The sequence below is a fragment of the Stegodyphus dumicola genome, chromosome 6 (assembly GCF_044657685.1).
Source record: "Stegodyphus dumicola isolate Sdum_Otavi_A_Nest chromosome 6, ASM4465768v1".
Taxonomy (NCBI): domain Eukaryota; kingdom Metazoa; phylum Arthropoda; class Arachnida; order Araneae; family Eresidae; genus Stegodyphus; species Stegodyphus dumicola.
In genome coordinates, this window is record NC_140773.1 from 127372652 (window position 1) to 127444740 (window position 72089).

At 33.7% G+C, this 72089-nt stretch overlaps 1 protein-coding gene across 1 annotated transcript; it reads left to right on the forward strand.

The window, feature by feature from the left end:
* Nucleotides 1-5369: 5369 nt before the first annotated feature.
* LOC118200498 (uncharacterized) lies at nucleotides 5370-36455 on the forward strand. The gene is made up of 5 exons (XM_085817910.1): nucleotides 5370-5607; nucleotides 26792-27308; nucleotides 27802-28037; nucleotides 34009-34168; nucleotides 36081-36455. Exons 2-5 carry the CDS (start codon nucleotides 27143-27145, stop codon nucleotides 36200-36202), a joined length of 684 nt encoding a protein of 227 aa, XP_085674036.1. The 5' UTR covers nucleotides 5370-5607; nucleotides 26792-27142; the 3' UTR covers nucleotides 36203-36455.
* Nucleotides 36456-72089: the final 35634 nt, after the last annotated feature.

Sequence of the window (72089 nt, forward strand, 5' to 3'; positions counted from 1 at the left end):
GTAACTCGTTTGATTTTTGCAGTACTGCTTTCCAGTTGCAAAATCTCACAATTCCAATGTGAATATGATTTGAATGTTTTTGCTTTGTTTTTAATATATATGTTACTGTGAAACACCAAAATCTGGAGAAGGTCGACTTTCACCGGTGAATATCAACATTCACATAGTCGCTTGGTGTATGTCCGAAATATTTTCCAAATACTCTTATTTCTGACTTACACCGTTAAATGTCGATATTCACCGTGTACGAATGGTGAATGTTTGAACATATAAGAATATTATATTTTCTTTTCCTTAATTCAGTCACGAAAAAAATGCACTTGAAACTTAAAATAAGAACATAAAACACACAGTACATTCAAAATGAAAAAGTAAAATAATAGAAATTAAAAACTTACTTAATTATACAGTACGTTCTAAATGAGAAAACAAAATAATAGTAATAAAACACTTACTAAATTATGTGATTCAAATCTTATTTATTGCAACAACTTAAACTATTATGACACTTTAAATTGAACAAGAGGCTCTTGCATTTACAACTGCATTTACAAGGTGTGTTCGAAAAGTTCGGTGAATTTTACCATAAAAAAAGGAAACAAGAGAAACAAGCAAACTAGCTTTACTGGCCTTCAACGTATTCGCCGTTAGCAAAAATACACTTTTGACATCGGGGGTACAATTGTTGGAAACTGTCTGCAAACGCTTCTTTCGGTGTGGCTCGAAGCACCGTTGTCACACGTTGTTGGATCTCAGTAGTGTCGGAAAAGTGTTGGCCTTTCAGAACTCCTTTGAGGCGGGGAAACAGGAAGAAGTCCACGGGAAACTTTATGTTTATGTGTTGCTCCATGTCACACTGACTATCTCTCTCACACTGAGTGTGTTGAACTGCTCATAGCGTGCGCTTCCTCTTATCTGTCGTAAAATAGCCGTTAGATGGCTCTAGATGACATTTCTCTCATTGCGTCTGCGTGAGTGCAAGATCCTAACCGGCGCGGTTTTTTAATTATGAGACCAATCACCGAACATTTCGAACACACCTTGTATTTGTGGAACACTTCCTTTTGCAATAACAGCGTGTATATAGCCTTGCCCACCGCTTCTCGAATTAGCCGCAGCTGCTTCTCTCAGCGACATTTCTTGAAAATAAATCTCATCTATGGAAAGCAACTTTTCTTTACAAATTACGAACTGATTACGTGTGTAAAGCTGTTTGAGGGTACAATTTTCGTTTGCAAGTTTATAGAAGTCGGAGTCTTCTATTCCAACAACAACCGCTAACACATTTTAGTTATCTGTACGACCACGGTCGACATTAGGGACTTGTATTCGTACAGTACCACCAATCTGAGCAGGAGGAAATTGTTTTTGTGAGGTTCGTAACATTTTTGTTGCTTGCAATTAAAGATTCTCTTTCGCAACCGCTCTTTTTATAGAAATTAATTCGTGTTTTTTCAGTCAGAACGTGATGTGAAGCTGTAATAGATTGCATGTCCTCTTCAATATTTTTCTTTGGAATATGAACTTCGGTATGACCACCGCTCAAATTTTTTTCAGAAGTATTACCAGTTTCTTCAAGCTGTTCTTCGGTTTCAAGAGTATTGGCAATTTCTTCGAGTTGTTCTTCTGTTTCGATATTAGAGATTTGTTCGCTAGGCAAAAAAGACGATACTATGCCACTTTTTGCTTTAACACCGAACATGGCTTCATAAGGATTTTGGCGTATTCCTTCGTGGTATGTAGTGTTCTTGGCAATTTTAACAAATGGGAAACCTTCTGTTCATTTATTCGTATCGTTATCGTTCATCCATGCAGTTAGCATATTTTATATATCCTGATTGGCCCTTTCAGCTGAGCCTTTTGTTTGACTGAGACGAGGCTTTCCATAAACTATCTTAACATCTTTCCACATAGCGTATATTTCGGATATGACTTGATTACTGAATTCTCTACTATTATATGATTTCAATATTTCTGGAGCACCAAATGTTAAAAATATTGCAAGAACGTGATACGCTACTTCTTCAGCTCTCTTAGTTTTCAAAGATCGTAGCTGGACAAAATTAGTTAAATGATCATCATGCGCCATTATGAACTTATATTCGCCATCTCTGTTTGACTGCAGATCTATCAGATCAACTTGACATCTTGAGTCAATATTTGAACGTCATGAACTGATGTCTCAGAACTGATCATTGGTTTCACAACAGTACCTTTCTTAGGTGCACTGTGTTTCATTTGACACTGTTTGCATAAATTTAAATACAACATTACAACTTCATATGTGATATATTTTTGTATTTAATTTGCAAGTCTTTAAGCATACGTGTTTTTCCTTACATTGCCTATTCTAGTGTGAGTTTGATATAGTATACTGAACAATTCCTAATTGGTAACATAATACTGTATATTCGTTTTTCCTGGTTTTAATGGTACAACTAACTTCTCTTTATCATTAATTTTTTTTTTTTTTACGTCAAAACGTTTTTTAATGTCAAAACGTTTTAATCGTCTGTAATCCCAAGGTGTGTTGCACTTAGTTTTAGCCGAAACCACTTCAAAAAGTATTTTAGAGTACTTTTCTTGAGAAAAATAAAACAATTGTCTTCTCGTTTACCCGCAATTAATGCATTTGACCTTTCAAGAAAAAGATCATGATTCACTGCAGTATTCATTCAGTATAAATTAGGGTATCGGAAAAAAAAATAAGAAAACGTTGCTTGCACCATCAAACCTTGCATAAGACTGACAAAGCTGACTGACTCCCACCAGAACGAACGATTTGGCGGGAAACAGCTTGTCGCCTCTTTGTCTACTCCTCTCTTTTTGACCTACACCAGAGCATATCTGCGATTGTCGACATATAACGGTGAGGGTCCGAATGTACAAGAATGTAATGCAATGCAATATTCGATCTTTCATGGACGTATTTGGTGAATGTTGATATTCTCCGGTGAAAGTCGACACTCTTCAGTTTCTGTCTTTCACGGTAACATATATACATACAAAGAGAGAGAGATGTATATAGAGACTAGATAGTTACACAGAAACATATAGACACAGATAAACAGATGTGCAACAAAATGCAAACAAGTGAACACATTTCTGCATAAACGTGAATAATTGGTAATAATAAATTATCACAAATATTTATATAAACGTCAATATTAATTTGCTTTTTTTAGTCGGTCGCTTAGTAAAAGAAAAAAAGTACTGACAAAAATTAGTTGAAGTTATTTCAGTGGAAAGAACGGAATAGACAACAATAGCAAAACTCAAGGCGGACAGAATATTTTATTTATCTATACATCTTTATTAAATCGGAAAATATTTTTTTTTCTTATTTTCATGATAAATCCAAGTAAAAGATCTTCCTTCTAAATTCAAAGGGGAAACATTTTAAAAATGACAACAATGATAAATGTTCGTAGGAAAATTTCACTTCACTAAATGACCAGATTGAGAGACATCGTGTTATACAAATAGCTAAGGAAGTGCAATAAAAGGGCAGATATCGTAGATGGTCTTTTCGAATATTCTATATTGCATTTTAATAAGCTTATATTAATACGCGTATCTCCTGAAATGACTATTGAAATTACCTTTAAAAAAGCAATTATTCTTTTCATTTGTCCAAAGAGTTTATCAGTTAATATAGAGATGTTAAAAGCGTAGTCTTAAATATATTTGCGTAAATTGTGATTATGAGTAATCCTCAGACATTCTTCAATGAAAATATATTCATAACATCCTCGGACCATTCTTTATCCCAAATTTAAGAAGGATTTTTGTTAAAAACGAGCGTTGGGAAAAGATATATTGACGAAAAGTAGTTATCTCTTGCATAAAAAAATATACTGTTACAAATTTTGTTTATATGCAAATTTTAGTATCTATGGTATAATGCCGAATTTTTGAAAACTGTGCGTCACGAACCTGATTGGGGTCACGAGACTTGCACTACGGGGTCGCCAAAAATTTGAGCAATTTTGAATTGCTTTAACACATTATAATTTTACAATTACCAAACATTTTTACATAATGCGTCTGAAAATAGATAAAGATAAGACAATGCAGACACAGAAAAAACGAAAGCGTTACGACGCACTTTTTTATAATAGAAACTTTACTTTAAAAAGTAATGATCTAAAACTGCAATAGCATATTGCAAGTGAAGAAACTGACATTTCACTCCTGCGTGTGTCGGATTTGCGCAATGCTTATGGAGTCCCACAATATTTTCGTAAATATTATGGGGTCCCCACACCAAAACACTTAAGGAACCCTGAGTATAATGTAAACAGGAAATGCTTCAGAGGGTGAAGCATCGTCGAAAAAACAGGATTACTGGGGTAAGTGCATAAGTGCATTTAACATTGAGGGCCTTCTCCTCAGAGTCCGATAATTTTCAAACTAGTTTTTTTTTTTTTTTTTTTTTTTTTTTTTTTTTTAAATTTGGCGAGGAATTGCGAAACGTGGCTAAGTTTGGTAACCATTTGGCGGTATTTTGGTTTATTTATGAGTAACTGTAACAGATCGGATCCCTATGTAACTATGTATGCCTTCCAGCAGTATTACATGACATACTCCAGGGTGGCAGAGGATAAATTCTTTCGTTAAGAATTAATCAACTAGTTTTGCTTAAAGCAGTGGCTTCCAAACTTACATTATCTCCCGATCCTTTCTTACAGTAAAAACCTGACCATGACCCCCCCCCCAGCGAAATAACTCTATATAAGTGCATAATAGAAAAATTAGAACTTTGCCTTTGATGTCTTGAATCGTAAATGGTGATTTAAAAATAAAATATAAATAAAACGTTTTGACATTTAATGTAGTATTTATTGAAACTGTAGCTTTTGTTTTAAAATTCAAAATAAAATTAATTTTTCTTCTATGATCGTGAACCTGATGTGACTATGACTGATGAACTGAAATCGTATACTGTATTCGGCTGTATGTTTGTCAGTAACTTTCGTATGTCTCTACGAGCACTAACAGTCGGTTTCTGTTAGTCATGAATCTTATAACTGCACTAAATCCACGTTCTACTAAATATGAAGTTACCGGAAAGCAATCAGGAATTCTTTTACAGTGACCCATAATGCAGAATATAAAACTGTTATATATTTTTGCAACTAGAATTTGTGGAACCCTCGTTCAAGCATTAGCTTCAGCTCTTTATTTATAAGTAATTGTTTAAAATTTTTGTATTTGTGCTGCTATGCGCCAGCACATCATCTGTGAGAATCGTCTGCGAGACTGTCTGGGCAGTTGCAAAGCGTTACCATGGTTACCAGTTTTTTCTTTAAAATTGTTATTGTTAAAAATAAATGAAAATAGTTCTTCTAAAGATTTGAAGTTGTGTCTTAATTGCTTATTCGGACAAAAATTTTTAAATAATAATTATATAAATTTCTCCTGTTACAGTTTGGATTCATATGAGAATGTGATCTGTTTGTGAAAGGGCACAGTAGCCAATCGGGAATAATCAAGTGAAGAACGTCTTCAAATCTTTGGCTGAGGGCAGAATGAAAAGCCGGCTAAGTGTAAAAAATAAGCAAGCAAATCTTCATCTCGTTGCTGCAATTTTGAAAGATTTGGAAGGTGAGAACATTATCCTTTTCCCTATAATTTGTTTTTATAGAAAATGTTTTGCAGTAAACGTATATATATATTGTACATTTAGATTTGATTAAATGTAATGATCACCTTATACCTCAGCAAATTGCTTTCGCTGAATTTGGAAAATACGTCAGTTATTTAAACTGTGTCATTTTCTAAACTGATTAAACTAAGCAGAAAATCAATGTATTTTATTTCCAGGAATAGCAACTTGAATTAAAGATTTCAAAAAACTCGATCCACTCATGCACATTTAGGTAACCAACAAATTTCCGTGCTGAGTAGTAAACTAATCTTCGTTTTCCCAAACAAAAAGTTAAATAATCTATCATTTTAGGTATTACTTCTTTAAACGCATGCACTATTGAGCCATTCAGGCTTTCTCTAAGAGTTTTCGCAATTAAATGTTAGCTATGAATGTACAAAAAAATGCATTCGTCATGGCTTGTGTTATGTATGCCAGAAAGCCTCGATATCATCCCTACCATTGCTGGAGCTCCAATCAAGGAGTAAATTGATAGAATATTACTCAAGGGTATAGCATTTACATCGATGATCTTTATAATTTAATTTTTCTTTCACCTTTTGTATTAGGTTCCAAACACTTGATAAATAAAAAATTCTTGGGATTATTTTTCTTTCACAAATCACGCTTAAGCTGAAAGCAAAGCTTCACTTCCTAGTAAATTTGACTTGTCAATCTGTACAGAAGCATCAGTTGTTTTCAAGTACTCAAACATAAAGAATTTTCTTCTCTCTGAATATAACTTAAAAGAGAAGGGCTATTTCATACAGGTATCCTGAAACAGAAAGTCAGAAGTGATGACGAAGTCATGTTGACACTGACTGCAAAACGCAATTCTCAGTAAAGAAAAAAAAAGTTTTAAATTTTAAAAAAATAGCCTTAAAACGTTGTGTGTGAAAAAATAGGTTTAATTTAGAAGACGCCATTACTCTAAGTATTTGTAATGTTTAAAAAGTTAATAATACGTATTTATTAATTAAAAATAATAGATAAAATACGCTGCGTTTTCTTAAAAGTTTTGGGTTTGTCTCCTTGTGCGTTTATTATTAAATCATGAAGAAAAAATATGATGTGTACATCACATGACTTCCTAGTACGGAATATTAAATTATACGCATTTTTTCTTGCATTTCATTTAAACTTATTGGATTGAATTAAAAATCTACATTGCCGACAGAGCATACACCACAATAGAATAAGTGCATTCTTTAAAATTCACTCTATTTGTTTACCATAGCGATATTCTGGCGCTACATTCACTTAACAGTATTATTTTTCGTTCATATTATAACACAGAATGCACAAAATTTATATCATTTAAAGAATTATCTAATCAAAAAAGAAATAGTTTTTCACAGACGATTGGGTGTTTCTCATTCAATTAATTCAGTTATCACTTCGCGACAAGGCAAAAATACATAAAAACTCAAAATATCTATATTAAAAATTACGAAGTAAATCTTAAACACTTATTTCCTCGAAAAAATTCCAGAAAGGATTAAGCATGATTTAATTCACAATAATAAATGAAGGCGTTATTTTTGTTGTTGCGAAGCTACGTTTCTCTAGATTGGCAACAAACCCACTACTTTGCTGTTTTAAATGTAAACAAGCAATGGCCGCCATCAAAAAGATTATTAGGCTTAGCGGCAGTTAAACAACTTTAAAATTGTTGATAATTCTAAAAGTATTGCATACACCCCCATAACACAAGACATCCTCAGGATATCCTATTTAAGTCGCAATGTCCCGGGAAACAGTTAGGATATCCTGAGGATGTTGATTCTCAGATATCCTGAGGACTTCTTAAGTGAACATCCTGAGGATGTCCTGTTCAAGTCGCAATCTCCCGGGATATGTGGAGATCTCCTGAGGATGTTGATTTTCAGATATCCTGAGGACTTCGTAAATCAACATCTTAGGGATGTCCTGTTCAGGTCGCAATGTCCCGGGATATATGAAGATCTCCTGGGGATGCTGTTTCTCAGATATCTTCAGGACTTTGTCGTTTATCATCCTGAGGATGCACATACTACTCCTGAATACTTCTGTCGTCAAACATACTAAGGATATTTATTCTCAGCCCAATATGAGATGAGAATTCAAAGCTTGAATGTGCTAATAAGAAAGCATACGCAACCTCTTTATTTTTCTTTTTAAGAATTGCTTTTTGAACTACATTTAGAAAATATATATATTTATATAGTATCGGGTTAAACTTTTTTTTTTGTTAATTTTAATCAGTCTATTCCTGACACTTGCAAATTTATGGCTGTAGGCAATCTGAAAGAAGCATTCAATGAATTAGCTATTCCTAAAATATTTCCTACATTTATAAATAAAATACGCGCAAACATTCGTATCCACATAATATACATTATTTATATAATTGCTTTCATATGCTATAAATTATTAAAATCATAGAACTAAATTGCTGATCAAACTTTAATCGATTATGTGTCCACATAAGAATTGAAGTATATATAAAAAAGTGAATGTTTTACAAATAATTCGTATGTTTAATTTCTTCGTAAGTTACTTTTTTTTCCTTAAAATCAAGTGCCCAATTTTTAAAATTTCAAAAGTATTTTAAAGCCATCTGTTTCTTCAATTACTTGTTAAAGGGCTAGTCAAGCACGCTAATGGTATCCTCCCTAGTGACTAGACCAAGTTGAAAGACAGACGGAGGGGTTATTCCTTAAATTCATTGAAAATACTGTACTTTTTATGGAAGCTGTGTAGTAAAAGTATAACCTTGTACAAACATGCAAATGAAATTATAAGAATCAAAATCTTACTCTATGGATGTTCTGCATATAGAAATTTAATTGTTATGCTTACACTTATTTTTGTTTTGTATATGTTGGCTGTAAGTAAAACTCAAAATATTTTCAAATTTTTGCTGTTGTTTCACAGTGCCTAACAAACAAATTATATGCACGTGTTTTCAGCCGTTTTTGAGTTTCATATTGAAAGTGTGTTTAAGAATAAATTCTAATTACTGCGTGATATGTTTTGTAAACATTATTTTAGATAGTTTGCTAATATCTTTGAACCCAAATAACATTATTTACGTTACAGGTTCGCTCAGAAACTCTTTCACGAAGACATTTATCATATAAATAACAGTTGGGCATGATGTTCTCTACATGCTTTAAGTAAATAATCCTTCAGGCCGCAGAGAATTAAGCCGCTAAACTATTGTAGTTCGAGAAGATTCAGATCGTGGGGAATGAACTGGCTGCATGAGATTTTTCATGTTTTTTTCCCTACGTATAGCGTATAAACAAGTCAATCTCTCTTAAAAAGGGAAAGTATTTAATGAAGACATTCCTTTCCTTTGTTAGACTGCCCTCGAGAGCTTTGCTACAGATCCTTAAGTCAGGCTAATCAATATGTATTCTTATTTTTAAATTTCTAATGGCTGGCATTAGGCTTTAGATGCAATACTAAGACCGGAAGTGGTGAGCACTTTATTATGGGGATAATAGATAGGCCAACGTTTCCTCCTATGAGGGAACAGACAATTTACATCCATGCCTTCTCCTGTATTCGAACCTGGGCCCTTCGGTACGGCAATTAGTCACTAACCAATTTCTCGTCTCTGCGGTCACTAATCAAAATTAATGTAGCATTTAGCTGCTCGGGAATATGCATTGCTGAACCATGCACTTAGCAAAACTTATTACTGAAAGGATTTAGATCCAAAAATCGTTCTATTAGCTAATTCTTGACATAGAAATAACTATACTTTGAAAGTGCAGACGGAAAAAAAATACTTTTTGATATCTTACACTACTATATTAGTGTAATGAATGATGTTTAGTGCTATGCAGTAATAAGTAACAAGATTTTTTTTTTAATCCACGAAATTTGAGTTTACAGACACAGTTAAGAACTAGTCTATACACGAGCTTTAACTTGCTTTAATTTGAATTTATAAATAGAAGAATGATTTTATTGGGTTAAAAAATTCATACAGTTTCTTCGTTCATTTTCATCTCTGGTAAGCTCTTTAATAAAGAGACTTAGTCTCTCAAAATGACTGAGGTAAGAAGTAACTTCCTTTTTACCTTTTTCTAATAGGAAAATGAAGTTTAAGAAAAGAAAGAAGTAACATTATGATCTTACTGTCTTGAAACCTCACTTTGCTATCTCTAGCTCTTTAGTCATACAAATATCCGGTCTTTGGTAAACAAAGGGCGAAAAATTATATCCAATGCTCTCCAATCTTGTACGTTATGCCGACAAGGTTGTAGGAAAAAATGTCACCCGGAAAAAAGGGAAACGGAAAGAATGTCCCCGGAAAATAAGGAACGGAAAAAATGTCCCCCTTCGTTTGCAATGGGAAATATAAGGCATGTTTAGAAAGATCGCCAAGCTGGGTGATAAAAGTTTTATCTCAACAACCGTAACTTCGGATGACCGGAAACATGTGCGAGTAGAAGCAAGAAGTGTTGGCTGCTTGTTTCTTCCATGGAGCCTACCTCCATGGTTTCTTCGTTCAGGTTAAAAATAGAGGGTTGTTTAAGAGCGGAAAGCTTTCGCGATGGAAGCCAGGGGGAAAGGCGGGTTGTCCAGCGTCGGTCATTGTCAGGTCTTTAGTAATTACTCTCCTGGCACCGCATGTAGTTATAGCCTTAAGCTGCGGTTTAGTGAAACATTTATTGACGCACAACAGAAAACGAATTCATCCTGAGCTTTGGTATAAGAAACAATTGTAGATGCAATTTCAAGTTTGCGATAAGAATAGTACTAAATTTTTTAGCTAATTAATTTTCGCATGATTTTTTTTCTCATTTGATTTTAATTAAAAGTAACGTATCTGCACAGGAAACAATTGTTTAATTTTGCACTTAAGTTTTAAAACAAGAATGCCACAGTTATTAAAATTAAGAGGTTTATTTCAAAATTATTAGTCCCTGAGGGACTATTGTTTTCATTTTGCGATTTTGCGTCGAATCACTTTGAATGTCCGTTTCACTTTTCAAACTGTTGCAACTAAATATTGTGATAAAACAACGGTACCTAGAACCATCGAGTTTCGAATGACGTAATCCTACTGTGAATATGGGCAACTGTTTTATTATCGATTTCATATTTTGTAAAACGTTAACGAATTTTTGATTAACAAACTCAAGAATTTCAAAGCGAGCCATAGCAACGTTATACAGAAAAAACATTTTTATCTCCAGCGCGTGAGACTGAATCGGAAATTCTAAAAATGTGCTCAATTTAAAATTATTTTGCGATACTGCTCTTGAAATGAATTTTATGGTTTGCGAAGAATATGATATTTAATAAATAAAGGTAACACACAAAATGTTAAAAAAAAGGCCCCTTTGGACGTAATTCAAAATCTGAAAACTTTCAGATTTTTTATTTTACTAAAATTTTAAAATCTAATTAAAATGGATCCTATAACCACGCGATATATGGAAACTTTTCTTATTAGAAATAATTACGAGTTATTAATTGCATTAATATAATATTGTGTGTGATTCTGTTGAAGTTATAAAAAGTAAAGGAATTTTAATAACGAATATAGTGTTTTAATAAACAAACCCGAAAATTTTCGCGATTACACTTTCTACAACGGCCCATTAGCGGCTGAGCGGTAAAGTCACTGAACACTGGTAGTTCCGTTCAGGGCTTTAAATTGAATATATGTTCCTTGGAGATGGTATATGGAAAATTTTTTATTATAAATAATTATGAATTATTAATTGCATTAATATATATATTGATACAATTTTGTGTGTGATTATATTGAAGTTTACAAAAAATATAGGAATTTTAATAACGAATCTACTGTTTGAATAATAAATGCGAAAATTTTCGCGATTGCACTTTATACAACGGCACATTAGCGGCTGAGCGGTAAAGTCACGGAACACTGGTAGTTCGGTCAAACTTTCGATTCCCGGCGAACGGTCTGGCTGTATGGGTGTTTTCGTTATTTTCTGTCTGTGTAACGCGTATGCAGTATCTTCTGCGTGCATACGTGAATAAAGCGGGCGCTAAACCGCTGAACACTGGTAGTTCGGTCCAACTTTCGAATCCCGGCGAGCGGGCTGGCTGCATGAGTGTTTCCGTGATTTTCCACATATGCATAATGTATGCAGTATCTTCTGGATGCATACCTGAATATAGCGGGCGCAGTCCGCGCAAAACCGTTGAACACTGGTAGTTGGGTCAAACTTTCGAAGCCCCTGCGAGCGGGCTGAATGCATGGGTGTTTTCGTGATTTTCTGCATGTGTATCGTGTATGCAGTGACTTCTGGATGCATATGTGAATAAAGCGGTCGCAGCCCGCGCAAAACCGATGAACACTGGTAGTTCGGTTCAACTTTCGATCCCGGCGAACGGGCTGACTCCATGGGTGTTTTCTTCATTTTACGCATGTGTATCGTTTATGCACTATCTTCTGCATGCATACCTGAATAAAGCGGGCACAGCACGCGCAAAACCGCTGAAAAATGGTAGTTCGGTCCAGCTTTCGAATCCCGGACGGCGGGCTGGCTGGAGGGGTGTATTCTTGATTTTACGCATGTGTAACGTGTATGCAGTATCTTATGCCTTCATACCAAAATAAAGCGGGATCAGTTCAGGTAAAATCGATGTAAACCGGTAGTTCGGTCCAACTTTCAAATCCCGGTGAACGGCCTTTCTGCATGGATGTTTTGGGGATATTCCGCATGTGTATAGTTCATGCAGTATTTTCTGGATTCCTAGGTGAATAAAGAGGGCGCAGCCCGCTGAACATTGGTAGTTAGGTCTAACTTTCGTATACCCGCGAATGGGCTGGCTGTATGGGTGGTTTCGTAATTTTAGGCATATGTATCGCATATGCAGTATATTCTGGTCGCATACGTGAATAAAGCGGGCGCAGCCCACCCAAATCCGCAGAACACTGGTAATTCGGTCCAACTTTCGAATCCCGGTGAGCGGGATGATTGCATGGGTGTTTTCGTGATTTTCCGCATGTGTATCGTGTATGCAGCGTCTTCAGGATGCATATGTGAATAAAGCGGGCGCAGCGTGCGCAAAACCTCAGAACACTGGTAGTTCGATCCCGGCGATCTATCTACTCTTGGAATAATAAACCAGAAAATATTCGTGATTATATTTCGTACAATGGCCCATTAGCGGCTGAGTCGCTGAACACTGGTAGTTCGGTCCAACTTTCGAATCCAGGCCCATGGACTGCCTGCATGGATGTTTTCGTGCTTTTCCACACGTATATCGTGTATGCAGGATATTGGGGACGCATACTTTAATAAAGCGGGCGCAGCCAGCGCAAAAGCACCGAACACTGGTAGTTTGGACCAACTTTCGAATCCCGGCGAGCGGGCTGGCAGCATGGGTGTTTTCGTGATTTTACGCAAGTGTATCGTGTATGGAGTATCTTCTGGATGAATATGTGAATATAGCGGGCGCAGCCCGCGCAAAATGCTGAAAACTGGTAGTTCGGTCCAACTTTCGAATAACGGCGAACGGGCTGACTACATGTGTGTTTTCGAGATTTTCTGCATTTCTAACGTTTATGAAGTATCCTGTGGATGCATACGTGAATAAGCCGGCGCAGAACACTGGTAGTTCCATCCAAATTTCGAAAACTGTCAAATAGGCTGGCTGCATGGGTGTTTTCGTGATTTTACACATGTGTATCGAGTACGCAGTATCTTCTCCGTGCATATGTGAATAAAGCGGGCGCAGCTCAAATCCGCTGAACACTGGTAGTTCGGTCCAACTTTCTAATTCCGTCGAACGGGCTGGCTACATGGGTGTTTTCTTGCTTTTACGCATGTGTATCGTTTATGCAGTATCTTCTCCATGCATATACGAAGAAAGCGGGCTCAGCCCGCGCAAAACCGCTGAATACTGGTAGTTCGGTCCAACTTTTGAATACCGGCGAAATTACAATGGGAACTCATGAACATTGAACAATGAAAAGCGGGCTTGCCCGGTAGTAGAAATTAACACTTGTACCGAGCATTATCTCTTTAAGATGACCACTTCCACCAAAGACCAAAAGAATTAGAAACGGGGATGATCGTATTAGAGAGGATTTAATGCATTTTACAATACACCAATGCGTAACCTACCCAGAGCCGGACCATCTAGTAGCCCATAAACGATTGGCGACCATCTCCTTAAGACGATCACTTTCAAAAGTGACAGGCATTTCTATAGGTATAAACAAACACTTGCACTGAATATCATCTTTCTAGGGTGGTGATCTTCACAGAATACCAAAAATCAACTAGAAACATGAATGGATTAGGATTATTCAATTATGGCAAAGCGCACGAGGGCTATCTAGCTAAAGGGAGGGATGCCTTCGTGGAGAACTTTCTAAGGGAAACTGGCTCGTATACATATTACACATGGGGGAAACCACGAAAGTACCCATGCAGCCAGCCCGTTCGCGGGATTGGAATCTCGGACCGAACTACCAGTGTTCAGCGTCTTTACCGCTCGGCCGCTGATAGGCTGAAATCTGATGGATGGCTGATGGATATCTTAGAAAGGATTTTTACTTATAGTAGTTATATTAATTACAATTACGTGTAGAGCTCATGGAAACTTAAAAGCGGCCGAGCGGTTAAGTTGCTGAATACCCTGGTTGTTATATCTGGGTTCGATTCCTAGCAAAGCAGCGTTTCGTGGTTTTTTCCCTACATAACGTGGTTACGAACTAGTTTTCCTTAGGAAGCTCTCCACGAAGGCAACCATTCTCTTGGCAGATACCTTTCGTGCGCTTTGTTATAGTCAAGTAAACCAAACCAAATTAAAGAAGCTTATTCATTCTACTCTCCAAATTGAGCTCCAAATAAGTCATACGTGGGAGCTTTTCGTATTCATAACGTAAAACGTATCAAAACGGAAAATTAAATAACTTTATTTATTTAATTTGGTTATCTAGAATTCCAGTTTTTAATTTATCTCTTGTTTCCAAAAATCTGAGCATGAATAATTATGTAATAAAGCATAGACAGATAACTTTGAAATTCAGAGAATAACTTAAATGACCTTTGACCACTAGCAGCCGAGAGGTAAAAATTGTTGAATATTGGTAGTTCGACTGGCACTCAAACCATGGCGGATGTGCTGCTTACCAGGAAATTTTCGTGTTTTTCTCCATGTGTAACATAAGTACGAGTCAGTTTCTATCAGACGTATGAAATAATTTTTGTCACCTACTCTCTATAAACAGTCCTCCATGAAGGCATCCATATTCAATTCGGCAGATAATCTTATGGTACTTTGCCATAACCTAAATAATCTGTTTTGATGATCATGCTAATCTTTTCTCATACTGAAGCCTGTGATGCTTTAATTAATGTTTTATTTATCATAAACTGTGTTGACTGCTTTAAATTAACCAAATCAGGATTTTTTTCTGTTAGATTTCCTTTTTGAAATTTTTGACATAATTTTAGAAGCCTAAATATGTCAAATCGTTTTAGTAAGACATATTATTTGTAGCTGTTTTACATATAAGTACAGAGAATCTCATGACGGCGAACTCTAAAAGTGTTTCCTACAACATAAATAAACAGGCTTTTATACATTTGCCTCTCTAATGCAACCATCTATATAAGTGGCCTAAAAATCGCTTGAAGCCGCCGTTAGTGGTCGCATTAGAAAAGTCTCATTATATTTGCATTTTTGTGGCATTTAATAATTTCAGTTACATGTCTGCCTTATAAATTATAATATTGATTTTTCAAGGTCGTGTAACAACTTTCAATATAAATTAGAATAGTAATAATCTTTTACATTCCATTCGGATTATTGTATTTGTATGAAAGCTTTGAATCAATTGTTGATCATTATTTTGTACGTATGCTGTTACAAAAATTTAAAAATTCTTAATTATGATATTTTCCAATATTCGGGCTTTAAATGCCCAAGTTATTTAATTTTATGCCAAGATTTAAACTTTGTGCATTTACAATAAGAAGATCTTAATTCTGGAACTTTTTAACATCTGAGGCTGGTTAAAACTGGTTGAAATGTGTTGCAGTCGCAGTTCGTATGCAAAACCATTCTCGCACTGATTTGTTTTATGCTTAATTTATAGCAATTTCCCTAAGTAACCAAATTTTAGATTTATATCATTTTTTTAAAATTGTGAAAATAAACAAAAATAAAGGAGAAAATTTTTCTTTCTTACATTATAATTATTTTCAGTTCATCTTTTATGATAATTAGTGTATTTTTCAATTTTCCTCAACTGTCAAATCTTGTTGTATTTCTAAATATCTTTAGATTATTTACAGTCCCTGCAACCTGTCCTTAAACTCTAAAATAGTTATTAGAAGAATTATTAGAAGCATTTGATGTAATTAATGATCTACTTCGCCCATAGATTCGAAAATTTAGAATTTTCAATATTGTTGCAAGCACTTGAGCAGAAAATTCGCCTTTTCTAGCAAATTGCAAATTTTAAAATTCAAAAAATTCAACTCCATCAATCCAATTTTCAGACTCAATTAAAGGCACTGAAGTTATTTAACATTTAAGAACTCTCGGTGATTTAGAACTCCCCGGAATTTGTACTCAAGAAATGATTTCAAAAATGCTCTTCTACATCTATTAATAATTTTTCTATCCCTTGAATAGCTAGTACCTACTGCATTTTCTCCTCATTTCTTCTTTGGTGGTTATTTTAATCATGGCAAAGCACGGGAACTTTTGATTCATGGGTTCTCACTTAGTTTTAAATTATACCTTTAATCAAATATTTGCCTAATGAAACACTTTCGTATTTGTATTCAAATACAAAAGCGGGCAATGCTACGAAATCTGCTTATTAGGATTTATTTCATTCATAATTAATAACTGCCAAGAATACATTATAATTGAAAATATTCCACCATAAATGGCTAAAATTTTAAACCATGAAAATAGATAGGACTAGGATATTTTCAACTAAGTTTCGCATCATGAATCTTGTCTTACCAGTAGACGTTATTAATGATGCAACTTTACAAATATATGTTAACCTTTAAGCGTATAATTCAGTTGTTTCATAGAAAAACTTGATTTTTAATGAAATAACTAGCCAATCGGTTAAAGTATGTAATTGATAAATAATTTCACACTTTAATTAGTTATGCTATAACTAACAAATTATAGACCGGCAAAGTGAAAAATAAACAATTTGAGATTAAAAGAGGTTCGTTATTTGATAAATTAACTAATGGTAAGCGGAAAATTCTCTCCAAAAATATATTTCATTAAGACACAATAACACGCCGAATAAATACTAATTCAGAAGTCAAACAACAAAAATCAGCGTTATATTTACAAAATTTTTCACAGAACTAGTTTCGATGGTTTTACCGAACCACCATCCTCAGCTGCAAAACCGCGAATGAACAAGATAGGAAATAATGATTAGATAAGATAAGAAAGCCTGGACAAGAATAAGCAAGTGGCGCCATCTGTTGGTGAAACCAGAACTAAAACATAATTTCTTTAAAGGCCGAAAGCAAATTTGGATTGCAATTAGGATCGTTAACTAGAACAGAAAGATTTTTATGAATGTGAAATGCCTCTAGAAAATCCAGTTCTCCAATGGAAGATGTTTTTTGAATAATTTTGGCAGCAGAAAAATTGAAAGTGTGATTTTCGGACCAACAATGTTGAGCAACAGAAGACTTCTGTGTTTCCTTTTTTCTAACATATGCCTCATGTTCCTTGACGCGAAATTTTAAGGCTCTCTTAGTTTGGCCAATGTAAATTAAACCACACTGGCAAGGAATCCTATAAATACCCCAGGAATTCATCCGGAATGGGGTCCTTGAGTATCTAACTCGGAATTTTATTGATGGGAGAATAAACAACCCGAAAGTTAAATTTCTGCAAAATATGTGCAACTTTGTAGCTAATTGATGGAAAGAAGGGAATGACAACAGAATTTTTATAATTTCCTAAAACAAGAGTGTGCCTTTTAGTGTGTTGAGATGAGAATTTTTTAACTGCTTGATTAATAATGTTGGGTGAAAAGCCCCTGTCAATAGCTATTGCTTTTAAATAATTTAGTTCTTCATCAAGGGCTAATTTGGAGGAGCAAACTTGAAGAGCACGGAAAACATAGGAATAAAATTAAGCTAACTTTTGTTTAGTCGGATGACATGATTTAAAGTGTGGTGGAAGGCAAACCGATGAAGGTTTACGGTAAACCGTAGTACTGAAGTTGGATGTGTTACGTGTGACCAGAATGTCGAGAAACGGAAGGGAATTGCAAGTCTCAAGTTCAAAAGTGAACTGAATAGCAGGATCAATAGAATTCATTGTTGAAAGAACTTTATTTATATCATCTTTATTTAAATCCTTTAAAGAAATTATGTTTTAGTTCTGGTTTCACCAACAGATGGCGCCACTTGCTTATTCTTGTCCAGGCTTTCTTATCTTATCTAATCATTATTTCCTATCTTGTTCATTTGCGGTTTTGCAGGTGAGGATGGTGGTTCGGTAAAACCATCGAAACTAGTTCTGTGAAAAATTTTGTAAATATAACGCTGATTTTTGTTGTTTGACTTCTGAATTAATATATTTCATATTACGAATAGAATAATTTATAAATAATAAAGAAAAACAGAACATATAATATTATTGCTACATTAGTTAGCGGCTTTCCCGTGCCATCTTTATTAACAATTCGTCATTTACTAACGCTTTAACACCATCTTTACTTACGATTAGGCATTTACTAACAATTTTACGAAGGGTCTTTTCTAATCCTTTAACGATTAGGAAATCGTTATTCTATAAAATTACTAGTTAAAGTGTAGAATCCAATAACTTTATGTACTCTATATTACAACAGTTACTCTATATTTCTTTGAAATGCATACAATTTTACTACTAAACTCAGACCTTTCTCGTTTAAGTTTTCCCTGTTTTTAAAGTAGCATTTTTCTTACAAACTTCATCACACGCTGAGATTTAGAGCCAGTCAGGCTTACCATAAAAAATCCATAAAACTCTGTCTATTACAGAAAGAAATAAAATATAAGGCTTTTGAAATGCAAAGGAATTCACGTAGAAAAAATATAATGCAATGGAATTAGATTTCATTTAAGAAAGAAAGACACAATAAATTATTTAATTATATTAACAATGCAGTGCAGATGCAACAACAGACTACGAAAAAGCAATTAATTTCAGTACAGTAACATTATAATTAACTTAAGCTTTGATGGTAACAAAAGTTTAAATTAATTACAGTACAATGTGTAATAACAAAATAAGTTAACGTGTTCAATCAACGAGCACCAATTCTATTTAAGTGTACAAAATAATTCATGTATACTTTTAAAATTATCACTGCAGGAAAAGAACAAGTTTTATACTGTTTTAAGTTAAGCAATACTCGCTCTTAGCGGAATTATACAAATCGACTATTTTAGTAAGTTCTGATATACTAAGTTTCTAAGCTGATTTACTAAGACTTGGAATGATGCTCAAGGCCTGCGCTAGACGTTTTGCCGCACGGTGCCTGCTTTAGAACTTCAAAATTCTGCCGCCCAGCTCTTTCCAAAGTTCTAAAAATTTTGCGTTCTCTCAATTCTGCCGCCCGGTGCGGCCGCGCCGACTACATATGCTCTGGCACCGGCCCTGATGATACTAGGAATGACTAGGAAACGATAATTCAGATAATACTTATTATCTGAATTGCCATTTCCTCATAAACATGATGCTTATTAAAAATTGCAGATGTTTTAATTAATAACAACCTTAAAAACTGGTTAGTAGCTTTAATTTTGACTCCATACACTTCAACAATTAAAAAAGCCAAAAGATAAGAAGTTTCCTTGTCAGCTCTTTTTGAGTCCTTTTCTAATACTGCTAAAATTCTGCATGATATTTGTTTTAGAACTGCTAAGAAACTGCTAACAAAATTTTAAATACAAAAGTTATACTGCAATTTTAAGTCTGAAAAGTAACTAATTCAGACTTGAAAGCTCTTGAAACATAGAACTTGAGCTCAAAACAATAATAATAGAATTTTGCATTCATTTTTTTTATTATACGATTGTTGCTTCATTGATAACAATGTTATAAATAGTTCATTTAGAATTACACTACAATTGCTGCATTAGAATCCATATTTCTTACTAATTATTTAAACATGAAAAATGAGAACTATAATATTTATATGTACTTTTTAATCTCCAAAGTTATACTATTTTCTCATAAATAGGAAATTGACTGTTTTCAACAGTTTTCACCTCTTCGTCAAGAAACATTTCTTTTACGGTCCTAATTAAAAATTACAGAACAGCAGAACATAATCTATCTCACGAAATTTGCTAAAACAAATTCTTTCGCATTAATTTTGAATTTTATTTAACTCAAATTTATTCAATACTTCGAGTTCTGGATAATCAAATTAGCGGTATCATTCTAAAGCTGCAAAATGTAATTAAGAAGCTCAGCTTCGTTTTTTAATGATTCATTTTACCACGCCACTGGGGAAAAAAAAAATATCTGAGTTTTCAGATTTTCAATTACGTCCAAAGGGCGTGTTTTTAATGTTTTGTGTGTTACCTTTATTTATTAAATATCATGTTCTTTGCACTTAAACCATAAAATTTAATTAAATAGCAATGCCGCAGCATATCTTTAGAATTTCCGATACACAGTTCCGCGCGCTGGAGACAAAAAGGTTTTTCCCACCCGTAGAGTGTTGCCATTGCTCCCTTTTAAATCGCTGAGTTTGTTACTCAAAAATTCGTTAAAGTTTTGCAAAATATAAAATCGATAATAAATCAAATTCCAAATTTCAAATTTGGTCTTCCACATGCCCATATTCGTAGGAGGATTACGTCATTCAAAATTCGATGGCTCTATGTACCGTTGTTTTATCACAATGCGAGAAATATACATACATTTATGCAGATTTTTCATTATTTAAAGGAAAATCTGAAAGCTTTCATATATCATATTGCTCCCAAAATGATTTTTTTAACGTTTTGTGTGGTACCTTTACTTATTAAATATAATGTTCTTCGCACTTTACCATAAAATTCAATTCCACAGCAATATCACAAAATATTTAAAAAGCGCAAAATTTAAGAATTTCCGATACACAGTTTCGGGCGCTTTCTTTTTTCGTACACTGTTCCCGTTGCACGCTTTTAAATCGATGAGTTTGTTAATTAAAAAATTCGTTAAAGTTTTACAGAATTGGGAATAGCTAATAAAACAAATTCCAAATTCGGAATTTCAAGTGCTTATGTTTGGTTGGAGTACTACGTTATTCAAAATTGGATGGCTCTAGGTACTGTTGTTTTTTGAAAATGCGGAAACATTCATGCATTTATGCAGAATGTTCATTATTTAGTTTCTTTAAATATAATGCATGGCAATAATATTTTGTAGCAACAGTTTGAAAAATGAATCAACGCAGAAAGTGAAACCACGCAAAATCTCGTTTTGAGACTAATAGCCCTTTGGGACTAACGCCCCTTTGGGCTAAAAAAATAAATAAATAAATAAATGTTAAATTAGCAAGTTAAAAATCGGAAATAGCAACATTTAACCGATAGAACTCCTTACTACCTTGGTCGAAAAATGCAATTTTGAATAAAATGATAATTTTGCTTCTTTTATTAAATTATTCTTATAACAGGGCTTGCATGAATGGATTATATTCTACTACAAGAAATTTTTTCATACCAATAAATTGCCACAGTTAGAGACAGAAAGTACAGTAAACCCTTTCTCTAAGATGACCACAGGTTCATAAAATTTTGGGCTTTTGCGAATTAGAGAAATAGCTCTCAGCACCGATGTCCAAGTTCTCAGAAATACTGATCATCATAGGAAGATAATCACCAGAAGAAAGTTCACTGTTCACATTCTGAAGTGCCTTATTCTATAAATGAAAGTACATTAAGCCGATTCGATTGCGTGTATGCCCGTATTTATTTATATATAGGAAAAATTTTAATATAAAATAAATATAGTGTAAAATATATGTTACCGTTAAAGCGTATAATTAAGTTATTTCCTCAAATAAATAAGTATTTGGGCGGAGGGGGGAAACTAGCCAAGCCGGTTTAGCTAATTATTTTAAATTAACTATATTAATTAGTATAGAATATCATATTCTATAAACTAACTAATGATAAATGCCGCCCAGACGGTGTAGTGATTGGGGGAGCCAATTGCGATACCTTACGGCTTGGGTTCGAATCCAGGGGAATGCATAGTTCTAATTGTCCGTCCCTTCAGAGGAGGCGAAGGTGGCCCACCTATTAGGTGACTGCATAATAAAGTGACAACTGCTTCTGGTCAATTCGAAGTCGGCTGAGAGACCATCATTCATATTAAAAAAAAAAAAAAAAAAAATCTTAAAGGTTTCAGGTTTTAAACTACGTCCAAAGGGGGCTTTTTTTTTAACGTTTTGTGTGCTACCTTTATTTATTAAATATCATGTTCTTTGCACTTAAACCATAAAATTCATTTAAATAGCAATGTCGCAAAAGAATTTAAAAAAGAGCATATCTTTAGAAGAATTTCCGATACACAGTTCCGCGCGCTGGAGATATTTTTTTTTTTTTTTCGTATAGTGTTGCCATTCCTCGCTTTTAAATCGTTGAGTTTGTTAATCAAAAATTCGTTAAAGTTTTACAAAATATGAAATAGATAATAAAACAAATTTCAAATTTGGGCTTCCAGATGCCCATATTCGCAGGAGGATTACGTCATTCAAAATTCGATGGCTCTATGTACCGTTGTTTTATCACAATGCGAGAAATATGCATATATTTATGCAGATTTTTCATTATTTAATTTCTTCGAATATAATGCAGGACTCTAACATTTGTTGGCAACAGTTTGAAAAGTGATTCGCCGTTTATAGCGATTCAACGCAAAATCGCAAAACGAAAAGAATAGTCCTCCAGGATCAAAGTCTCTTTGGACTTTTAAAAAAAAAAAAAAAAAAAAAAAACCTAATGATAAACCGTTAAAGTGTAAAAAATGACACTATAAAATACCTGTCGTTTTATAAATTAACTGATGATAAACCGTTAATGTTTAGAAAATTATATTTCCTATTACGGATAGATTAAATAATAACGGAATGCATAATATAATATTATTGCTAGATTCGTTAAACCGTAATAAAAAATAACAGACTTTACTACGCCAATAGTTCTGTTTAAATTTTTACAGCTTATCAAATTATTAAGCTATTTAGTCCTGCAAACAAGCAGCTTTCGCGTGCCGTCTTTACTGACAATTCGTCATTTATCAACACTTTACTGTGAACAAACTGTTAGCTTCCAGTTAGGGATGGATGAAATTTAGTTTCAAGGACGGCAATTATTGGTATTTAACAGAAGAGAAACATTTGCTCCCCGTGAATTTTTGCCTTCCGGGTGACGTGGGTCGGTTTCCTAAAGGAAACGGATGAAGCAAGAAACGGGGGAGAACATACGATTTTCCCGCAGGCAAGTTGGATAAACCTGCCATCGACATGACCTTGCTCAGCTGCAGCCAGCTCAACGTCTTACTCTTAAATCCTCCCTCAAGAGAGCCTGCTATAACCCTGCCCGTTAAATTAGAATTTGGCAGGTTTTCCCAATTCCAATCGGCGACATTATTTGGCGAGATTTTAGAGTTCCTCTTTTTCCTTTCCTTATTTTCCTAGTGACATTTTTTCCGTTCCTTATTTTCCGGGGACATTCTTTCCGTTTCCTTTTTTTCCGGGTGACATTTTTTCCGCACACCTGCCGACAATGCTACATGATTTCTCATAATTTAACAATAATTGCTCTGCTTTATTAATTTATTTGTAACATCCAGAAAATGCAGTAAACACTTTTCATCAAGATAAAAGACACAAAGTTAAGTCTTATTATAAAAACTCAAAATTATATTTTGAATTAAATAGATGTTCAAACTTCAAATTTAAAAAAAAAAAAAAAAAAATTAACGCATTCTTTAAATTCAACAATTTTATTATTTTATTTTATGCTGTGAATAACAAATGAAGTTGAAAATCTCAAGTCTTTGTTTCCATTATTATCAATGTTCTTAACACTGCGGCACCCCTTTTGAGGAACTGAGCTCTGCTCAGATTGTATCACCTCTAAGCACTTTTTCTGTAGCCGATGCCCCAAGAAGATTTGTCTTTTGTTAACGTCCATTGATTTATGCAGTAGATTTCCCTTTCTTTGTACCCCTACAAGAAAAGCCTCCCTTCACGACAAAGAGCACAGGCATGCAACTCATCTGAAATCTGAAGCCATTTTCGACGGAGGATGCCCCCCAAGTGTTAATTGCTCTGTAATAGTATCCTTGTAGCATCGCACTAAGTGGAAAAAGTAAACGTATTTACTATACGATTTCTAGAATTCAGCTTTTCTGGTGGTGCTTAAATGTTAATTGTCGTCGTTCCAAAGCTGACTTCACAAGAAATCGTCACAGAACGAAGCGTCACAGAGTGCGAAGAGTAAGTTTCAAAGTTTTCCCTTTCTTCTATAAAAATGATCAGAACTAAAAAAAAATTATCTGATATATCTAAAAGACAGATTTATAGGAGAATAAATCAACGTGTATTATCGGATTCTTCAGAAGATGAAGTAGAATTTAATTATGTAAAAATGTCTGTGTCGAATTCTCGCGCAAGCAAATATTTTTTAATTTCCAGTTCAAACTGTGATTCAGAATATGAAACTCATACGCGTTGCACTTCAACCTATAAAGCTTCTTTTGAAGTTAGTAAGGCAGATACTGAATCTGTTTCATTCGAACAGAAAAGGGAAATGAAAGATATTTCATACGATGCTTCAAATCACGCTACTTGTGAGAACTCGTTTCAGGAATTGATGGAGTGGAGCTTAAAATTCCAAATCAAACAGAATGCTTTGAGTGCATTATTAAAAATTCTAAAAAATCATAAATGCTTTAACAGTTTACCAAGTGATGCGCGTACACTCTTGGGCACTCCTAGGAATTCCTCTATAAAAAGAATGGGGAATGGAGACTACGTATACTTCAGCTTAGAAAATCAAATTAAAAAAATGCATAACCTTCAAATTTTGCCTCAGTTATCTTGTATAGAAATAGCAATAAATATCGACGGCTTATCAATATTCAAATCAAATAATAATTCACTCTGGCCGATTTTGGTGAATATTATTTCTACAAGAAACGTATTTATCGTGGGTGCATATTATGGTAGCTCAAAACCAAAAGCTAACGAATTTTTAAAAGAATTTACGGACGAAACTGTGAAATTATCTACAGAAGGTATTAATTTCGGAAATCAAAATAAAATAAAATTATCTGTTAAATATATTGTATGTGACGCTCCAGCAAAATCATATATTTTGTGTACTAAAGGCCATACTGGATATTCAAGTTGTTCGAAGTGCAAAATTGTTGGCAAGTATGTTAATAACAGGATATGTTTTCCAGGAACAGTTGGTGAACTACGTCAAAATTCCGATTTTTTTATGTCTCAAGAAGAAATTATTGATGACGATTATCACAACGATTATCCTATTTTAAGGAATATCCCAAATATAGGACTAATATCAAATATTCCGTTAGACTTTATGCATCTTGTATGCTTAGGAGTAGTACGAAAAATTATTACTATTTGGATAGGCGGAGGCAGCTTACAAGCACGATTACCGCATAAAAACGTTGAATTAATTTCAAAAAATTTGACCAATGAATGTTCCAATTGAATTTGCAAGAAAACCGAGGACCTTAAAAGAATTGAAACATTGGAAAGCTATAGAATATCGTCAGTTTTTACTGTACACCGGCCCTGTTGTTTTAAAAGAAATTTTAAACAAAAAGCTATATGATCATTTTTTATTACTTCATATTTCGATCAGACTTTTATGCGAAATACAAAATCAAACGGCAATTCATGAATACGCACAGTGTATATTAAATCACTTCGTAGTAAATTTTGGGCTTTATTATGGAAAACAATATATTTCTCATAATGTTCACGGCCTACTGCATATTTGCGAAGATGTAAAAATGTTTGGACCGTTAGATAATTACAGTGCCTTTAAATTTGAAAGCTATATGTCTTCTATAAAAAAATTAATCAGAAAATCTTCTGCTCCATTACAGCAAATAGCAAGACGAACACATGAACTGTTCAATCATACAACAGCTATCAATAATGATTCAATCAATCAAACCGAATTAATTTCAGAATTTCAAAATTTACACACATCTGGTCCACTACTTGGAGAATGTGATTTCAATAGACAGTACAAAATTATGCAGCATGAAAATGTTGTACTTAAGATTTCTACGAAGGCTGATTGTTATTGCATGTTGAAAGACAGTCAAAAAACTATTATTTGTGTTTATAATTTCTCATATAGTAAGACAGAAAACTGCATGATGATAGTTGGAAAAGAGTTTAAGCAGAAAAAAGAATTTTTCGAAACACCTTGTCTTTCATCTTTGTTAAACATATTTTATGTAAGAAACCAATCTTCTTTAAAAGTATGGCCTGCCAAGTTATTCTGGAAAAAGCTAGTATTATTACCATACAAAGATGGATATGTTACGTTTCCCTTAATTCATAATTAAATCTAGAAGGAATAGTTAATATATGCCATAATAATTGTAAAACTATATTGGCTGACATGTTTTTAATATTACATTTACGTATTACATATTTTACATAATATTAAAAGTAGGATTTATTAATAATGCTAACATTTATATTTCATAAATACTAGAAGGAAGTATATATACTATATTGCACTGTATTTCTGAATTAATTATTCTGCTTTCATCTCAGTATTACCAAAATATTCTCTTTTATTAATCTTTTGTGTACAGCACCATGGTAAAATGCATTATTTGCATTAGAAGTATTTCATTAATATTAAAAAAATATTATAACCTGACAAGTATTGCGCATTTTAAGCCTTTGTATTTTATATTAATAATGAAATCACAAGTGATATTACATCACCTGTGATTTCATTATTAATATAGGTTATGTTTCATTATAAATAACGTTTTAAGCATTTTATATTATAATAATGAAAATTACATAAAATTAGGTTTTTATATTAACATTTCACAATTAATATACTTTGCAACTTCAGCTTATTTGGTTTATAGTATTTTTGAAGGTGTGTGTTAAGATGCCAAGTTTTTTTATCGTGGAGTTCAGAGATGGTCTCCAACTTGTTTCATCTACTTGGATTGAGTGGGAAACATTAACCTGCAGTTGGCCACAAGCAAAATGTGAGAAAGACCTCCATAAAGCTGTTCAGCAACACCAGCCTGTACAAAAATCCTGGAACTCATACAAGATAAAAAGGATTTTTGGAAGTGCGAGTTCTTTTAAGAAAGGACTTTTAAAACTCAAAAAAGCTGAATTTTCGTCGGACATTAGCACAGAAGACGGATGTGAATCAGCTAAGGAGGTACAGCTAAATAAAAGAATAATAAATTTTGGAGAATCCTCAGATGATGAAGCATGTGTTGCCTTGCAACATTCTTCCAATATTCCCTTCGGAGCCTCAGCATTCTGAAAATAAGAGTGTATCATCGAACTGCACCGAGCAAAGGAACTCAGAAAATGATGACAGAATGGAAAACATTGAGATGGAAACACAGCAAAATGTTGTCAGAGGTAAGACTCGTCTTTAGCTACTCTTACTTCTATATTCAAATTTATATATAGATATGTTGCATAAAATTCATTAAACATTTTGATGAAAATGCAAATTTTTGCAAAAGGTGTCAAAATTAGAAAATAATAGAGGTATTTTACTGCATCCACATTTTTAAAATTCTTTTAAATTACTGAAATATGTAAAATATAATAGTTTGCGTATGATGTAAAATGTGTGTTTCGAAGTTAAATTTATAGCTACAGGTTTTTAAAAATATCAGTCAAAATAAGTTTTAAGTATATTTTGTTTTGAATATTTTATATTCTCAGGCGATAGATAGAAAGAATTAAGCATGCATTTTTAGACATAATTTTCTTTTTGCAAACAATTTAAGTTCGTCTTCATAACAAACTTTTTTTAAGAAAAATTGCAGAAGCTTAATGGTAAATTATCGTACGCTATCTCTCCCCTCCATTATACCCATTATAATTCTTTTTTCTCTCTTCCTAGACGATTTTCAAATGCAAGTTAAAAAACAACTGACACGTCTAAGAATTCAGCTCAGCCTTATTGCAGAAACACAACATCTAATCATAGAGAAACTCACTCATGCTAATGAGAGTCAAGCAGCTATTGATGTAGCTGGCGATCTGGATTTAGCTCAACACTTTCCGTTTTCATCATCTGATGAACTTGAGAAGTTTGACGAAACACTGAAAATAAATACTAATATGCAGATGCACTTAGTAAGTCATATTTTTTTCTACTTTGAATTGCAATTTTTATCTAAGAGTGAATAATTTATCTGATATTGCATTTAATGGCTTTCTTAGGCTAAAATATTATTTTCAACTTGTTATAAGGATGTTCCAAAATTAAATTTAATTTTAGAGAATTAATAAGAGTCTACATTTTGCGAAATTGAAAACTTTCAACATATCTGTCCATATTGTATTATTTAATCAATAATAACCACTACTAATAATATACTATTATGAGACTGCACCTGAAACAATGCTAAGAGATATTTTGCTTCAATAGTACACAATGGTATAAAATATGCCTTATGCACAATAATTTTTACCTTATTCCCCTCTTTCCACTCTGTGTGTCATATAGTCAAACTCTGCCTAACTGTTTTATATCCTTATTTATTTACATAATAATAGAAGAAATTGTTTTATTTTTTCATCCTTCCCTCCAAAAAATGCAAATAAAATAATAAAGAAACAGAAAATGATTATAAACAGAAAATTATTTTAAAAAGTATAATATTTTGCTTTTAACACAGATTAGAAAACAGACCACTTTGATCTTTAAAAGTCATTTAAATAAATACAAGAAATAAGTTTGTAATTAATGTTCAGTTATTATTTGTAATAAAACTTCTTCAAAAATATGCTTTTAAAATTTCTTTGAAGTTTGCACTGTTTAATAATATGCTTACTAATGGATATAAAAAATTCTTTGACATTTATGAAAACATGCTATACATTTAATTAACAGCAGCCTTGTGTTTGGCGTAGATTTAGTCAAGAACTCTGTCGATTTCGAGGGCAAACAAATACAGGTCCTTCATCAGGAGCAAAGAAATCTGCGAAAAAGTTCATAACTAAAGCTACGTGAAACACAAGGGGTTGTTGATTTTAAATTTTTATGTTTTACTTTGGCGTGTTTGATGGATAAATTTACTTTATTTTTCTGCAATAAATAATTAAATGGAAAATAAAAGCAATAATTTTAAAACAAGTTTTAAGTGGGCGAAAGAAGAATAAGGGACAGTTTTCAAAATGAAATTTATTGCGATCAAATGTACACCAAGTGTATTCTAGTATTTTAATTTAAAAATAACCGAAGTAAATGTCAAATTGTTTACCATAATATGTTAAAAAAAGAGTGAGAGAGTGGGAGAAAGAAAAGAAATATCTTTTATTTTAGTGTAATTAATCTTTTGCTTTTCGCTTTTGCTGAAATTAATCTTTTTTTTTTTTTTTTAATTTGATATAATGCAAGACATTAGAAATGAGAATAGTGTTAAAAATCAAGAAAATAAAATCAAATAAGTTATTGCCTATTCAGACTCAATATTTCAAAACTTTGAAACAGCTATGCATATTGTTAATAATATGTATGAATGCAATATAACCAATTAGACAGATATCAGCTTACATTTTGTCACTCTTTGGGTTAATGATAAAAAATTATTTTATTAGAAAAATGTGCTTGAAAACTAAGCATGTTCCTACTCCACCCACAATAGGATTACTATGTCTATGATTTTATTAAAATGGAAGCAGAATAAAGATTTAAATTATTAAAATACTGTATTTATCACTTTTAAACAGTGATAATTGACTAGGAGCGAGTACAACCGAAATACGAATTAAAGATACCATATTTTGAACAGTGACAACATTTGCTGAGGTCTGAATCTTGGTTCTTTCCATTCTTCTTACCAAGTTTGCCAGGACAGGATTTTACATGTTAAGTGGAAAACATTACATTTTCTTCTAGGTGTAATAATAAAATAGTGATACTGGAAGTCACTATAACGGAAGTTGCAGCAGTTTTACATTATTTACCACTAAAAATAATTTGTATTTCTTAGGTTAGGTTAGGTTATTCAATAATGGCAAAGCCTCGATGGCTATCTGCCTAAGGGGAGGGATGCCTTCGTGAAGGACTTTCTAAGGGAAACAGGCTCGTATACACGTTACACATGGGGAAAACCAGGAAAACGCCCATGCAGCCAGCCCGTTCACGGGATTCGAACCGCGGACCGAACTACCAGTGTTCAGCGACTTTACCGCTCGGCCGCTGGTAGGCTGTATGTATTTCTTAGTGCCCGCAAAATTGTTAATAATATGTGCTACTTATGAAAAACGATTTCGCAGTTAATTATAAAATTATATCATTCTTCAATGGTATACTTATACAATAGTTTCATATTTTCTTAATGACAATAGGTAAAAGAAAATGAAATCAATTATTTTAATATCAAAATAAATGTATAATTAGGGTGCTTGGGACTCATTGATTATTGTTACTATAATTAAGACACAATAACACGCCGAATAAATACTAATTCAGAAGTCAAACAACAAAAATCAGCGTTATACCTACAAAATTTTCACAGGACTAGTTTCGATGGTTTTACCGAACCATCATCTTCAGCTGCAAAACCGCAAATGAACAAGATAGGAAATAATGATTAGATAAGATAAGAAAGTCTGGACAGGAATAAGCAAGTGGCGCCATCTGTTGGCGAAACCAGAACTAAAACATAATTTCTCTAAAAGCCGAAGGCAAATTTGGGATCGTTAACTAGAACAGAAAGATTTTTATGAATGTGAAATGCCTCTAGAAAATCCAGTTCTCCAATGGAAAATGTTTTTTGAATAATATTGGCAGCAGAAAAATTGAAAGTGTGATTTTCGGACCAACAATGTTGAGCAACAGAAGACTTCTGTGTTTCCTTTTTTCTAACATATGCCTCATGTTCTTTGACGCGAAATTTTAAGGCTCTCTTAGTTTGGCCAATGTAAATTAAACCACACTGGCAAGGAATCCTATAAATACCCCAGGAATTCATATCCGGAATGGGGTCCTTGAGTATAGAAGTTGGAATTTTATTGATGGGAGAATAAACAACCCGAAAGTTAAATTTCTGCAAAATATGTGCAACTTTATAGCTAATTGATGGAAAGAAGGGAATGACAACAGAATTTTTATAATCTCCTAAAAAAAGAGTGTGGCTTTTAGTGTGTTCAGATGAGAATTTTTTAACTGCTTGATTAATAATGTTGGGTGAAACTACTTCGGTCCGTGATAAGGGATACACGTCAACAATTGTCCAAAATTGAACATGAACTCTATAACCTTCATCTGGAACTCGCTAAATCATATCCAAAATTCACTGCCCTTGAACAAAAGTCCTGGTCTAGAACGGAGAATGCAGTTAACCGTCATAAAAACACCCTTGCAATTAAATTCGAAAAACTTCTTTTACAGTCTTCCAGTTCAAGTAGTTCAAAAAATCTTCCCATTGTAAACATCAAGCCAATAGTTAATATTTCTAATGTTAGTCTTTCAGAAGAACAAGAGAGAATTCTAAAATATAATTTTAACTTCTCACAAACCTGTAAACCCTCGATTCCAAAGATTTTGGCTCCTATCGAAAAAGCTTTCAAGTTCAGTAAAGTTTCAGATTCACAGAAAGAAATGATTAGGCATCTTATCGCTCATAATGTGAAATTCAATAATAAACCTTTGAAACCAAATCTAACTGCGAGAGAAAGAGCTACAATGCGCGAAATTCATTCTAACCCGGATATTATCATTTCAAAGGCCGACAAAGGCGGCCGGATAGTCGTTATGGATAAGAACACTTACATCGATGGTGTCACTAAACTCTTAAACCAAGGACCATATAATCCGATCCCTAAAGATCCATCCAAAATAAAAACTGCGATCAAATCTTCGCAAATCATTTCAAGCAACTTAAAACATTCGCTTATCCCATCTGTTGCGAATTGTGCCAGATTATATGCTCTTCCCAAAATTCATAAAAGCGGTATTCCTTTCGGCCCTATTGTATCAAATTTAGGTACTGCCTCGTATCCTTTAGCTAAATATTTGGTTTCTAGATTTTCCACTCTATTAGACAATAACATTTACACCATAAAAAATTCAATAGAGTTTGTAAAAAAGGTTAAAAACATTTCTCCTAGTAATTTACTCATGGTTTCTTTTGATGTAAAATCATTATTCACCAATGTCCCAGTGGAGGGTGCATTAAGATGTCTAGAAACCAGACTTCGCGAATTTCATTTCTCTTGCATCGAAATTGAGGAGCTAATTTCTCTCACTCAACTCTGTTTGAAACAAACACATTTTGTTTTCCAAAATAAATATTACAAACAAACTGAGGGATTAGCCATGGGAAGCCCCCTCAGTCCCATCCTGGCTGATATCTACATGCATTATTATGAATCAAAATTGTTTGAAACTTTAAACTTCCCGGCATGGTTCCGCTACGTAGACGATACTTTTACCCTGTTTGAAGGTATTAAAGATGATTTAAATAGAGTTCTTTCAACAATGAATTCTATTGATCCTGCTATTCAGTTCACTTTTGAACTTGAGACTTGCAATTCTCTTCCGTTTCTCGACATTCTGGTCACACGTAACACATCCAACTTCAGTACTACAGTTTACCGTAAACTTTCATCGGTTTGCCTTCCACCACACTTTAAATCATGTCATCCGACTAAACAAAAGTTAGCTTCATTTTATTCCTATGTTTTCCGTGCTCTTCAAGTTTGCTCCTCCAAATTAGCCCTTGATGAAGAACTAAATTATTTAAAAGCAATAGCTATTGACAGGGGCTTTTCACCCAACATTATTAATCAAGCAGTTAAAAAATTCTCATCTGAACACACTAAAAGCCACACTCTTATTTTAGGAGATTATAAAAATTCTGTTGTCATTCCCTTCTTTCCATCAATTAGCTACAAAGTTGCACATATTTTGCAGAAATTTAACTTTCGGGTTGTTTATTCTCCCATCAATAAAATTCCGAGTTAGATACTCAAGGACCCCATTCCGGATGAATTCCTGGGGTATTTATAGGATTCCTTGCCAGTGTGGTTTAATTTACATTGGCCAAACTAAGAGAGCCTTAAAATTTCGCGTCAAAGAACATGAGGCATATGTTAGAAAAAAGGAAACACAGAAGTCTTCTGTTGCTCAACATTGTTGGTCCGAAAATCACACTTTCAATTTTTCTGCTGCCAAAATTATTCAAAAAACATCTTCCATTGGAGAACTGGATTTTCTAGAGGCATTTCACATTCATAAAAATCTTTCTGTTCTAGTTAACGATCCCAATTCCAATCCAAATTTGCCTTCGGCTTTTAGAGAAATTATGTTTTAGTTCTGGTTTCGCCAACAGATGGCGCCACTTGCTTATTCTTGTCCAGGCTTTCTTATCTTATCTAATCATTATTTCCTATCTTGTTCATTTGCGGTTTTGCAGCTGAAGATGATGGTTCGGTAAAACCATCGAAACTAGTCCTGTGAAAATTTTGTAGGTATAACGCTGATTTTTGTTGTTTGACTTCTGAATTAGTATTGTTACTATATTTAATAAATATGCATTGTTTGAACAACTAATTATGTATTAATAGTTAATATATTTTATAAACATAAATAAAAATAGTTTCAGTTGTTTTCAATTATATTTTCTGCATTTAACATTCCCAGCCCATCAAGTACCAAACAAAGTGCAGAACAAAATAGAAAAAAGTTTCTAAATTTAATAAATCCCCATTAACATATTGAAATATTATTGTTATGCCCAGCTACTCCATCATCTATTAGCTTTTGAGTAGTCTCTCTTTTCTTCTTAAATACCTATCAAATGAAAAATCTTCAGAATTACGAAAAAATATAATATGCAGTTGTAAATTATTTATAATAAAAATATGCATTATTTCTTTAAATTTCATTGTTTCATTAAATATTCAAAATTTTCTAAAATATTTTATATATTATAAGCAATATGCGTAATGCAAAGTATTTCAGTATACGTTCTTTTCTGAAAGTAAAGAAACACAACAAAATATCAAGTTAATCCGAAATTTCATTTTGGCACTTTTATGTTAAATGTGAAGTTTAGCTATCTGCATAGTTTTCTATATTTTGAACTTTTTTTAGCTAAAGGATTTTAGTAGAAGAGGAGGAAACTCTGTAAAGAACATAATTTTGAATATACTGAATTACCTGATGAAGAATTCTGTAGCCAATGAGTATAGCTGGTTTGGAGCAAAAGGGAAGAAGAAATTTTCTAACCTGGTTTTGAGCAAAATTCTTAAAGGTAATATTAAGCATTCTTTTTATCTCAACCCACAATGGTTTCTTTCGAATCAGTTTGAATTTAATCTTCTCAATTAGTTAAAGCTATTTCGGAAAGTTTTCGGTTAATCAGTACCAATAGTAGTCTTTAAATACACATATAATCTCTATTATTAAATAATGAAGAATCTATATTATGTATGTTCAAACAATGGCACCTGGAGCTGCCAGATTTTGAACCAACGTGCTCCTTTCTCTGAATATGTGCCTCCCCCCCCCAAAAAAAAAATCCAGAATTCTGAATTTCCAATTTTTTTCCTATTTACTTTCTATTTTTATGAGAACTTAATGAGATTTTAATTAACATTTTCGCCGATTTAAAAGCATTGCGCTGTTATTCGGAAAAACGTAAAATATTTATATTTCAAATTTAACAAGAAAATTCAGCGATTTAAAAGACTGTCTTGCCTTTCGTCTAAGAGTAAGTTATTTTTCCTTCAAATTTACATCGAATTCGAATGGTGCAGTAACCAGGGTTCAACGTTTCTGGTACGAGGCACTATCACTATCGAATATGTACTATTGAATATGTTGTTTTTTCGAATCATAATCAGTTCAAAGAGTAACTGTCCTATAAGTTCGTGAAAACTGTCCTATAAGTTCGTGAGTAAAAAAAAAAAAAAAAAATTAAAATTTCACATGTCTACACTTTGATAGCAGACATAAATAATAAAAACAAGCAAAGCAACTAAAAATTTAACTAACAAATTCAACAAGAAATCCTTTGTCAACATCCACATAAAATATTTTTATTTTCAACTTGCCGAAGTATTATTTATTAATCATGGGTAAAGCATAAGATATTTGATTTTGCTTCCAAATTTTATATTACTGTTACTGATTAATAAATTAAGCCATTTAAAAACAACAAACGCAAATTATTATTACCCTGTGAAATTACACTAGTTTAAAAGCCCTTAAAGCCATCATATATTTTTCTTGTTTTATAATAACTATCTTAGGCGACTACAATAAAATATTATTGTTAAAAAATTATTTTTTATAATAAATATCTTAAGCTGTAGTTAACAATAAATGACAAAATAATAAAGTAAAATTTGGTTTACTATAACGCTTTTTCAACACATTAAAATGATTGTCAAAATAAAGTATGCTATTTTTCCAAAATTTGATAAGAGTAGAATAATCTTGTTAACCTCTCTTCAAAAATGGTGTTAGTAAATTAAGTAAAATAATATGGTTTACCTAATTCCCAACCTCTTTAGAATCGAATTCATATATTACTGAATGTACTGTGGCACCTTGCCATACAATGACTTGAATTTTGAAAGAAAATATTGTTTTTGCTATTTACATTAATATTACCACCATCATCACAACTACATCATTAGATTTGAACTGCATGCCATGTCCAAGCTGAATGCCAAATGTGAGCTTGAGTCCCAAAACAGTTTTCGCTTGTATAATTTGTGCAAAAAGTGAAAGTCTACAATTACATTAATCCTTCGTCACCTAGATTAATCCTATATAACAGATCAAATTATTTACTCTGTTGTTTGCTATTAAGCACGGTGTTTGCTTAAAATAATAAATATGCAACAAAGGTAGCTATTTCATACCTTATGACAAAAGATTACCTCTTCTTTTTTCCTTTAAGGCATGCAGAAAGAATAGAACGCTTAGGAAAGAAAATTTTTAAAGAAAAGTTTTTTTTATGAATTTTTTATTTAACACAATCACTCATCTTTGTAAATATGCCTAAATATGTTAAAAAGTTTTAAATTCTTTTTCTTTACTCTCTTTTAAAATTATAATAGTTAATTGCATTTTAGTATCAGAAGCAGCTTCCTTAAATCTAATATCATATTAAATTGTTGATTCATGTGCGTTAATTGCAAATGTTATTATTTCAGATGCTGTGCGAGTCCATGCAAAAAATGCGACTGATGTTGAAATAATTCAAGTAGTGCAGTCATGGCTACGTCACGCTAAAGAAAAATTGAAAAGAGCTGAGAAGCTAAACATAACTGTGTAATTTTTTAAAACAAAAATTGTAATCAATTGTTTTATTAAATTAATGTTTATTCCCTTGCTTTTCTTAATATATTTAGAAATAAAATGATGATCCTTAAGCGGAATTTTAAAGAAAATTTAAAAAATTACGAGGAGAAGAATTTTATAATGTCATAAAATGTAAATATTTGTAAAATATTTGTTCAACAGTTATTACTGAAATTATTTAATAGCTCCACTGGTATTTATGTAACTTGATATAATAAAAACCTTTACTTTTGTATTTTCTTTTAAAACAATATGCTATGTACACATATGTGCTATACATTATATTTTGAAGTGTCTAATATAATACTAAAATAATTGTAGAAAGATAACCTTACAATATGTGGTTACATTTTTAAAAATATTTTACGGTTTTCAATCTTATTATCATACAAAATCAGTGTGAATTTTTAACATGTATTATATTTCTTACTGTACTTTTTTAGAGATAGATTCAGTTTCTCAAATACGTGTAAAATAATATAAATTTGAAGTTTTATTCTCAACTTGTGAATGTAACCATTGATACACAAATAAAATTACGTTAAATTTCATTTGAAAAATAAGACTTTGTAATTTATTTCAAAATATGTCTTCAATACTCAAATGTAAAATTGCCCAATATTTCACCGTTGAGTATTAAGAAACATAAACTTTAGGGTACCTAAGCTTTACACTCAAAAATTTAATATTCATAATTTAAGCACAAGTTGTCCATTGTTTAGAAGTTTTAGTTTAGTCTCTTCATTGAAATTTGTGAGAAAAACAAATTGCTTTCGAAATGCGTTGAGCTTTTTCAAACCAAATATCTGTTAAATAAGGATTGAATTTGAAATTATTTCTGATTTACGTAACTATTGTTATAATGCAAAGGGTATTTACATTCTTTCAACAGAATCATCATTGATGATAAGGTCTCAAATTTATTGATGCAGGAAGAAGAAACGGATAGGAATTTTATTTTTAAATGACTTGAACAAAGATAAGGACAAATGATTTGACTTGTTTATTGCGCTATAGCAAAACCTTTATTGCTTAAATCAAAAAATATTTCATTAAAAAATCAGTTTAAGAAATCAAATTTATTTGTCTCTTACACTAATTTTCTACGAAATCGAATCCTCTTATATCAATAAAAGTGTTTGCAAGGGTCATTTATTTACTCATGGTTAAGTTACAGTATACACCAAAGGCCATAAAATATACTTAAATCAGTTGAATTTCTTTCTGTTAGTACTGTAAGTTTTTGTTTATTCTTTATTTTGGACTTTTAAGAATTTCAGGATATATTTTCTCTGCGTGTAGTGCCGTCCTTTCATTTCGATGATTTTCTTAAATACGTGCACATGTGAAAAAGAGTTTTAATTTTAGACACTTACTAATTTGAAATACTTACTGAAATTTATTTACTAAATATAGCTCTTAGAAAAGAGAATTTCAGAATTTCTAATTAAATTTACTTTGAATATGTGTTCAAAATACAAATCATAATACTAGCAAACATGCGAAAGTGCAGCACAGGAGACGTTTAGACAGCAATTTAAAGGTACGTGCTCTAAATTTAGAAATTTGTGTACTTCCAATATAGAAAAATTTTTTATCAATAATCTTTCAAATGGAGGGGTGATTAAACATGAAGTTCAAAGTTTCATATTTAACAGGTTTTGAAAAATATAATTATTTAAACAGTAATATTATTTTATAAATTATTTTAATCAGTATCTGTTATCAGTAACTTTTATGTTGCTGAATAATAATTCTTGGAAATCTGAATGATGCATTTGAAGTACAAAATGTAACAAAGTAATTTATGCCACTTAAAAGCCGTTCCCTATTTTGATATAAATGCCATAAGTCATTTAATTACATTTACATAATTTACATTGTTATTCAAATCAGAGTGAATGTTCATCCACACATTTATATTATTGATGACTGCAAAATATGATGAGTAGATGAATAAATTTAAATAATAATTTAAAAAATAAGAGTAAAATTATCTTCTGCAGCATTTTACACTGACTCATCATTTTGAGTTTCTTGCATATTTTCGGACCTATTTAAGAATCATTAAATAAACCAAAATTTAAATTTAAATGAGTTAAATTTACTAGCTTATAGAACATTATGATGTGATCTCAAACATATCCTAGGAATATCATAAGCAGGAATATTTAAGTCCTCAGAGCAAAATTAAATTACATATAATATGTAAATTACATATATAACTTAATTATGAATAAGTTATATATATAATTTACATGTTAAATATAAATTATATGTAACTTAATAATGAATATTGGAGAATTTAATTTTGAGCTAGTAGATGTTTAAATGTAACCAAAAGATTTTCAATATTTTAAAAATAAAAGATAGAGAATATCTAGATGTGATGTATTAGGGAGGATAGTAGAATATTCCAGAATGTCCTGAGGATGTAGTAAGTAGGACTTTAAATCCTAATAACATCCCATACGCTGTCTATGGGACCTAGATAGGATATGATGGGATGTGTTTAGGAGGCTAGTGGGATGTCCTGAGGATGTAGTAAGTAGGAGTTGAGATCCTAATAACATCCCATACGCTGTCGATGGGACATAGATAGGATGTTCTTAGGATATAATGGGATGTGTTTAGGAGGTGAATGGGATATCCCGGGATGTCCTGAGGATGTAGTAAGTAGGAGTTCATATCCTAATAACATCCCGTACGCTGTCGATGGGACTTAGGATGTCCTGAGGATGTACTGGGATGTGACATTAAGCACTCGGGAGGAGGTGTTTAGGAGGTTTGCGGGATATTCCGGGATGTCCTGAGGATGTGCGCATATCCCGCGAGCAACATCCTCGGGATATCCTAAGGATGTTTTTGTGCTATGTGGGCATATTTACTAAAGGCATAAAAACCTTAACCGGAAGATAAAAACAACATAATTCAATCATTTTTAAAGCAAAAAATGTACAATTTACAAACATATAAGAGTAAAGAAACTGAGATCACTGAGCCGGGTAACAGAGTGGATATATATATATATAAATATATTTATATACGTTTGGTGCGGCCGATTGCAACCAAAATACGAGGTGCACATCTACATGTTATAGTAGTCCTATGTACAAATTTCCAACGTTCTGATGCTATTCGTTTTTAAGTTATGCGAGATACGTAGGTACATACGTTCGTACAGACGCCAAAAAAAATTCTCTTCAGAATTCATTTTAAAGCAGTTTTATAATTTTTTGGAGGAAAAGAGTTTTATTCTGTCCTTACGTACAGATATCACGCAAAAACATCGTTAAATTGCATTCGAAAGCGGTCAAAATGAATATTTTCGTTGAAGTATGCTGCCTGAAATTTTTCGCGATTACAATACTTTCTTTTAACTTCATACAAGGAAGTAAAAAACTGTGGCATTCATTATCTCTTCTTCATTTGCATACGAAGTGGCAAAATTGTATTAATTTTTCTATGATTGTTGATTTTTCCGTTAAATCCTATGTGATATATCTGAGTCCAAATCTAAAATTTTCTGAAGAACACAAAAACCTTGTCTAAAACTTAAAGGCTTATTTAACTGGAACCTCAACACTGATGAAAACTTAACATCATAAACGAAAACTTAACATCTTGGGTGGAAAACATTCAAAGTGCTTTAAAGTAACAGCTATGCAGGCACGGTGAAGAACACTTTCCTTTAAAAGACAGAATCCATCTAGCCCTTTCGGCATATATCTCCATTCGCTGGATTCAGACTTCCGCTCCTACGTGTTTTGGACTTAAACGGCCAGATTGGAACTGGAATAGGACTGGATAAGGACCGGAACAGGACTGTAACAAGACGGGAACCGGAACAGGACTGGATCCGCAACAAGACGGGAACCGGAATCTCTCATTCCCTGGCTTCTCCCCCGGGCAGGTCTATTCTGGCTCGAATTAAAATGAACTGCGGTGCCACTAAGGACTAAGGAAAGCACCTCCTTTTATTGCCGGCGGTTGCCGTTACTACAGGCGATTATGCAAATATTTAACATCCTTCCACCTAAGAACACTTTCCTTTAAAAGACAGAATCCATCTAGCCCTTTCGGCATATATCTCCATTCGCTGGATTCAGACTTCCGCTCCTACGTGTTTTGGACTTAAACGGCCAGATTGGAACTGGAATAGGACTGGATAAGGACCGGAACAGGACTGTAACAAGACGGGAACCGGAACAGGACTGGATCCGCAACAAGACGGGAACCGGAATCTCTCATTCCCTGGCTTCTCCCCCGGGCAGGTCTATTCTGGCTCGAATTAAAATGAACTGCGGTGCCACTAAGGACTAAGGAAAGCACCTCCTTTTATTGCCGGCGGTTGCCGTTACTACAGGCGATTATGCAAATATTTAACATCCTTCCACCTAAGAAAAAAAAAAAAAAAAAAGAAAAAAAAAATTGAACTTTCAAAGTAAAACAATGCCAAAGAGCCTTAATATGCCAGTCTGCCCGGCGGAGTTACAGTTCTACCAGATCGTGTTACAGGCCTGACAGATTTATCATCTACGTTGAGTTTAAGTGTTCAGACAACGAATCTTGTTTTTCATTCTGCAGCTTCACTGGTACATCATTTTGCGCTACCTCTAAAGGATACAGAGTTCAAACTGCTCTAAGCAAAATTCCATTTCGTGTCTTTACTCTTGCAAGCCGATTTATTTGTTCAAAATCTATTAATTTGAATGCATTTGAAGCTCCTACAAAATTAGTTCCATTATCACTGTACACAGTTGTGGCTTTACCTCTTTGCGACATGAACCGATGAAAAGCCTGAAGAAACACTTCTGTAGATAGAGAAGTCAGCAATTCCAAATGGACCGCTCAAACGGCGCATGTAAAAACACAAATCCATGCCTTTTCTTTGTTTCCCAACAATAAAGGACCACAAAGGTCTATACCCGTTACTTGAAATACTGCTGAATCATTTACTCGCTCTATTGGCGGTGGGGCTGATATGTGGTCAACAGGTACAGCAGAATATCTCTTGCAAGTAATGCATTTACTCAAAACAGAACGCACAGTTCTTCTGCCAGATAACAACAAAAAACTTTCCCTTAAGGTATTCAGTATATATTGTACACCTGCATGTCCTTTCTTTCTATGTTCTTCCATAATTAAATTCCTAACTAATGGATGTTCTCCTGGTAATATTATAGGTGTTCTAAACTCTAACGTGTCATCTCTTCGAAACGCACCAGTTTTAATTCTTAGAATTCTCGCATCATAAAATGGACTAAGTTCGTAAACGTGCGTCTTCTATATCCTGAAAAGATTCCGATTGAATCAAGCGAATAACAACCTTTTCTGAAAAATCAATTTCATCAACAGTGAGTTCACCTTTCCTTTTTTTCTTATTTCTGCAATTAAAGAAAAATCATTGAATCCAACCAACAACTCTGTTTTTCGATAGCTAGAAAATCGCTCACTCAAACTAAACCTTTCAGTAGACACTAGAGGTGAAACCACTGCCTTTTTTTCTCGCTGGCTATTTCCGCTTCATCAGTTATAAATTCGGCACTCGGCCAATTTTCTTGGGATTTTAAAAGCCAGCTCGGACCCTCCCACCATTTTGACCGGGAGAATTGGCAAACTGAACTGTTAGCATAAATTTAGGTATTTTCCATAATGAAACTCGAAAGGCATACGAAACGAACGTGCGCCAAGGTATATATTGGCGAGAGAAAGTAAAGCTCGTGTGCAATGCAGTATATTTGATTTTCACCCTAGCTACTTGTACCTGGCCAAAGGTCTAATCCAGTAGTACTTTCTTCTCTTTCAGGTACGATGGCAAAGTATGTTCCTGTTTATTTTTCTTATTGCATAATATAGGTAAGCTTGATGATATTTAGGACTGATGAAGATTCTCTGTAAGTTATTCTTTTGAATACTTCAATTTTAATGTCTGTGAAGATTATTACTTTATTCTTAAGTTAAGCAGAATTATCCTATTTTATTAAATAAAAATTTCGTAGTTAATCTTTTGACTTATGATTCTTTAATTCTGTGCTTGAGGAAACGTACTCATTACGTCTTCAGTGCTAATGCACAACCAACAAAAGATTATGAGACTGAGAAATTGAAATTTTGTAATGTTGTAAGATTCCAGGGGCATAAAGTGTTAAAACTCTTTGTTAAAAAAAAAAAAAAAAAAAAAAAAAAAAAACTAGTTACAAAGTTTAAAAGAATAATTGTAACAAGTAATAATGTCTATTCTAAAAGAATCAATTTGTATAGAAAAACTAACAGATGAAAATTATTCAGTGTGGAAATTTAAAATAAAACAACTTCTAATAAAAGAAGGTTTAGATGATGTTGTATTCGAAGAAAAACCAGAAACTGATATTTGGGTAAAGAATGATCGTAAAGCTAAAGCTTTAATGTGTCTAAACATTTCGGATTCGCAAATTATCCATGTTTTACATAGTAAATCTGCAAAAGAAGTTTGGCAGAAGTTAAAATGTGTCCATGAACGTGTAAATTTAACAAATAAGTTATTTCTTCTTAGAAAACTATATTCCATTAGATATAATGAAAGTTCTAAAATGCAGGAACATATCAAAGGAGTACTAGAGTTGGCTGAAAAGCTGCGTAGTATAGGTGAAGAAATTAAAGAAAATAACTTAATAGCAATACTACTATGTTCTTTACCAAATTCATACAACTCCTTAATAACTGCAATAGAAAGTAAATCGGAAGCTGAATTGTCGCTAGAATATGTTAAAAACAAACTAATAGATGAGTATTGTGAACGTGTGGAAACTAAGAAAGTTCAAAAGTACGATTCATTTGCTTTAAAAAATAAAAACGAAAATAAACCAAAGTATGTCACACAATTTTGTACTTATTGTAAGAGAAATGACCATACGATAAATGACTGTTTTCATTTAAAACGCAACGCTAGAACTTCCTCGAAAACAGATGTAAATAATAGTAAAGTAAGAAATTATTCTCAAAATTATAAAAGTAATGTATGCCAAATAGCAAATACGCAAAGTGTAGAAAACATTATAAAACTTAAAGAAAATAAGTATCTTGAAAGTATTGAAACTGAAAATTCGCAGATTCAGTTTAACCAAGTTCTAAATGTGGAAAATAAACATGAAAACACGCAAACGCAAGAATGGGTTATCGACTCGAGAGCCTCAACTCATATGACGAGTGATATTTTTTTTTCTCTCAGTTAAATGACTCTAATAAACAAATAGTAACTGTAGCCAATGGTGCTAAATTAAATTCTTATGGTATTGGTGAAGGTTATTTTAAAGTTCAAAACTTAAAGGATCAGGTTACACAAATAAAATTGGAAAATGTATTGTATGTACCAGGTTCAGATAGTAATTTACTTTCTGTTCAATCTGTTACCAATAAAGGTTGCATTGTTACATTTGATAGTAATAAGTGTTACATAAAGCGTAACAATATACTCGTAGCCGACGGCAACGCTCAGAAAGGTTTATATAAATTGATCGTAAACCCAATTGATGAGAAAGCATACTTAGCTAATAATGTTTCATGTTCAAATACGAACTGTATACTAAAATGGCATCAAAGATTAGGCCACAGAGATATAGATGCCATAAAAACACTTGAGAAAAATGACTTGGCAGACGGCATTAAACTTGGCAAATGCACTCATAGTGTGGAATGTTCTACTTGTGTAAAAGCGAAACTAACTGAAACACCTTATCCCAAAACTAGTTTTAGATCTGAAATTCCACTGGATTTAGTGCACACAGATGTGTGTGGGCCAATTGAAGTCAACAGCTTAGGAGGGAAAAGATATTTCGTAACTTTCATTGATGACTATTCGCGTTATACTCAAATTTATTTTATTTCTTCAAAAGATGAAGTATTCGAAAAACTTAAACAGTATGTTGCATCGACAACAAATAAATTTAGAAAGAAAATAAAGGTTCTCAGATCCGACAACGGTACAGAATACTGTAACGAAAGTACTGAAAATTATTTAAAGAAACTCGGCATTTTTCACCAAACTTCGGTTCCTTATTGTCCGGCACAGAACGGCGTCGCAGAAAGGATAAATCGCTCTTTAATAGAAATGACAAAAGCTATGCTAATAAACTCTAAATTACCGAAAGGATTCTGGGCTGAAGCAGCAGCTACTGCTGCATATCTTCAAAATAGGTTACCAACTAAAGCCACAGATAGAACACCATATGAATTGTGGAATGGTAGAAAACCAAACTTAAGTCACTTACGAGTATTTGGCTGTACAGCATTTTATTATGTGAACAAACAAAAACGGCGTAAAATCGACAACAGAGCCGAAGAAGGAATATTCGTAGGATACGATTTACGAAGTAAGGGATACAGGATTTATGTAGGTGGGAGAAAAATAATAGTAAGTAGAACTATTAAATTTTCAGAAAACGCGTCTTTACCTGACAAACTTTCAGAAAATAATGCTGAAGATTTAGAATTAATTCACTTCAATAACTCGCAAGATGATGAAGAAAATAATGAAGAAACATCTCTTGGCGATGATTTTACAGAAGATTCAAAAAGTTCCGAAGAGTTCATTAAATGTGAAGAAAATGTAGAAAGAAGGGTTTCTAGCAGATCAACCAAAGGGGTCCCACCGGAAAGATTCTCTTATAAAGCAGAAGACGAAGAATCAATCTTACTTAAAATTAAAGATCCAGAAAGCTTTGAAGAAATTCTAAACTTACCAAAACGAGAACAAGAAGCTTGGATCAAGGCTATGCAAGAAGAAATACATTCTCTAAAAGAAAATGAAACCTATAAACTTACCGAATTACCACCAGGAAAACATGCAGTAGGCAGCAAATGGGTGTTTAAGACAAAATATGATGAAACTGGTAAAAAATATAAAATACAAATCACGCTTAGAAGCCAAAGGATTTACTCAAAAATACGGCAGTGATTATGATGAAACTTTTTCACCAGTAGTGAAACACACTACGATAAGAGTTTTCTTAGCATGGGCAGCGTATAATAATGCCAAGGTACATCAACTAGATGTTAAAATAGCTTTTTTGTACGGCAAATTAAATGAAGAAATATATTATGGAACAACCAGAAGGATTCGTGGTTCCGGAAGAAAGACATAAAGTTTGTAAATTACAGAAGTCGATTTATGGTCTCAAACAAGCAGCTAGGTGCTGGAATGCAGAAATTGAAAATACACTGAAGAATCTGGGGTTCAGTCAGAGCAAAGCAGATCCGTGTCTTTTCACAAAAGTGGTTCGTGATAAAAGAATTAATTTAATAGTGTATGTTGATGACATCCTAATAAGTTCTACAGAAGGACTAATTAATTCTTCAAACAATTAATGATTTAAAGAAACGTTACCAAATAACGCATCTTGGTGAAGCTAAATATTTCTTAGGCATGGAAATAAATCCGAAGAAAGATGGAAGTTATCTCTTATCCCAGAAAAATAAAATAAATCAACTTGTCAAGCAATTTCAACTTGAAGAAGCGAAACCCGCTAGCACACCAATGGAAACAAACTATTATAACCTAAACAAGGAAGAAAATCTGCTAACTTCAAATGATAAATTTCGCCAAGCTATTGGAAGTCTTTTGTATATATCGTCTATCACAAAACCAGATATCACAGCTTCAACTCACATACTCAGCAGAAGGTGTAATAATCCACGTCAAAAGGACTGGAATGCTGTTAAAAGAATCTTTAGATACTTAAACACAACAAAGAACCTATCCTTACAAATTTCGTCGAGTGAAGAACCTAATATTACAGTTTATTCAGATGCTTATTGGGGACAAGATATTGAAGATAGAAAATCTACATCGGGAAGTGTTATTTTATTAGGAAGGAACTGTATATCATGGTTTTCAAGAAAACAAACTTGTGTTTCTTTATCCTCAGCAGAAGCTGAATATGTTGCACTATCGCAAGCTACGCAAGAACTATTATGGCTATTAAAATTAACAGAAGATTTCAATCTACCCCAAACTCTACCGATAAAGGTATTTGAAGATAATCAGTCTACTATAAGACTTGTAGAATCTGAAAAATTCAGTTCACGCACAAAACATAATTATACGAAAGTTCATCATATACGCGACTTGAATAACAAAGGAATAGTAAAACTTGCTTATCTTTCAACAGAGGAAATGGTTGCTGATATTATGACTAAACCAATTCCTAAAGCTAAATTTCAGTTTTGCAGGAAGGAATTACAATTGGTATGAGTTTCATTAGCAAAACAGGGGCAATGTTAGCATAAATTTAGGTATTTTGCATAATGAAACTCGAAAGGCATACGAAACGAACGTGCGCCAAGGTATATATTGGCGAGAGAAAGTAAAGCTCGTGTGCAATGCAGTATATTTGATTTTCACCCTAGCTACTTGTACCTGGCCAAAGGTCTAATCCAGTAGTACTTTCTTCTCTTTCAGGTACGATGGCAAAGTATGTTCCTGTTTATTTTTCTTATTGCATAATATAGGTAAGCTTGATGATATTTAGGACTGATGAAGATTCTCTGTAAGTTATTCTTTTGAATACTTCAATTTTAATGTCTGTGAAGATTATTACTTTATTGTTATGCTTAAGTTAAGCAGAATTATCCTATTTTATTAAATAAAAATTTCGTAGTTAATCTTTTGACTTATGATTCTTTAATTCTGTGCTTGAGGAAATGTACTCATTACGCCTTCAGTGCTAATGCACAACCAACATGAACACCCTCTACTTGGAAGATCTGCAGGGTTAAGGTGACCAGGTATATGCCTCCAATCCTCCACACGTGTCAAAAGCCTTATTTCCTGTACGCTATTTTCTACAAATGTCCCCCATGGTTCTTCCCTTTTTATCCATGCAAGGACAGTAGTTGAATCTGTCCAGAAAAATGTATTCTGGCCTCAAAGTCTTTTAGAACGTCTGCAGCAAGACGAGATGCAATAGTTGCTGCTAACAATTCTAATCTTACAATAGTCGTTTCCTTTTCACCACAAGGGGATACTCTAGACCTAGCCTGAAGCAACTGGACTTTAACTGAGGTTCTTCTACACGAATAAAAACTACTGCCGCATACGCTGCTTGACTGGCGTCACAAAAACATGGATTGAACACTGTTTTGGCTGATATCGTATCCACCTTGGAATTTTAATGTTTTTCAAAAGAGAAATGTCTTTTTTTGCCCATTTCAAAAATTTACTTTTAATTTCAGTGTTAACTTCTTCGTCCCATTTTACTTTTGTTTCCCATGTACGCTGTAATAACATCTTAGGTAATATAAGGATTGGACATGTTATACCGATGGGATCAAATACTTTATGGGCTATTGCCAAAATACTTCTTTTCGTGACTTTCTCGAAACAAAGATTTTGGAAATTAGCAACATTTATTTGAAGAGTATCGCCTTGTCTTTCCCATAACAAACCTAATACATTAGCAATAGTTTCGGTTTCTAAACTACAGTCGGTATATTCCCAACCCCGTAATTCAAATTTTCGTTCTGCCATAACATCTGAAGATACTTTCATGAAGCGCTGTAATTCATCTTCACTTCCGACACTTGTTACACTTTTATCAACATAGAAACTATTCATTAATTTAACAATAATGTTGGAAGGATATTTTACATCTGCATCAGTTTTCTCTAAAATTGAATTTAGGTGATATTTAATAACAGCTCCAAAAAATGGACTACTGGTTACACCAAATACGACTCGACAATGGCGAAAATGCTTCAAGCCATCTTCACCCTTTATCCAAAGAAATCGGAGGAAGTTTCTGTCACTAGAATACAGGCCAATTTGTAGAAAGGCCTTACGAATATCAGAAATCACCCCTATTTTTTCTTGGCGAAATCTATTTAAGATTGTAGGAATAAATGCAATAAGGCTTAATCCCTTTTCAAGACAATCGTTGAGACTCGGAGAACCCTTTGCTTTAGACGAAGCGTCAAATACTGGCCGTAACTTCGTAGTACTATGTTCCTTAACAACATGTCTATGTAGCAAATAATGATGGGGTAAATCTAATTCATTTACGGGTACTTCCTCTATTATGCCCTTTTTGAGCCATTCTTGGAATATATTTTCATACTCTTGGTGAAGATTATCCAGTTCAAGTTGCCTAATCGTACCGTGCAACCTTTTAAGCGATAACTCAAAATTATCCGGCAGGGGAGGGTGCCCTTCCAACCAAGGCAAAGATACTACAAAGCGGTTGTCTTCTATTTTTACAGTATCAAGAAAATGTTCCCTGGTAGCCTCATACAATTCCAATTTACTCTTTTGTTCGGATGGATCCGTAATACCAAGCGAGTCGAGGGCCCATAAATCAGAAATACAAGCCTCTTTATTCAATATTGAAGTAACTAAGAATGTTGAACCTTCACTATTCAACTCCCCGGTTTTTCCCCTAACTGTCCATCCTAACTTTGTCTCAATAGCCACAAGACCGTTTGAAATTTGTTTACGATTCCCCGTTAATAATCCTCCTGCAACATCGGCTCCTATTAAAATTTCTATAGGTCCTTTTAAACGATCTGTTAAACTTATTACACAGTCAGCAAGCTCTTTAAGTTCTTTAAGTTTAATATTCCTTGTCCAATAGAAGGTATATTATTACAAATAACAGGCTGACTCAACGTATCAAAATTACAACTGTACGAGCCAGACGTATTAGATAAATGAATTTTGTAAACTTTATGTTCACACAAACTGGTCGTCGTACCGCTAAATAACGCGTGGCTAAGGTACTCCTTTACCGTATACCTATAACCTATATCTTGAGCTACGCTTTGCAGAATATATGACCTTTGAGAACCAGTATCAATTACAGCTCCAGCCGAAGGAGATTTTTTATCTCCTTTAATTATTACTCTTATTGTTTGCAGCAAAATTTTAGGAGACCTAGAAGAAATGTTGGCGAGTTTTTCAGCCTGATTTGGGGGCTGTTCCGTTGCCCTTGTCTCACTCATTTGTGAATGGCTCTTACATAGAAAAATATGATGCCTTTTGCCGCATGTAAAACAAACTGTTTTTAATCTACACTCCTGACAGAATGTCCAGATTTCAGACGCAGATTACAAGAGCGTGTCCTTTGGACCAAAACTTCTCTTTCCGACAACGAGAAGTTACGCGCCTGAAAACATTCCGCAGAACCATGATTTAAACTGGAACAAAATATGCAGCCTTTTCTAGCTTCATGAGAAGTAAATAATTCAGCTGCCGTAGGTTTTAAGTGAGGTTCTCTTATCTTTAAACCCGAATTCCCTTTCTTATTACCGTGAGCCAATCGATCGAAAACATTGAAAGATTTAGCTGCTAAAGAAATTCTTTCCTCACTTTCAACTTTACCGCGCAAGAAACATAAAAGGCGCTGAAGGTCATATTCCCTTTCTCTTAACTCGGCGTTTTCGCCGGTTAAACTTTCTGATCCTTTAAGCGAAAACCTAAGTCTCTCCCACGTTTTTAAGACTTCATTCGGCAATACTGATTCTACCAATGGATATAATATCGCGCAATATTTGCCTCTATTTATTATAACAATATCTCTAAGGCTCTTGGATTAGATTAGAGTTCATCGTATAGTTTCCGCAAAGAGTGTGTACCTTGTTTTTGAATAACAAGGGTTAACAAATCACGAATATAAATCTCCGTTAGTAATTCTTTGTTACCAAATCGCGTTTCCAATGCTTCAATTGCGCTCTTGTAACTATCGCCAGTTGGCAGAAAGCTTTTAACTATTTCCTCTGCGGGAGAATTCTTCTCCATAGCCTGTGCTAAATAAGCAAATTTATCATTATTATCTAATGTAAGATCTTTATCAATCTTTTGGAATTTTCCCCAGAATCCTAGCCATTTCTTCACGTTGCCGTCAAAGATAGGCAATTTAATCTTCGGATAATGTAACATTTTATTCTGAACAAAGGATGGATCAATTAAAGTTACATTCGGGGTACCAGAAGTAAGATCTTTTAGTTTACTTTCCATAAGTCTCCACCTATCAAAATCTAATTCAGATTCATCCATTTCCTTAATAAGTAAAGTCTCATCTGCAATTTCTTTAAACATTAATTCTCGTATTTTCATTTCAGTATCAAACAAAACTTTAGATTTCTCGGCAATAACTTTTATTTTAATTAATTTTTCTTCCTGATTAAATTTAGTTTCTTCATTTCCAAATTCATTACACGCTTTGGTAAATAATCTTCTGTATTGAGTTCGTGCTAACTTTAAGGCTTCCATGATTCAAAAATAAAAAAGTCGCTTACCTTGCAGACAACATCCTGTCGCTTGGCTCCAAAATGTTGATTTTTCCGTTAAATCCTATGTGATATATCTGACTTCGAATCTAAAATTTTCTGAAGAACACAAAAACCTTGTCTAAAACTTAAAGGTTTATTTAACTGGAACCTCAACACTGATGAAAACTTAACATCATAAACGAAAACTTAACGTCTTGGGTGGAAAACATTCAAAGTGTTTTAAAGTAACAGCTATGCGGGCACGGTGAAGAACACTTTCTTTTAAAAGACAGAATCCATCTAGCCCTTTCGGCATATATCTCCATTCGCTGGATTCAGACTTCCGCTCCTACGTGTTTTGGACTTAAACGGCCAGACTGGAACTGGAATAGGACTGGATAAGGACTGGAACAAGACGGGAACCGGAATCTCTCATCCCCTGGCTTCTCCCCGGGCAGGCCTATTCTGGCTCGAACTAAAATGAACTGCGGTGCCACTAAGGGAAGCACCTCCTTTTATTGCCGGCGGTTGCCGTTACTACAGGCGATTATGCAAACATTTAACAATGATAACTATAATACCAGCTTTGCATGTTAAAATCTTTAAACAAGATTTATGTCACATGTAAATTAATTGGCTCTAAGAGTTAAGTTCGAATATAACGTAAAACTGGACTTAAACTAAAACAGACCATTAAAGTCTTAAACTTTGTTTTCAAATTCTTGTCATAATTATGTTATTTAATTTACGGGAAATGTATTCTCAGGATGCATAAATTTACCTCGAGGGCCGCACGCGGCCCGTGGAGTACTAGTTTGACTCTGACACTGCTGTACTAGAAAACATTATATATGATTCACATTAATTTGGAATGTCCACACTGCTAGTTTTAAACAGACGAAGTTAGAGCAAATGCAACCATGGACCTTATAAGAAATACACTAACCCAAAGGGGTTTCTCCCTCGTCTGAGGCGTTGCCGGTTGTCACCTTGATCACATTCGGACGAGTAGGGACGACTTGCAAAAATTTAACATTGGTTGCCTATTGCAGCGTGTATAAATGTCAAGAAAAAGCTGGTTGTAGCGCCTAATTTGACAAATTAGAATTTCTACATATTTTTATTTTTGAAATTGAGATTGATTTTAAAAAATTTAGCATATTTATCAAGCATAATGAACGTTCCAAATAATTATAAAGCTATTGCATGCTTTTAGGACTGGATATTTTTTTAGCTTTTCTTATGCTGTAAGGAAATTTGTAACTACTTCTTTTAGAAAATGATACTTTAAATCTGAACTAATAGAAAATTTCAAACAAGCAATTTTCTCTTGCAGTTTTTATGCTTTTGATTGGTGTAAATAAAATCTTTTTAGTATTTTTTAAATAAGGTGGTGTGGTGTATTTAATTATGGCAAAGCACACTAGGACTATCTGCCTAAGGGGAGGGATGCCTTCGTGGAGGACTTTCTAAGGGAAACTGGCTCGTATACACGTTACACATGGGGAAAACCACGAAAACAGCCATGCAGCCAGCCCGTTCGCGGGATTCGAACATCGGACCGAACTACCAGTGTTCAGCGACTTTACCGCTCGGCCGCTGGTGGGCCCATTTTTTAAATAAGTAAGAAATACTAAAATATTTAAAAACGAATTTTTGAAAGTTTTGTTTAAAATTCTAAATTGTGTTGCTTTTTTAAAATTACAGATGAGTATTACAGCACAATTTCTATAAAGGAATTTTATATCAATTATATTTCATAATACATCATAATGATAAACACTTCTGACTCCTTAAAAATTTTTATACATTTAATTCTAATATTAAAATTGTATTTAAGTGTAATAATTAATTTTGCTTGTATTTTATAGTGATTATTTTTTAAATTTATTTTTAGTTCTGTATAAGATTTTTTTTTTAATTTACTGTTAATTTAATTTATTAGCCCAAAGGGGCGGTAGCCTAGAAAGGCGGTTAGTTTCGAAGCGGCATTTTGCGCTGTTTTACTATAAATGCCCGAGTCTCCTTGCAAATTGTTGTTACCAAATATTATCGCCCTGTATTATATAATTCAGTTCTCACTTCGCGAAGAAATTAAATAATGAAGAATCTGCATGAATACATGTATGTTTCTCGCACTGTGACAAAAACGACAGTATCTAGAGCCATCAAATTTTGAATAATGTTATCCTCCACCCGAACATAGGCATCTGCGCGGCCGAATTTGGAATTTGTTTTAATCTATTTCATATTTTGTAAAACTTTAATGAATTTTTGATTAACAAACTCAACGAGCTCAGAGCGAGCACTGTGCGGAAAATAACAGTTTTATCTCCAGTGCGGAAATTCTAAAGATATGCTGTTTTCAAATGTATGTGGTCTACGGGCGAAGAACATGATATTCAATAAATATAATTCAATAAAACTTTAAAAATAGAGTGCTTCTAGATTTTATTTTATCTTTTTTTTTTTCCTTCATTACGCTTAGAAAATGTTATGCTCCGAATTTTATGAATTATTAAAATAACTAATCCACCTTTATGTTAATAATTTAATGATCATATAATCGTTTTGTAATGTTATTATAGTTTGTAAAATTACTGCCTGAAAATGTTCAGTAAATTAAAAAAAAAAAAAAAAAACATATATCAGGTCTTGTTTAATTTTACCTTATTTATTTCAAAGCATCGCGTACTATCAATTTTATTTAATTTTACTTTATTTTTACGCAAAATTAAGTTCATAAATTTTGTGCTTAGAGTTTTTACCGTTTTACCAAAGTAAAAATGTTTGTACAAGAATTACGCGTGAAAAAAAATGCGCGAAATGCAGTAAAAAGTGCTTTAATGAGATATATTAAATCCTATTTGGAAAAAACTGTGGCTTTCATAATCTCATCACTATACAACATATCACATTTAATAATTAAAAAGAGTTATATGATACAAACGCCATAGGTTTCAGTGTTAAAGTAAACCAGATCGTCCCTACTCTTTCTTGCCGATATGTCGGTGACGCGCGCCCCGCCCACTGGGTTAGTCTATCTCTTATAAGGTCTATGAAAGCAACATAGTGACGTCAGCCTACTTCCTGTTTACCTTTACTGGGTTGCTTTGAAAACTTTACGTCTTTATCTTTTTGTTGGTATACACTTTTGTATAATTTGTCTTGCTTCATTGATTCATCTAGTAGATTTTATTGCGCAGAAGGCGCATAGATAAAGTACTACATCCTGGTAAGGCCATATTTTAAATATTTAACATTATATTATGGGCACTTTTTGTTCGGCTCACTCACATCTGTAAAACGAGGGTATAAGATATTTTAATTTAATCATGACATCATATAAATAATGCTTCCAGTTTATTTATTACTGTTTAATTTAAATTTCATAATAATGAAAATTGGTGGCAATTATTTCCTTTTAAATTTCATAATAATGAAAATTGATGACAATTATTTTATTTTATGTTAGACCATTTCATTAAAATAACTTTTCCTCCATCAAAAATTAAATTTGCAAATAGATATAACTTTAATGGCTCCATCAGCATCTGATAGAACGCATTTCTATATCTCCAATAAGTTAATTTTCTTTCAAAACTTCACAACATGTAAAAAAGTAGATGATTTTGGTACAAAAAAGCTCATTTTGCAAATTCGTGGAATTGAGGGGGATACGACAACAATAAAAGGAATCTGGCAGCAATAAAGAAAAATAGAATTACGTTAAATATGCAAATATTGAAAACAGCCAAATATCCATTTTATGAGAATTATAGAAGACTTTCTCAAAGGAGATGTTAATGTTAATTCTCACAGCGAGCTGAACCTAATCAGGGCCGTTTAGAAAAGAGGTTTCACCGAAAAGGCTTTGGTCCAAAACATGCATAAGGTTCATTTCTCCCCTCGTGTTCTTAAATAGAAATACATTTCTCGCATTTTGTAAAAAAATCCAAATTCAGGTGCTGTCAGTTGACACACCATAATTAAAACAGAGCAAAACTTCATATATGTAAATAAATCTAGTTAAAATATTTTATATTTGCTAGGAACTAAAAATATTATATAAAATATTTTAAATAGGAACTAAAAATATCATATAAAAACATATAAAAGTGAATAAAATTACATAGTTAATCCTTTATAAGAATTAGCATTATTTTTCTTCGAATATGTAACTCTGTTTCACTTAATACTATTATGATTTGGCTGTTTAGAATATTAAATTTGCTTAAGCTTACCATTTCATAAGCTGTTACAACTGACATAAATTATATTTAGTTAGTATTTTCTATTTCTTTTCACATGTAAAAGGCACAATGGCTTTTACATAAATGTGTGTTTAAATATCTTTACATAGGGTGCAATCTGCACTCTAAACTTCAAAAGATATAAATAAAACTCCAACTTCGAAAGCATTTGAATGCTGCAATTTAATCTTTTCCAGTTGAATGTTTCCTTCCAGGTGCGGTTTTCAACTCGAGAGTCAAGCTCTTTTATCATAAATATGAATATTTTGCACTCAAGACGCACTTTACATTCTAGCATCTTTCTAGCTGTTCTCAACTTTTAAACTGCAGCCATAAACACGCAGCTCCGTGTTTCAAATTGCTCAGCTTTCTTCGCTGTCAAGATTTAATCGTCCGCAAAAATTCTACCTCTTAAATTTAAGTTTTAACCTCGTTTAGTTGGTGCTAATCCTACCGGATGATACGTTCGCTTCCGGAAGTTTTCAGATTTTCAGGGTTAATAACTTCTGAATAACGACATCTAATATTTTCCGTCGAATTTAAGTGACACTGAATAACGAGGTTTACTGGATGATATGATCATGCCTTACGAATTTTGTATGTAGTTTGATGCATAAAATAAAAACTTAAAATATTTACAGTGTGCTCAATGAAAGTTACTCGTATGTAAACGGCGATATATTCCATTTTAGAAATCATCTGCGGAATGCTGTATATTTGTAAATGCATGAAGTTATGCGGACAAAGATAAAATTGTGTGGAAAGCTTACTTCGGGGTATGCGGAAACTCCAATTTTCGCGGTAGAAGCAAAAATGCAAGAAAGTATATCTTTGCAACAGAGATGGTAAAATACCTGCATGAAGTTGATACTCTAATCTCTGAAGCAAGATATTTAGGAATTTTTATTGGTTACATTTCTTTTTCATTATTCAGCCGGAGTCTCGTTGGCTTTATATGTTTATTTGTAAATTAAGAAAAGTAAATATAAGGAACTAACTTAAATATAACTTATTCTTTACATCACAGCTTTCCCCAATATCCTTTATACTGCATTTTCTTCACTTTCACTTTTATTGTAACTTAACAATATGCATTTTGTGGGAGTATACATAGATAGGTTGAGCGAACAAGAATCTTTTTGAATAAATCTGTTATTTGAGCATGTATTCCAGTTGGAGATGTTATATACACAGCGATTTTAATTTAATTATTAGTAATTTATTCCAAAATTCATTTAATTTTATGTAGATTTGTGTTTTTATTCATGTGGTAAAGAAACTGATTAATTATCTTTCATTGAAGACTATGTTGATATGAAATGGTGCAAACAAAATAACTATAAACATATATATATATATATATTTATTCTGAAAAACTCGATTCTCACTTATTCTTTACATCACAGCTCATCCTTCAGTTAGAAACCGGGTTAGCATCTGCCAAATAAACGTAAAATTGAACAATGAGAATCTATCTCTGAGCTGTAATTAAGAACTAAAAATATTGATGTTGGTTTTTAGTTCATATTTTTGGTCACTGGTCTTCCTGAAATCGAGAGGATTTGGTTGTAGACGCAGAGCAAGGTCCCTAAACTCCCTTGCCACTGGCCGTGAAGTTACGATTCTTGTAATGTCAAGTGGAGCCGTAACTGAACGAATTATTGCGTTTGCGATGTCAAAGCTGTCATGTCGAACATTGAGACCTGTGCGGACCGCACGTATAAATTTCTTATCTTTGAGTGGTCCGCAGCAATTTATTGAATCACTTGCTTCTAAATGCCTCAGATATAAATCCACTATGATACTGCTTTATAAGAGAAGTAAATTTTAAATTTCTCTCTTATTCCTCTGTGCTTTGGAGTTTTAATCCAAAATTTGAGATGCCAAAATTAATTTTAATATAAAATTAGAGACAAAATGAATATTCTCTATAGCACAATAGGTAGCGTATAGCGACCAAGTTTATTGGAACATTAATCTCTTTAAGGCGTGTACAAATTTCGAGTTGATGAGAATTTGAAACTTCATCAAGGAGAAAAACTCAGTATATGAAAATTCGCGTTAACCAGGTGCAAGCAATCGAAATATCAGGAACTGTAATTTTATATTTAGGAAACTATAAATATTAGAGTTTAATACTTGACTGCCATGTGCATCTCCAATGATTCACAGCGGGCTTGCCTTTCGGAGCCGTGTGCATATGATTCACAGGTTTTGTATTGTTTGAAGCCGTGTGGTTCACTGTTTCTTCACGAACACACAAATTAAAACGGTTGAAATTTAAACGGCCTCAATACGTTGCTCTTTATTTTTGGATTTTGGGCTTTTGGAAGTTTTTTCGAATACATTTTATACGATTTTAATATATATATTTTGTTGCAGTGTCTTTTAAGTAATTATTATTTATGTTGAAGTAAGACAACAAAGTTGTAATTAAATGGAATTGTGTTGTTTATTGAAAGAGTACCAGACTAATGTTACATTTTAAGATGTTTATACATTCACAAAGCTATTCATTTCCTGTTATATAAGCTGTTTGACTATTTGTGTTGTAACATGCCATTTTTCAAATTTTGCTAATTTTTACTATCAAAGCAGTGAACTCTTGTGATATTTTATGACAAATTAAATTGTAATCTATTTATAAAACCTATAGAAGTTTAGAAGCATGCAATTGAAGAAAATGAAACATAAAACCAAGCAAAACAATGGCAAGTTCAAACAAAACTACATACTGAACTGAATTTTAGAATAAATGAGACAAGAAATTTCTATAGCCGCCCAACCGATATAGTAGTTAGCGTCGCTGACTTCCGTGCCGAAGGCCACATGTTCAAACCCAGAGAAGGCATGGATGTTTGTAAACGTATAGTGTCCGTAAAGCATGGGGGCACTCTAAATATGCGACGAGCCGACAGTCCTCTCGAGAAGTTATGGTAGGGAAAGAGAGGTGGAAGATCCTCAGATCCGTTCCCAGGGGTGCTCTTCATCAAAATTGGGGGCGAAACTTAGCTAAATCGCACCGTCATCTGTAAAGTTCTCAAGGCTGTTGCCAAAGACAGGCGTAAACTTTAGCTCCTTGTCACAAGGAATTTCATGGGCTTGGGCTGACTATAGGTCAGACAAGTGAGCATTAGCAACGACAACAACAGAAAATTCTATAATTAAAAATGGCGGATAGAATATTTTACCTAGTTTTGCTGTGGCAGTGAAATTGTTAAAATCCTATACAGAATGTCCTAAAGCACACGTTGCAGTGCAGAACGCTCTTCTCTTCATTTGGTAATCCAGAAGAGTGTTGTTGTATGTAAATGTGTCCCATACATACGATATCCTTTTTTTAATTCTCAATCTAAGGAATTAAAACTAAGAACTTCAGATTTAGGAAGCATATAAACAGAGTGAAAGCAAATCCTAACACAGTCAGCTGTTTAATGATGAAACAGCGGACTGTGTTAGGATTTGATTTCTCTCAGAAGATCAAAAAAGGTTTGACCCGTTTAGTAGCTGTTTTTGATTTAAGATTGCATACTGAAAGCACTATCCTCAGTAAGTGAAAACATTGTTGAATAGGGCTATTAGGCTTTTGGAGTAAAGAACTGGGACTGTTACTTAATAATAGTCAACACAGAGCAAAGTTATCTGCATCGCAGTTCGTCTTCTTGCCATTTAAGCTGTGAGGTTTACGTTTTATTTGAATTCAAGTAGCTTTAACATAAAATTTAGTTACTTGTTTTTGATAATTTGAGTTAATTAATTATTAATTTTATTATTTTTTATTTGTCAAATGCCAGTTATACTGGCCATTAAACTCCTTGCTTGCCAATAGCGCTGAAATCTACAAGAAAAATTTGTCAGTGCTTCACACTCGTCCAAATGTTCCGCCGTCATTGGCCGTCCACTATTACATAAAACACAACGGCGAATCAGCTAGTCCAATGCGAAATAAATGATTATGTAGACAGTCATGTCCCGTCAATAGTTTAAAAGATGCAACCACAAACAGGAACAAAAGCTGGGTTTGTTGAGAGAACACTCCAAGGCTTACCCTCACAAGCCCGAGTGGCAAAATCTCTAAAAGTCTTTTGATATGTTAGCGATGTCAGAAGCTTAATAGAATGGAGGCTTGGCCTCGTTTTTGGTTTTTGGAGAACCGTAGTCCCCTTTTTCGAAAGCATATCAGCCATCTCACCGCAGTGTGAAGGTACCCATTGAAAAGATATCTTGTGGGAAAGTTCTTCTTTCTTCCTGACACTGTTTAACGCATATGTTCCTACACTCTTGGTAAGAGGAGATGGCCTGTATTGCTGAAGTCGAATGAGACAGTACAACAGCCTTCCTGAACGAGCTCTGTCTCAATGATAATTGTTGGAGAGCTACATGAATGGCTTTCAGTTCTCCATCAAAGTAAGTGGAGTAAGCCCCTACAGGTATGTAGAAACAGAAACGCTTGCTAAAAACTCAAGCTCCAGCCCACTGAATTATATCGGTCAAAGAGCCATACGTATATGCATGTATGCATTCCTCAGCCGGAAAACGTTGCTCAATTGCTTCCAAAGCTATAGTTATTATTTGCTCTGGATTCATTTCCTTCTTATCTACTTTCATTTCCATGTACAATCGCACATCAATGAAGCTATAATCCAAAGGATTTAACAAAAACAGCAATGCCGGTTTCAGTGTTCTTATATGATAGCATTATTCTAGACGAGAGACACTGCAGAAATCCATTCCGTGTCTTCCGATTTCGTTCTTTATTATAATCATAGTTCCTCCAATGACGGTTACTTGGTAGACGAATAAGTCTCTGGAAAATGATGAAAGCATTTTTCTGAATCAGGTTTGCCATTGGTTAGTTTGCCGATACCAACTGTATTGCAAGAATGGGAATCGATTTAACAGCCCTGGTTATAATGCGTAGTGCCTGATTTTGGAAGACCTCCAGACGTTGTATCATATCTCGCGTAGCCGAGATCAATATCTCACGGCAATAATGTAGTATTGGTCTAATATACATTTTATACGTCGTGTTGATATTCTCTCTACCACAACCCCACTTAACACCAGCTAAGCGTTTAAGGATAGGTAATCTACACTCCGCCTTAACAACTACATGCTCTGCATGCTTTCTTCAGGTTAGGCGTTTGTCAAAAATGTAGCCAAGATAGGTGGCACCATCCGTCTGCTGCAAAACCGACTTCTCATACATTAGCCTAGGAGTAAAGTGTTGTCTGTTGAGAGAGAAGGCAAGTAGTCTTCCCCTGATTAACTCCCATATTGTTAGCAGAACACCACTCCTCAAGTCTTTTTTGTTAGCACTGGCTCATACGACAAGATCACCGGCAAAAAGGGCAGTGCTAACGATTCCATCTGATTCTAAGATGTCTGTTAGGTCGTTAATAAAAATGTTAAAGAGAATAGGGCTAATAACTGTGCCCTGAGGCAAACCCGTTTCAACTTGTTTATATTTTGAAGTGCTGGTGCCATAACGAGTAGCACAAAAACGTTGGGCCTCCAAACGTTATCATAAGCTGCTAGGAAATCTACGCAAACAGCCAGTACTGAATTTCGTTCATCAAGTGCATCTTTAATTGACTGGCTTAAGAATACAACTTGTTGATTTGTAGACAGGTAATTTCTAAATCCCGCTTGTTTGGAAGATACCAAGCCATTGGTTTCCAAGTACCACTTAAGACGGGAAACAATCATTCTCTCCATTATATTTGATAGCACTCTAGTTAAAGCAATTGGTCTATTACCTGTCCAAATCCTGCTGTGGTTTGTTCTTTTTAACCCGTTCAAGACCAGCGTCGCGTATACGCGACGCAACGATTCTGCTCCTACGAGCCCAGCGTCACGTATACGCGACATTAAAAGGGAAAGATTTATTTGAATATTTAAAAGCTAGTAAATGGAGCTAAGTAGTAATTGTTTTCACATAGGTTGATTCATACGGCATTTGACCTTCATGTACTGGCATTAGTTTCTGTTTTGTGCTTCTGGTTTTGAGAGATTTATTGAAATAAACAAACTGGAAATCGCGGCTATAAGTGCGCCTGTAAATTAAAGAAGCACAGGTGTTTTTGTTTATTTCGTTAGGATTTTTTTCTGTTTATTTTGAAACTCAACATAAGCTTTCTTAGTTAATTATAAAGTAACATTATAACATTATTACGTAAGGGAAAAGACTATCAGCTTTCTCGACGCGTAAGGCGTCTTGCTCACATTTCTCAGGAAAGAGCCAGCGTTTTTGTTTTTCTTACTCGATTTAATATGTCATTATATATAATGACATAGGCATTATATTTTCGTATATAATGTATTTACTTTACATACAATGTATAGATTGACGTGATCAGTAATGGATATCCCGCCAGGGGGGTCTTTCCTTGATCAGTTTCCGGTCATCGTGGACGCTGTTTTCGATTTAGAAAAACAGGAAGTTTTCTAATATAAACCTGATGTCACACAAGGTTTGAGGATGAAATATTTCTGAGTGTCTTTTGAAGAAGTTTTGGGACATGTGTTGGGGTTATATTCAATTTCATTCCGTTAGCCATGGCTTACTTAAAAACTTAAAAATTTGTCCAAAATCACCGGACACTTCACCTTTCCGTCTATCTGGAAGGCAGTTTCCGAAAATTTACGTTGACGGAAAAGGTAATAAAAGTAGGAGAAGATGCGTTGCGTGCGCTAAAACCTAGGAAAAGCGAAAGTAAACAACGCTATTTGAGTGCGAAATATGCAATGTAGGACTGTGTGACGATCCTTGTTTTGAATTATTTCACACACAGCAGAATTTTTAAATTGTAATTGATTTACCTACAGGTAATTCTTGTTTACTTTAATTTTTATTATTATTATTTCTTATTTGTAATTTTTTGTCATGTTTATAGTACTTATTTCTGTGTGTATAGCCATGATTTTAGTATTTTGTCTATTTAATTTATTTCTCTTAATGGGATATTCTTTATATTAATACACATTAAAAACAAGTACATTCAATACGCAACTTCAAAAATTGAAGTCATAATATCAAAAAGCTGATTTTATACGATTTGGGGGGGGGTAAAATTAGGCTTAACTGCAGAAAATGGCCGGGGCGACGATCCATTTCAGTGGGCCGGTGCCGTGATTGCGCCGTGATCTCCCGACGCTGGTCCATAAAGGGTTAAGAATTGAGATCAAGATGGCCTTTGTCCAGGTAGCAGGAACAGTCGAGTTCCAACTTTTATTATAGAGCTTCAGGAGGACATTCAAGGTGTTTTCGCCAAAATTCTTTAAAAATTTAACATGGATATTGTCTGGGCCTGGGCTTTTTTTTTACATTTCATTTGTCCAATAGCTCCCCGCAATTCAGAAATAGTAAAAATCTATTAAAAACCCTAGGTCCCCGAGAGCTAGAAGAAATTTTCTCAATAATTTTTTTTTTCCTAAGGATCTTTTGGCTCTTCTTTAGATCGTTTTTGAAACGCTGCCTTTTGCGATAAAATGAGTTAAAAGCATCCGCAATGACCAGAGCATCCGTCAGTATTTTTGAACCTACATTCATGGGTTCTCTTCCATGAACACTCTCTTCCTTTATAATGTTGCGCGCTTCCAACTTGCACGCAACAATAGTGGTGACTGCTAAGAACTGGAAAGTATACAAAGTCTTGAAAAGGGTTTGAATCCCTTTTTATTCAGCTTTAGAAATTACAGATGCGTGCTCTTGACGCTCACAAACTACGCCGACCCGGCGGTAAAATAAAAATAAGAAACTAAAAAGAAATAATAACAAGTGACTAACTACGAGGCTCTCTAAACGTAACTAACCTCACCGCGTTCTAAGATACCGCTGATAATTCAGCAAACTTCTGAATATTACGTTGAAAGATTAACAAACTGCCGAGGCAAGCACACAGGCCGAAACGCGTGGTTCTTCAATTTCTAACTAGCCACCTCCACGCTCGTGAAGCAAGAAAGCACACTTTCGAACTCGTTTCCCTTCTATTTAACTCAGATTACTTCCGCTGATAATTTGAATCCTTGCGCGTTCTACTAAAATTTACATACTCTGGCATTGGCAATTCCAGGGGAAAGTAAGGCTTGACAGGAAAGATAGTTTAAACTTAAAATAAATGTTAGTTAAAATAAATATAAACCCTACACCTTTCTCACTCCATTCACAAAATTATAACCATTTTTGCCGTCCTTTCTATAATTTATATAAGTGATGAAATCATTAAAGCATTTTTTCTTTGCCGCAATAATTTCTTTTCTAAGGATGGCTACACTTCTTCTCCATCTTTGGACGTTCTTAGGATTTTTTTTTTTTTTTGTTCAGCAACGTTTCGGGATTCAATGGATATACCCTTTAATTCAGTCATTCTATCATTCTAGAAAGCCTTTAAACTTAACTATTTACCTCTTGGTATTCACTTCTTTGCGGTTGTCAAAATTAATTTAGAAAAATAGGAGAATGCCTTGTCGATGCTCCTCTCAGGGTTTGAAAACTTAGGTGGCTGGGAAAAGATAGTCTCAAGAGAAAAAGTTTTCCCATTTCGCCTTCTTAAAATTCCACCTGTTTCTCACTTTATTTACTAAAGGGTAAGACGATTATAATCCAAAACTGGTCGTAATCATACGATGTCCAGAACCAGGATTATAAATGTCTTCCCTTCTTGCATTCCCAGCTAAATCAACAATGGCTAAATTCAGATCGGGATCTGTACCATTTCTATTATATTGAATTATAAGAAGGAATACCCGTGTTCTGGTATATTAGTTCCAGTCTGGTTGAATTAATTAGGTCCTCCATTATCCTCTCGGAATGGTTAGAATCGTTATAATTCCAACGGGAGCTATGAGCATTAAAATCTCCACAAAGGATATTTTTATTAAGGAAGGAAAGACCCTGTAAACTTAATTTATTACTTTTTCGGAGGGCTATAACAAGCATAAATAGTGAAATGGGTTTTTTGTTTCCAAACGTCGATTTAGACCACCTCAGCACCAATATGAGAGGATAAGTCACTGTTAATATTGAATTTGGACGTCAAGTTCTTTTTAATACCAACCAAGATTCCACTAGCGATTCTTCTTGATTTAGGCAAGAGCTGTAGATAGTAGTCATCAAACGAATAATATTTCATATCGTCCCTAGACAAATTTGCCTCAAAAGTGAGAAATACATCTATTTGTCGATAATTTAATTCAGTCATAAGCTGTGTTTTCTGTTCTTGGGTAAAACCACCCGCATTCCATTGGGCAATCACTAAGCGCTGTTTGCCCTGAAAAGGATAGTTTGGAAGATCTCTGGAAGCCATTAACAAGCGGCAAAGCTGTAGCAGATTTAGCGTAACCCTAGCTCATTTTGAGTTAATTGAAATGTTTTTACCCTTGTTCTTCTTAAATGGTGTGTATTCGTTGACGAATTAGACATTGTTATAATGGAATCGCTTAAAACCTGTCTGGAAATTCATCAGAAAAATATAGCTCTCATGTAATGCCTTTATATTGCAGCTTTTATTTAATTGCAGCTATGAAACACTTCATAAACAAAACTGCAAATACTGTACAGAAAAATATCGATGCAAAAATAGAAACACAAATGTATCAATGGCAAAAGTGTAAAAGGGAATCATTGGTAAGAATAAGATACAAAAGAGTTGAAAACAAAATTGTTAAAATATTAGTTGTAAAGAATTATTATTTAAATTAATCTTTATAATAATTCTCGCAGTAGATTTTTAAATGTCTGCTTATGAGTATTCTAAATTTAATGCAATTCACATTTGAGATTTAGAGTAAATTGCATCGAACAATTTCCTCGTCGCTCAGAATTTAAAATTAAAACTCAGCTGCAGCATGTAAGGATTTATTTCCCTTAAATATACGTAAAATCCATGCTAATCCTTACGAATATTTTTAATCAATTCAGTCATGCTCACTTTGGGAAATATCGAATTTCAGTAATCCTTACGCTATTGCAATGTAATGGAATTAACAACTTTCACAGATTTATGTAGTGTGGTAATTTTAGAATAAAATAATTCCCTAATCGGAGTCAAGAGCATTTCTTCCAGTGCAGCAAGTAATACCCAGAAATCATACTTGTGCTATGCATTCGGAAAATCAAAGTTCTATAGTTTTAGCCTGAATGAATTGTTTCCCATAATACTAATGTTTAGTATAGGAAATTCATAGCACTGCATTGAAACAAAAGTTATGCCACGGTATATACTGGAATTTCACAATGGGAATAGAAAATATTATATTTAAACCTTTCATTGATCAAAATCTCGCCTTACCAAGAAAACGCACTTCAATTTGGGGGAAAGAAGGGGAAAAAAAAAAAAAAAAAAAAAAAAAAAAAAAAAAAAAAGTACATTCCAGATAAACGAATATAGTGGTTTCGATCTTAATTGAAACCCCTTTAAAGTGTAATCTTCAAATATTGTGAGCCTATTAACAGCATGCACATATTATGAATATGAATTATTTCAGAGGTATGGTATTAGCAAATAAAAGTTTAATAAAGCTTAACTAAGATGAAAAGCATAATTAAACATGTTTCCTTGCTATTGTAACGATTATCGGAATTTTCCTTCTCTTCAAGAGTTTATTTAGGCCATATTTTATCTTTAATTAGCAAACTACGTTTAGTTTCAAAATCGCAAAATTTAACGAAGTTGAAGTCAGTCTTAAACTCTAAATCCTCTATGAAAAGTATAATATAAAAAAGTAATACAGTTGAGTACAAGAAACGATGTATGAGACTACCATTTGATTCAGTAAGACGAATACTCTTTTTATTCACTAAAAGCTTAAAATCTGTAAGATACCGGAAAAACTAGTTTTGGTAACTTCTTCCGAAATTTCGTTCCAAATATTATGTGAGTTTTTACGACCTACGCTCACTAAGCTTGAACTTAACCCTTTGTTGCATACAAATAATCTAGAGAAATTAAACGAAAATGTTTGTATTTTTTATACTTAAAATAACCTTAGTAACAATAAAAAATTTATTTTATTCAAATTTCGTTTTAAATACTTGCTACAGTTTGTTCATTACAGTGGGTAGCATGCATATACGTACATGCATACAAATCTCTTCCCAACAATTTATGGTCATTGCATTTGAAATCATTTTCTGCCTTGCTTGCACTGATCATTACCATCTTCTAAATGCTAAATATACAACTGACATATGCATACAGATCCCCAAAATACCTTCATTTCGTCGATTGTGATTGAATTCATTTTGCTAATTTTTTAACCTGTACCTTTTGAATTCAAATGTAAAATGTTCTAGAAATTCCTTCCCAAACATAAACATTTCCAGTGGTGTTTTGGCTTGATAAGCAGTACATTTGGGTTTCAATTCACTCTTTTCGGAAGATCTTTGTCGACCTACTCTACAATTTGCTCAAACTGACATTTAAAATAAAATGTCTAAAATTACTAATTATGAATAAAAAATGCCAGTATAAGAAAATGTAAGCAATATTATATAATGTTTATTATGAGAAATTGTACTAATTGGAACCAGAAGTAGCAGCCATTTTCCAAATTGCAATGCTTTACTTAGTGATGCTATACAGCCATCTAAGATCGAAAGTTGAACGTCCTAATAATATAGAATGAATAAACACAGGAATGGAATCTGTTAAGGCATTTACAGAAGAATAAAAAAATTTAAACTTTTGTCTACTAGAGTGGACATGATGCAACAAAGGGTTAAAGGCATCTGATTTTAGAAGATACAAAAGGCATTCTGTAGTTTCTCCAAATCTTTTCTTTACGTCACGGATACAGGAAAAAGGCACTTTGAGACCTATGAAAGAATATTATTCCTAACGCCCGCAGCTTGTCTTAAAATAACCTGAAAATAAACAACGTGCTTTGTTATAGTGTTACGTGCGCATGGCTTTGTAACGAACTGAATGCGCACAGACCCGATGATACGAGGGTAAGTTGAAAAATAAGTTTCCCCTGTCGACTGTGGTCAGAGTTGTGTATGAAAGTCAAAAAATAGAATGAGACATTAAAGATATGACATACCTTTATTTTTCCACATAGGTACCAAGTACATTAAGACATTTCTCATATCGCTTGATAAGCTTCAAAAAGCCCTCCAGGAAAAAATCAGGGCTTTGCATATGGAAGAAGCGTTGAACGGCTTGTTTCAGTTCAGTATTGCTTCCAAAGCGCCTTCCTCCGAGATTTTTCTTCAAAGCCGGAAACAGATGGAAGTCGCTTGGTGCGAGATCAGGACTGTATGGCGGATGGTGTAGGCGCTCCCAACAAGAGTTGCAATATGGTTTTGCGTTGCCGTCGCCGAATGTGGTCTGGCATTGTCATCCAACAGCAGAACGCCAGATGTGAGAAGGCCAGGCCGCTTTTTCCGAATCGCCTCTTTCAATTTCGACAGGGTGTCACAGTAGCGCGTAGCATTGATGGTTCCAACCTCCAAAAAGTCCAGCAACAAAACTCCTTGGGCGTCCCAGAAAACTGTGAGGAGCACTTTACCTTGCAGAAGGAGTTGTCTTGAACTTCTTTCGGACAGGTGATGACGGATGTTTCCACTCCATAGATGCGGCCTTCGATTCTGGCGTGAAATGGTGGACCCACGTTTCATCCCCGGTCACAATCCGAAACAGAAAGTCATTGCCATCTTCATGGTAACGCACGAGCTGTTCCAGGCTGACCCCCATGCGTTGTTCCTTGTGTGTCGAGGTCAATTGTCGGGGCACCCATCGTGCTGACACTTTTCTGTATCGAAGAATGTCATGGATGATGTTTTGAGCTCGCTTATGTGAGATTCCAAGTTCTTCCGCTACTTCATTGATGGTGATACGCCGGTTCGCACTAATCATGTCATCCACCTTCCTGACATTTGCATCTGTAGTGGCCGTGCGCGTCCGTCCAGTTCTCGGAATATCCTCCACTTGCTGACGTCCATCACTGAATGTGCGACACCATCTCCGCACCATTTGCTTCGACATCACACCTGCCCCATACACTTCCACGAGGCGGTTATGAATTTCTGTTCCTGATACTCCACGTGCCCATTCATAGCGGATAACCGCTCTCACTTCCTCCTTTGACCACGAATTTAAAACGCACCTTCTCTCCATACACTAGACCGTCAATCTCGGAACGCCTGCTCTTGTTAGCTGGGTGAGTTCAATATACGCAGGTGAGAGGAATAGAAAGGAAAGGTTCCGGAATGGTTTCCAACGGAAATAATTAGATCGTGGAATGGCTTTCAGTGGGACCAGGGACAAAAGGGATATGCTCGCTGACTTATTTCCCGAACCGTGGAATGAGTTTCACTGCTTATTTTTATGCTCCATGTTTCATTGAACATTTTGTTTAAGGACAGATTAATTTTTATCAATTTATGAAACAAAAAAAATATATATTTCGCAGAGAAATACGTGTTTGCAATGTAAAATTGTATGCTTATTTAAAATTTGCTTAAAGGTATAACGTTTTGGCGAAATTACATAATTTTGTTTATTCCAACGAAATTTAATATTTATTAGAACTCTTATTACGGTAAAGTAACAGAGTATTACATGAAGTTACAATACGTAACTGTAAAGTTTTTATTTATTTAAGGTATTGTAGAAAATTGTAACTGTAAAAAAAAAAAAAAGGGCAGACAATCAATAAGAATAATAAATATAATACACTTACTAACGAAACGCTAGCTACCCTCACAAAGCAGGAGCCCGTTCATAGTACTCAATCCCGGCACGACTGAAATTCCCTATACTCAAAATCCCTTTTCCTTTCTCCTCTTAACTCATCCCTACTTTCACGTACCATACCTACAAATCTTAAACTCTTCCAACAAACAATAGAATTCGTTCCGGGATTGAGCGCCTTCTCTCTCCATACCTACCGGGGCTCAAATGAGAGGCTGGTCTCCGCTTTGCGCAGGCACTGCAACAGCGCCATCTGCTTGATTTGCAGCGACCTCTACCCAATGGTGTATCGGTGACTTGCGCGTTTTCCTGCTGTGTCGCCTTTCGCCCATAGCCGTTCAACGCTTCTTCCATATGCAAAGCGTGACTTTTTCTTGGAGGACTTTTTGAAGCTTATCAAGCGATATGACAAATGTCTCAACGTACTCGTACGAGAATAATAAAATAAAGGTATGTCATGTCTTTAATGTCTCATTCTATTTTTTGACTTTCATATACAACTCTGACCACAGTCGACAGGGGAAACTTATTTTTCAACTTACCCTCGTAGCTTGATGAAATTTATTTTTTAAAAACACTTTACAGTTCTGGAACGTTTCACACAAAGGTGCTTGTATAGTTCTTCTTAGTATGAGGAAGAACACGCATAGTTACTACTTAAAACTACAAATAATGCTAAACACAAAACAATGCGCAGTCCAATGCACATCTAAAAGCAACGCCCAGTGCATAGCGCAGAACACAAAACAACAGGGCAGAATTTCAAATAATGAGCAATGCAATGCGCATCTAAAAGTGAAGCTTGCATAGAAATCTCTCAGTACCTCTGAACTCAAAGGCTCATGTTCTTCCGGTCTTATATATATTTCTCCTCCTCGTTCCCCAAGAAATTTCCAGTGTCTTCGATTTCTGGATATTGCTGGAAGGCATACACATTCTAAACATAGAATTGATTGGATATCATTGTCAACGATAAAATTTTACTGAGCTTGAAAAGTAGTAGACTTTCTTAAAAATTCATTCAGCACAGCATCTTCTGCGTTAAACGTGCGGCCAAAATTCTCCGTTCCTTTATTCCTTTTTATTATTGTTAATGTTAACCTCAAGAGGTATTATTATAATATTAACCATGATAACCAAAACACTGCAAAAACATCTTTATGATTTCGAAATGAACTCCATCGAAATTTTTTCATAAACTTATTTTTGGATTGGATTGAATAATATCTCGAAAATATATATAGTCTGTAAAGACTGATATTGTGAATACACGGATCGAGAATTCGAAAACAGATTTCGCGAACATTTCCTATTTCATTTCCCTCTTTCGCTTCACTGAGCTAATTCAGATCTTTGGCTTCGAATACTTTCTTCATTTCTGGGATTTATAAACCAATTTCGAATTTATACATTTCTTTTTTTCTTTGAACATGAATTGTTTAAAATACTGGTCAAATATATCGCATATTCTCTTGAAATGAAATAATGGAGACAATGTCACTAAAGTCGGTAGCATTATTTATCCAGTATTTTGGTTATATACGAATTTGCATCATTTTCCTTTACAATACTCTTATATTTTTCTGAAATTTATGATGAATATATTATCAAATATTTTACAGTAAGTATTCATATGTTATGCTTTGTAAACTAATTGGTTACAGTTTTGGGAAAATTAGGCTGCAAATAATCTATGAGAAGTATAGAAGTTTGTAAATATTTGCATATAATATAAGAATTTCATACAAATTTCTTGAAACGAACGAAAGACTGAATTTAACTAGATTCAAAGAATTCTGGGTGATAACTGAACTTAAAGTTGATGTTCTTTAATTAAATATTTTAGCAAAATGATAAAAATCAATCAAATTATTCAAAGTTTTTAAAGGGAAATTTCATTAAAACTTTCATTGCGATATAGGTGTAACAAAAATCTCCATATGGACACCGCATGACTTCCTCGTACATCTATTACATTAAGTTAGACATGTAATTTTGTTGCACTTATTTTAACTCATTTCCTCGAATTATTCTAACTTACTTCATGGGTACCTCAAGGCAAGTGTAAAACGAGATCAACAATAATAAATATCTCTGTCAATTTATGTCGTACGGGAAATTTCTTGTATTTTTGTTCTCTCATAAGGAGTATAATATTTCTATAACTGAAAGTATATGACTACGACCAAAGATTACGGAAATAAAGGCCGCGTAAAAGCTTAAGTCAGGTAAGTATAAGTACATAAACATTTTCGGTAGCCCCGGTTATTAAAAAAATGAAGAACGCAACTAGATTTACACTTACAAAATTTAAGCGTTCTACATCTAATCGTTCCTGAGTTATGCGAAATACGCACTAAGTACAGACATCACGAAAAAATCCATTCATCTTACAATCCGCTTAAGAATAAAGATCCATTTTTCTGTCAGTTTATACAGATATCACGTAAAATAATAGTTAAATGGTTTCAGAAACAGTCAAAATGGGCATTTCCGTCGAAATTTGATAACTGAAAATTTTCGCGTTTACTTCCTACAAGGAAGTGAGAAAGGAAAAATTCACGATACTTTGATAGCAACCCGGAAAGCATTGTAAAGTTGCAGGCCAAGAACCCCCAATAAAAATATATTCTCAGAAATTCACAAACGAACTGCCGTGATTTAACTCGAGTTTCAGAATGCTGTATATAATATTCATACTTCAATTCTATTTGAAAACCTGTATTTTCGTTGTGGATAGGAGTAAGGGAATAAATAGCAAAAATAACTCAAATAATGTAATTAAGAACTAACGTATCCACATTTCTAAATTATTTTAACTTTCTAACACGTTTGATTTTCACACTGGAAATTTATTTTACCAGAGAGTATCACTTTAAAGTTATAAACTTCACTGTTTCATGCTCCCTGTATTGTTTTCGGTGTGACTTATCCCACCCGATTGACAGTAACATAAAATCAGGTATTTGAAATCAGAGCAAGCCCACGAAATTCATCGTGGCAAGAAGTCAAGATTGCACCTGCCATTGGTAACAGCCTTCGGCGCAATACACGTGACAGTAAGAAGCATTTCATGCTAATAATTTATAAGTTATGTTATTTTCCACAGCATAAAAATTTAGTAACCAAAGTTTTAAAACGTTTCATAAGAAAGAAAATTTCAAAACAATTTGAAAAGTCTTATTCCTTAACTATTAATTTCAAATAGTTCTTCATAATACCGATTTTAATATATTAAAATTATAATAATAAGAAATTAAAAATAAAACGTTGAAATAATGTAAGGAGTTTTGTTTGGATAAATTGCTAAAATCAGAAATATAATTTGAATTTTTAGGTAGTTATTTATATTTTTCTTCGTGAAATAATGCTAATAAAGTACATAGAAGGAAAATACATATCTATAAGGCTTATAGCAATCCAAAAATTATAAAATATTTAAGTTTACTCGTATTCCCTTCGATTTGGAAACATTCACATGCGAAATGGCATCTCCTGGAAATATTGCATGATTCCAAAAACATGTGTTGCGAGCGAACATAAAACCCTTTTTTTTTTAATTCAGTTGTTTGCGAGACATATAAATCGAAAGAGTTATGCTCCAAAACGCAACTGTTAGATAAGATCAGGGCTTCTTGGAGGTTAAGAAGACGGAATATTACAGTTGTAT

Coding starts and splice junctions, on each gene's coding strand:
- LOC118200498 (XM_085817910.1), top strand. CDS start 27,143: ATGATGAAGCATGTGTTGCCTTGCAACATTCTTCCAATATTCCCTTCG. Junction 27,309..27,801: donor ACAGCAAAATGTTGTCAGAG/GTAAGACTCGTC, acceptor CTCTCTTCCTAG/ACGATTTTCAAATGCAAGTT. Junction 28,038..34,008: donor CTAATATGCAGATGCACTTA/GTAAGTCATATT, acceptor AACTTTTTTTAG/CTAAAGGATTTTAGTAGAAG.